This window comes from Callospermophilus lateralis, chromosome 6, assembly GCF_048772815.1.
Source record: "Callospermophilus lateralis isolate mCalLat2 chromosome 6, mCalLat2.hap1, whole genome shotgun sequence".
NCBI classification, from domain to species: domain Eukaryota; kingdom Metazoa; phylum Chordata; class Mammalia; order Rodentia; family Sciuridae; genus Callospermophilus; species Callospermophilus lateralis.
The window spans coordinates 1803087-1875175 of record NC_135310.1 but is presented as its reverse complement, the minus strand read 5'-3'; positions in this window follow the sequence as shown (position 1 = coordinate 1875175).

Genomic DNA, 72089 nt, shown 5'->3' with positions numbered 1-72089 from the left:
TTGTTTAGGTATGGGATTAAACCCAGGGATGCTTAACCACTGAGCCACATTCCCAGTTGTATTTATTTTATTTTGTTACAGAGTGTCTGTAAATTGCTGAGGCTGGCTTGGAACCCCTGGAATTAAAGGAATCTGTCACCACACCCTGCTAAGTTTACAAGATTTTTTTTTTTTTTAATCCATGTCCTCATAAGACTAAGCCTTGATAAACAGGTAAAAAGTCCGATAGATAGGCACAAACTATTTTTAAAATAGTTTTCCTAAAGATCAGATTATTTTGAAGTTATAGAAATCATATTATTCTTTTTGTTTCTTTTAGTAACATCATTGTTTGGTGCATTACAATTGTTCAAAATAACGGCTTTTGTTATTACACATTGGTACCTTCACATAACCTAATTTGGGTTATTAGATTTCCCAGTACCTTCTCTTACTCCTCCCTCTCCTCATGTCTGGAAATCACTTATTATCATCCCTGAGAAGGACATGAAAAAAGGAAATAAATTGCTGGATGACAGTTCCTCAGTGCCAAGGATCATTCAAAGTATCTCCTACAGTGCATTGCTCCAAAATTGGGGGCAGAGAAGAGGAAGCTACTCTGGTTAAGTGTTGCAGGGTTTGATCAGTTCAATGGATTTTGGTCTTTGTTATATTTTGCCTGTCCCAGATAAAAGTTTTTCAAATGGACAAGCTAACCAGAAAAGCTGCTCCAGTCCCTTCTGTCCAGTCTAGTCTTTCTTACTCTAAGCAAATCATCCTAATGTTCCTCCCCAGCAACTGAGGAAACAAAGACTTATGATAGACATGAAAGGAAACTCCATTTTTTTATATCATTTGATACTCACTCCATGTCCATAAACTACTAAAGTGTTAGGGTCTGTAAACAAGTCAGGATGGCGCCTGGCATTTTGCCAGAGGGAGTGGTTTGTGAAGGAACGCCAGGGAGCCTTTAAGTGTGGAGATTCCTTATTGGTTGACTGCTGTATCTAGTTTATGTTGATTAAGATAAGCTGTGTGGAATGTATATATACCCCTCCTGTCCTACAATAAACAGCTCCCACTCCTGCTGTATCAATGTACACAAGTTGCTCCTCACACCCCGGTTATTTTGCTGCAGCCGGACTGTGGCACTAAAGGTTTGCAATAAATCATCTCAAATACTATTTCATCTGTGCTCATAAAAAGTAGACACATTTTAATTGTTGGAACCTTTTACCTCTCTTGGGACCGAGGCCATTATTGGTTGGTGGCTGAGGTGGCCTCATGGGTTCTTCCAGAGCATTTCCGTATACATGACCTGGCTGGATTGGTGTTCGCAGGCTTTTAGCCTCTGCATGGGCTTTTGACCTTCGTGCTGCCTAATGGTTGAATCTGAAATCTTCCTAGGCCCCTTAGTGATAGTGACGGTACCTGCCCCTTCTTCGTTCTTCCTACTGTCTCTTCCTACTCCCTCCTTCTATCACTATATAAACTTGTCCCTGACAAAATAAAGTTGAGACTGTTGCACCTTCTTGGTTGACTCCTCTCCCGACTCAGTGTGATTGTGGGCCAGGTTGGTGGCAGGCCAGGTTGAGATACTTACCCTCTAGCTCAGCCCAGGAGAAGCTAGTGTGCTTCACTACCTCTGTCAGAGGGTGGTTCCCACAGCTGGTGCCTTGGAGAGGACAGGCTGATCCTGCCTGCCTCCCGTGTACCCTTTGTCACAGGGAGCGACATTAATGTGAGACCAAATCAAATCCAGGGATAGACATTAATAGAATATCTCAAATAAGTATTTAATAAAAAGGCTAGCAAATTCAGGGTCTTTAATGAAACTTTAATAAAATTTATGAGACAAGGAAACTGAAAGCACAATATTTTCTTAGGAACTTTTCTGTTTGGTGTTATCTTCTTTACAACATAGAAGCTTTTCCTAAGAATGCAGGGAGTATGAAATTTCTAAGGCTCTCTTGCTGTTTTCTCCATTAAACCCCTGTCTTAAAAATCTTGAATCTATATTAATCTTTGTAATTTTCTGGCTACCTATATAACATGTTTTTCTCAAGCATGCAGTGAGGTCGCTGTTTCCAAGAGCTCTTCAATTCTGAAATATAAGAAGTGTGTTTCCAGGCATTGAAACCCAAAGGCTCACCTAGACACAATGGAGTGAGCAGAATACATAAAAATCTCTCCTGACAAATCTGAACTCTGCTTTTCCCAACCATGTGAAGTCTATTGGAAGAAGATTCCAAGTAATTTGGCACGTCGAAGCAAAATATATACTTTGATATTCTTCTCGGGAGTTAGCCATGTTATGTTGCAGGAAGGCAGATTTTAGTGCTGAATTTCTGATTGTATCCCCCCAAAAGTTGTTCCAGGCATATCATGCAAGAATGTAACCTCCAAAAAATAAATTATGAAGGGAGAAAATTGGACTTCAGAAGGCTGGATAATATTTGCATGTTCATGCATTTTACCACACATCAGACCTTCTTCCTTCTTCCTTGCTCTGATGTGAAGCATGTGCTTCCATTTTTCATTTTGGCTTAACATGTTATCATTTAATAATAATTCAGTAAATATACTTAGAACAAGAAAGTCACCTAATGACTCATGTCTTAGGGATGGTTTCAAAAAAAATTAATTGTGCATTTTGTACCATAGAGTATTCCCAGTGTTTCCTAGAATTGTTGCAACTGATGCTGGAAGCTTCGAAATAGAGCAGAAGGCATAAGGTCTGTGGCTTGTGACCCTTCCCAAAGTATGTAAGATCGGTAGACATTGAATGCAAACAAAAAACTATGCATCATTGAAGTTTTTCCTGTCACTAAAATGCTAGCAGAGCTCAAGGAATTGTGAGTCCCTTTTTCTATAGTACAGGAAAAATAAGAAATTTCAAGACTTGAGTTACCTACAATTTCTGAGAACGTACCTTGGTACTTAGAATGTTCTCAACTTAAAAACACAAAAAAAAGAAATGTCATCATTTTCCATAGCATTTGGAAACTTTCCATAGGTTGGAAACTTTACTCTCAGAGGTCATCAGTTCTCAGATATTTATATGTTTTGAATACTTAGCCAATCTGACTTTGGGATGCATCTTCCAGTTGTTGTCTCAGTGATTTTCTTCATGCCTAACAACTGATGGCATCTTAATTTTGGTAAAATAATGTAAATGTTAAGGTGAAATTTAGAAATAAGAAAGGAAAAGCTGATATGGGTAGCTACTGGGTGTTTTGTCTTCCTTTTTTTTTTATTTTTGTAAAGTGAAACAAAAGATAAACCAAAAGTTTCTATCTTAAGTTAGGTAAAATCAAAGAGGAGAAAAAAGAAGATAATATAGCTAATACTTCACTGCCACCTGTAATTTCTAAAACAACTAAGAGCATTTTTATTAAAATTAACTTTGTTGACATGTATATTAAATTATAGAGTAAATATTAAATAATTCAATCTATATTATATTATTTAAATTTACTTTGTTAAATTGTATTAATTTAAATGAAATTTAATGAATTTTTAAATATAAATCATACTATAATTCAAGTTAATAAACAATATCAGTTAATAAAATAAATGTAAATCAAACAATAGTATTAATAAAAGAAATTTAAACAATACTAATTAATAAAGTAAATTTAAATTCGATTAATTTATATTAAATGATAATATAATTTATATTTAAAAATATATTAAATTTAATTTAAATTAATTTTAATAAAAATGTTCTGAGTGGTTTTAGAGACGACAGGTGTCAGAGAAGTATGTGCTATGCAATCTGCTTTTTCTCTTCTCTGATTTCACCTACTTAAGATAGAAACTTTTGATTCATCTTTTACCTTAATTTATCAAAAGTTTGTAACTACTACTATTTTAAGCTTTTCATCTTTCAAAAACTGTTGTTAGCTTATTTCTCTCCCCAACTTGTTTTGATCTACTGTTGTATAAAATGTGTTTATAAGAATTATTGTAGAGCCCCCAATAGTATGTAGATAAACAGTCCAGATATTTAATGATGCATTCTTACTAATTAACTTTTGCATTGGCAATGGATCATGTGATCCCACTTTGGGGTTGACTCATAAAAATACTCTTCCTTCTGGACATATTTAACATCTGGAAAACTGGATTAATGTGAAGTGACTTTTCTGTAGAAGTGGAAATAAGCAAAATGGATAGGGGTCATAGAATTGGGATTCAAAGCATCTTAGAATTTATCCACTAAGCTTCATGTTTAGGTCCTCCCCGTTGGAATTTTCCCTTGGTAGTTGTACAATGTTATCTTGGATAAAATAAATATTCTCAACTTTTTGCAACATTATATTTGGTTTTCATGTACTCTAAATCTGAGACCTCCTTCTTATGGGTTGGATTGTTCTTGTTTCCTGTAATTACATGTATCATTTTTATCTTAATGCCATTAAATTTAAGAAATATTATTCTTTTTTTAAAAAAAGAGGTTGGAACTAATGGTTCAAGAATGCTGCTCTGTACAGTTGCTCACAAAATTACATCAGAATTGATGACTGGTGATGATTAACTGCTACATTGGAACAAAATTCTATAAACAAAAAGTGCTACAAAAAACAAAACAAATTTTTAAAAAAGTACTATGGCAAAAAATCACAACAACAAGAACTCAAAAAATAAAATAAAATGCCTAGTACCTATACACTTACATACACCCGCTTTTTTGCTTTCTCTTACTGACACCACCATGATCTTTATGCAACAACTGCTCCATTTTGTCCTTTGGAATGTCCAGAATGCTCCCCATCAACTGCAATACTTCAAGACGTTTGCCTTTTGGTGCCTTGAAATGACCGATCAAAAGGTTTCTCATGAGGACCTTGTCTAGTTTTCCTTCTGTGCTGTTGACCAAAGTGGACAATTTCTGTTGTGCATGGTCCAACATTTCTTTTCGGAGCTCGTTTTGTTTTTTCAGTTCTTCCATCTCTTCTTCCTTGAGATCTAAGTCTTCTCTCAGTTTGGAAGCAGAATCCAACATAGCATTTGCTTCATGCAAACGTTCCTGCAATGATGATACTTCTCCTTCTAGCTTTTCGGCCTTGTTCTTCCATTCAGCTACCAACTGTTTTTCTTTGGCTAGTTCAGCAGAATGCATAGCTTTCTCTTCTTCTTGGGAGTGCTCTAGGTTACTTGATGACAGGGCACACTGCCTTACTCGTTCCTGGCAGAGCGAAAGCTGCAGTGCATTCTCATCCCTCTGTTGAGAGACCAGACTCAACTGTTCCTGCAGGGACTCTATCTGCACACTGGCTTGATGACTTGCCTTAGAAGATGTAGCTAGCTTCTCCTCCAAGAGTGTGACTTTCTGTCTCAGTTGAATCTCTTTGTCTTCCGCAGCCAATATTTCCTGGGCGTAAGACTCTTCTGATTCCAAGAGCTGGCTGCGTAGCCTTTCTAGCTCCCGGTTTAGGCGTAATTCTTGGTCCTGTAAGTGTTGAACCTCTTTTGTTCTTAGGATTTTTACTTTGGTCTCTTGAAAAATATCAGAATTCAATGTTTGAGCATCTCCTCTTTCTCCAGGCAACTGGGCTTTTATTTTTTCAATAGTTGTCTGCAAGTTCTTAATCTCCTCCTCTTTGTCTAAAAGTAACTGGCTATGCGCAGCATTCATCTGCTCATATTGGTACTTCAATTCATCCATTTCCTCCTTCTGCTCCTGTAAAGACTGAAGTAGTTGCATTTTACGCTGGTTTTGATTTTCAATTATATTCAGATGGTCTTCAATTTCATCTTCCAGATGATTTTTGACTATATTCAGTTGAGATACCTCCAATTCTAGTTCTGTGATAGCATCAAGAGCTTTAGGCTCAGCCACTGGTACAGCTTGATTTTGCTGTTCCCTAAGTGTTTCCAGTTCGAATTGCAGATAGTTGTTTTCTGCTTTCATGTAGGTAAGATTTCTGTCCTTTCTTTCAATGACTTGCCTTAAAGTTTCATTTTCTCTTAAGGCCTGAGAACACTTATCTAAATCCTTTTGTAGTTCTGAATTTTTTTCTTCGAGTTTTTCAATAAAAACTTCTTTCTCATTTAGGACTTGTTTCAATTGCTCCTCGTCTTCTATATAAGATGCCAAAATTTCCTCCATTTCTTTTTCATCAGCAGTCATTTGCTCAATATTCTTTTTGAGTCCTGCTATTTCAAAGTCCTTCTCTTGATTGAGTTGCACTACACACTCGTGTTTCAGCTGTAAGGCAGAGGTATTCAAATGATGTGCATTGGAGAGTTCCTGAATAGTCTGCCTGTGATTATTTGCTTCTTCCAACAGTCTTTTTTCTGCCTGGTGAAATTTGGCTTCTATCTCTTCTTTGTCTCTTTTTAGAGTCTCCATGATAGTGTCTTTTTCTTGAGAGATTTGATTGTTAGCAGCAATAGATTCTTCCAACTTACGCCTTACATCTTCACGTGCTAAAATCAACATTTCATTTTCTGTTTTGAGATCAATAGCAACTTTCTTTAAATTTTCATTGAGCTGTTCTACTTCAGAAAGATTTTGCCTTAAGTTGCCAATTTCAGCTTCCCGTTCTTTAAGCATGTCATCCTTACAATGACTGTTAGAGTCTTCATTCAGAGAACTTCGGTACTTACTCTTAAATCCAGACAGCTCATCTTCAATTTGTCTAATGGGATCCTTAAGCCCAAGGTTTTCCTGCTGGATGTTTAAACTATTTTTTTGTGACTGATTTAGCTGATCTACTAAATCTTCTACTTTACCTTCAAGCTTCTGCTTGGTTAAATGCAAATCACTGAGGCTCTGTGCATTCCCAGTCAACTTCTCCTTCTGCACATGCAACTCTTGGGATATGTTCATTTGATCATCCTCAAGTTGATGAACTCTCTTTTTTTCATCATCTAGTTCTTGTTCCAACTTCTTGATGACAAGGTCTCCTTCATTTTGTTGTTTGGATAGCTCATCTTTTATCAAAATCATGTGCTTTGTAGCTTCCTGATTCGGATGATCCAGTTCTTCTAACTCAGCTATCAGCATTTTCTCTTCATTGATAGTCTCATTCAGTTCTTCCTCCTTTGCCTTCAAGTGAACTTGTAAGTCTAGTAATCGTACATTCAAATTCATGTCTGTTGAAGCTCTGTTTTTCATGACTTGATGGTCACAGCTCAATTTTGACAGTGACATCTGAAGTTCCTCTTTTTCTTGACTCAATGATGACTTCTCTTTTTCTAAAGCTTCAACATGCATTTTAAGTTTCAGATTGTCTTCAGCAAGACGGTTATCCTGGTTTAAGCCATTTAGTCTCATGATTTCCTTCTCAGCATCAGCCAGGGCTTGTTTTAGCCTGAACACTTCTTCCACTGCTGAACTCGGAGGAAGGATTTTTCCCTTTTCTGCCACAGTAGAACTCTGCTCCAAAACTGACATTTCATGCTGATGATCATCTATGTCTGGACTTTGGTTTGGTTGAAGAGTCTTGATAGCATTTTGTACTTTGCAGATTTCACTTGTGTCAGAATGATATTTTCCCTGAGCCTCAGCAATCTGCCTCGAGTGACCAACTTCAGGTTCATATCTTGCAACTTTAATTGACAATCTGCTTGTTTCTTGTCGTGATAAAATTATGTCACTAAAATCCATGTCATCATCACGGAAGGCGGAAAAATGACTACTGATCCCGGAACCGAATGGAGCCAGAGCAGTTGTTGTTGGTATGCCACCAGCTCCTGAAGGTACCCATTGAGCAGCTGCCTGTAGTTGAAACACTTGATTTTGCAGTACAATCTGTCTTGCTTTAAGATGGCGGCTGATCTCTACCTCTTTCTGTTGCAGTTGATATTGGTAACTTACAGACTGATGGTTTATTTGCAGCTCTGATGCTTCATGCTTTTCTTCCAGATCAGTACAATCCTTTTTCAGTCTTTCATTCTCACATCTTAGTGTGGAATCAGTAGTTTCCATTTCCTCTTCCCAGCAATGATGTAATGCTGCTTCTGGGTCTCCTAAGTCATCCAGAAGTATTTCCCTGGTGAAGCTGGAGATATGGCCAGTGAGGGAAGCCAAGCTGCTCCCCACCTGACCCAAGAAGTGGCCCAAGCCTGAGACCAGGCCTCCAAACCAGGACGACATCGCCGCCACTTCAGTGATCCATCGGACCAGCTCCAAACACCGCGTCCATCACCGTCCACTTCTCTGCCCCGAACGTCCTCCAGCGTTGCTAGGGTCAATTATGACCCAAGCGCTCAGAATTCCTCACAGCGCGAGGTTCCTGGGGCTCCACCAATACCAACCATCCCTCCCTGCCTCTAAACTCAGAAGCCGGTCCTGGGCTTTGACCGGGGGCTGGCAGCCAGTAGCACACTCACCCCCTGCAGGGCCTCTGCTTCTTCCCTGCACTTGCCTGTCAGCTATTGGCTCACAGGATTGGGCAGGGTTGGCTGGGAGGAGCTAGAGATACAGGAAAGTGTCCTAGTTTGAGTCCAAAGGCACTCCCACGAAGAATCAATGTTGTAGTTGAAATCCAAAGGTAGTTCACTGGACAGTTCCCTCTTGTCTGGGAGAGGTGGATTTTTTGTTGCTTTCAGTTGCATTCAGTTGACAAGGTGAGGTCTCGCTCCATTACAGAACGCAATCTATTTAATTAAAAGTCCCCGATTCAAAAGTAAATCTCACCCCAAAACACCAGAGTAATTACCAGAGTAATATTTGGCCAAATATGTGAGCATCATAGCTCAGATGGTTAATTTTATTTAACATATAAAATTAACCATCACAAAGTCTTAATCATTCTCAGAATTCAGATTATAATATGGATTAAATGTCACTAAAGAACCATCTTTACCCTTTCCAAAAATAATTTTTTGCTCTTAATCTATAAATGTTTGAGTTCATTTTAACATTATATGGTCCTTGTAAGTTCTGATTGAAGTTCATTTAAGTGCTCAAAAATTCCACTTCAATTGCACTTAAGAAACTTTGTTTTTGAGCCAAAAGGTTGATGTTCACTTGACCTATTGTTGTTTATCAATGCCAAATATAATCCAGGTTTGAACAGTGCAGAGTGAAATAAAAAGTTGAGAAATTTTCTACTATGCAGGAACAATCCTAAATTTAAATCCCATACCTAAAGTTAAGGATCAGAAGGAGTTAAGATAAGGCCCTGCTTTCCAAGGTGTTTAAATTCCAACAAGTTAATGAAGAGGCAGTTTTGTAGAGTTGGGGACAAAGCAAAGAGATGAAGCACATGGGATGTAACAGGCATACCAATTGGGACCAAAGCAGTTTTGGAGCTAAACTGACAGAATGCATTTATAAAACCTCTCTCACTTGCAAGAGTTGAAGAGTAAATGAGAACATAGTGTGTAGTTCTCACCTGATGGCTGGTGCAGAGAAAGTGGCCAACAAATAGAGCCTGCTGCCATTTTGTTCATATTTGCTTTTTGTTTTGTTTAGGATCATTTTCCTTATTACCCTTTAGAAGGGGTTTGGGTTTGCTCCCATTACTCACTTCCCAGAGCCCATATTCAGGAGACTCTTTTCCTTGAGCTCTTCTTTCTATATGTGTATTCAGGGAGCAAATACTCAAGGTGGCAGAAATAAAATTTTAAGAATGAAGAATTTTAGGAAAATTAATGGTTAAATAGATTCTAAGGATTATATTAATCACCTCATAATGTCTCTTGCCTTCAAGATAGAGCAAGTAGACATAATTCCTCAGATTGCTATCAGAAACTAGTGACTGCATTTGTGTCTTGTGCTAGAAAAGGAAATCTTCTTTGTCTTTCTTATTCATCTCCAAATCTGAGAGAGAAATCAGGCCTGTATTAGTCAATCTTTCTTCATAAAAGACTAATATAAAAATTTAAGCCCCTTTCAGCATCTGCTGAAGTTGAGAATCCATGCTATATCCTAGCTGTGTCTACTGTTGAAGAAGCCATCAACAATACCAAGTATCCTTTTCTCCCTTTTGACCATTCCTCCTGTGTGTGTGTGTGTGTGTGGTGGGGGGGGTTGTGTTTGGGTGTCGGTGTGTGTGTGTGCGTTTTAGAAGGCACTACATAAAAAAAAATAAAGATGTTGTGTCCAATAAAGGCTAAATAATAAATATTTTTTTAACAAAGAATTTAAAATGTCCATAAATGTTATACAAACTGTGAAATTAGATGCTTTCGCATCTAGTGACTTTTATAACTAGGACAAAGAATTAAATGTAGTTCTGCTGTGTATAAAATGATCAAAATAAATCACCAATATCATAAAGAAAGTTAAGTCTTGCCTATGTGGAAGCGATTGTTAAAGTCATGAGGATGGAGGATTTCACTGAGAAAAGAAGGCACATGGAGGAAAAGGAAGCTTCAGTTTTTCAATTGCTTATTATGTTTCAGCATTGGTTTGTTCTTTCCTAGACAGTATTTTATTTATTTAGTATAAAAATTTGGGTTGGAATATCTAGTAGAAGAACTGGAAGAAAAAAAAAAGAGGAGAAGGATTTGAAGAAGAAAGAACATGAGAGGAGAAATGGATAAAGAAAAATCATGATATTGTTTGTGATTAAGGCAAAAGGAAAGAGGGTGGGGGCAAAGGTTGGTGTACATGGTCAGATGCTGCATGAGGGGCACATTGAGGATGAAACCTGAGGAAGTTGGTTATTGATGATCTTTGTGGTTCATGGGGAGTGAAAGTGGGATTTCAAGGTAGTCAGGATGAGCTGCTCAAAGGTTCAAGTCAGCATTCAACAAAGATAGTGCCTTTTCCTTCATATCCCCTTCACGCTACAGAACAAGTCCTACTTCCCCTCATACTTTATCTCTTGTAACTTTCTCCTGTGGTCTTCTGTCTCATTTCCTTCCATGTTTCTCTCTCTGAAAAAGAGGACCCTTGGACCCTGATCCTCATTAAGCACATATTTATAGAATCCATTCATATACTGAATGCTGAAAAGGGAACAATGAAGTATTTTCCTTTCTAGTAGTTCTGAATATTTTCTTTATGTCAGAGACTCTTCCCTTTTATATATGTATAAATTGGTGATTTTGAAAAAAAAATGTCATTTAAATTTAATCTGTGAAAAATCACTAGTTCAAGACAAGTGTTAATTCTTACCTTGAGAGTTTTTGTTGATGTACATTAAGGTAGTCAGTAATTGATATATGGTTGGGTTATCTCCTGTTTTGCATTGATTTCATGGGTTTATCATGGAACTTTTTCTTAGGCAGATATACTTTATACTGATGCATTACATTTTCTTTGATTTTTCTTTCCTAATATTTATAATCTAGTGGGTGCTAGGTTTTTATATCATTTCTTTCTTGCTTCTATTGCCAAACTGCTTAATACAGGCTAAATGAAAATAATGTTATAATAAGAGTGGAATGAGTCTATTGTTTTTCTGAAAATCTTTCTAAGTTATTCTCTTGGTTTCTGTTTCAATTTACAGCCACAGAAACTAAACAAACAACACCCCTCTAGGGAAGACAGGAATGTAACACACACAATGCTTATGGCCCTGTGAGACACATTTAGATTATTAGACAGGTGAAGAAAGGTCTTAAAGGGAAAGGTTGATTTTTTTTCCCATTTCTGTCTTGCACAGTAAGACAATGACAGCTCTTTGTGTGATTTTATAGTGTACAAATGTTCCAGTAGACTAGTCACCGATTTAATCAAGCATCCAGATGTTTAATCAAACATTCAGATATTTTTGTCAACTCTATGTGAAATAATTTAATGCCCCAAAGTGACTTGTTATTATAATGTATAGAAGAATTGAACTATGGAAAGTATTGAATAGAACCCTTCCATACAACCTTAACAAAGAAATAGAAACTAACACACACCCATCAATTCTTATGGTCATGCTTATTTACAGTGATAATTTGAACTCAACAAAATTTGTTTTGTTCACAGAATCTAAGGCTTTAGTATAAGGTGATATTTTGAATATTTCTTCAGTTGTATAAATTGGAAAAATAATGTGAATTAGTAATTATATTTTATGTCTGTCTTACTGTAAATCAAGTTCAAAGCATGAAATGTCACTTTAATTTTTATAAAACAAATTACTTGTAAAACTTGTAAAAATATTAATAGTATTTCTTAGGTCAACAGATGTTGCATACAATACAGGATAGTAGTGCAAAGAATATGGAGGTCTTAGAAACAAACCATCTAGTTTTGAATCTCAACTAAGTTATTATTCATAACTTGATCTTGGGTAGATTTCTTGACTTTCCTAATCTGAAGTTAATTCATCTGTAGAGCTCAGTGTCATTGTAAAAATTAACTATAGTGAATATAAAATGCCTGGCACTTTATAGCTTATAGCTCTTATGCTTTTTCTAAGTTCTCACAATAGGTACAGTGCTTTAAAATCATGAGTTCTATTTATCTGGAAAATAAGCCTCATAGTGTTCCTTTGCTCTCCTAAAGTATACATAGAATGTGCAACTCTGTAGGGCCAATATTATTACCTTACTCCAAAAGTATACTTTTAACACCGACAAGGTTCTTGGTACTATCTCAGCAAAGGAATTCGTGAGGAACAAACAGACATAAGTTCTGTCCAATTAGAAAACTAATTTAGAAGAAAGAATAAATAAGTGAATAACTAGATGAATAAGTACATATTATAAAATACACTCTACTCAAAATGTACAATTACTGCAAGGAAGCAGAACTGAAATGCCTGCTTTGCAATAGATAGTCCAAGAAGAGTCTGAGTCAATGAAATATCATCTGTTTCTTGAAGCATAAGTATGCTTAACACGTACATTAGAAATTACATTATAATTAGAAATTATATTTTATGTCTGTCTTACTGTAAATCAAGTTCAAAGCAAGAAATGTCACTTTAATATCCGTAAAACAAATTACTTGTAAAACTTGTAAAAATATTAATAGTATTTCTTAGATCAACAGATGTTGCATACAATACAGGATAGTAGTGCAAAGAAAAGGGAGGTCTTAGAAATAAAACGTCTAGTTTTGAATCTTGACTAAGTTATTATTCATAACTTGATCTTGGGTAGATTTCTTGACTTCCCTAATCTGGAGTTAATTCATCTGTAGAGCTCAGTGTCATTGTAAAAATTAACTATAGTGAATATAAAATGCCTGGCACTTTATAGCTTGTAGCTCTTATGCTTTTTCTAAGTTCTCACAATAGGAACAGTGCTTTAAAATCATGTGTTCTATTTATCTGGAAAATAAGCCTCATAGTGTTCCTTTGCTCTCCTAAAGTATACATAGAATGTGCAACTATATACGGCCAATATTATTACCTCACTCCAAAAGTATACTTTTAACAGTGACAAGGTTCTTGGTACTATCTCAGCAAAGGAATTCATGAGGAACAAACAGACATAAGTTCTGTCCAATTAGAAAACTAATTTAGAAGAAAGAATAAATAAGTGAATAACTAGATGAATAAGTACATATTTTAAAATATACTCTACTCAAAATGTACAATTATTGCAAGAAAGCAGAACTGAAATGCTTGCTTTGCAATAGATTATCCAAAAAGAGTCTGAGTAAATGAAATATCATCTGTTTCTTGCAGCATTAAGTATGCTTAGCAGGTAAATTATGAAGAAATTTACAGTTCTAGGCAAAGAAAACTGATGTGTGAACTGTATCAGGAAAGAGTTTTTTTCTGCATTGACAAACTGATACAAGACGGGTGGATTGGAACGTCAGAATAAGGGGAGGCAGATCTGAGATCCCAGTGGAGGCTGGGGGAGTGGAAAAGACAAGGCATCAAAGGCATTTAGAGTAGCTTAGGTTTAATGTTTTTTTTTTTTTTTTTTTTTCTGGTATATAGGATTGAACCTAGGGCCATTAAACACTGAGTCACATTTGCAACCCTTTTTTAACTTTTTCTTTTGAGACAGGGTCTTTCTAACTTGTATAAAGACTCACAAAATCGCTGGGGCTTTCTTTGAACTCCTGATGATCCTGTCTCTAAATAAAATACCAAACAGTGAGATCCTGTCTCTAAATAAAATACCAAACAGGGCTGGGGATGTGGGTCCAGAGTCCCTGATTCAATCCCTAATAGCCACTCCCCCCCCCCGCAAAAAAAAAGACATCTGCTCTCTTATCTATTATGTAAATGCTTAGTATAGTGACATAAATGTTATCTGTTGTTGTTTAAACAGTATAAAGGATACATAAATTTTGGCTTCTATCTCAGAGCTGAGAGTGTTAATCTGTAATCCAAATAGAAAGGTGGACAAAAGACAGGTGAAGGGTAACTTGCAGTTGGTGGCCCAGGTGGCTCCACAGAAAGGTGAATTGGATCATGAGGTCAAATCTCATCAGTGGATCAATCCACTGATGGGTTTATAATTTGACAGGATTATTGGGAGTTGGTAAAAACTGTAGGCAGTAGGGCATACATTTGTTACCAACTCCCAATGGGAGGGTAGGTCATTGGAGTTGATTCCCTAGAAGGGGACATCTCATTCCTCAGATCTTTCTTTCCCTCACTGGTTTTTTGTTGTTGTTGTTGTTGTTGTTTTTATCTCTATGAGATATGCAGCTCTGTTTTGAAGCCAGGCTCACTGCCTTGTTGATGTTCATTTTCTCCTGGTGTCTTTAAATATACTTTCCCTTATACACATCTATATTCAAATTTCACCTTATAAGATTTCCAATCCTAGCAAATTAGAAGTCATCCTAATAATCTCGTGTTAATTTAATCCTCTCTTTAAAATGTTCTCTCCAAATACAGATACCTTCAGAGGCACTGGGGATTAGAACCCCAACATATTAATTTGGGGCAGGGACACTCTTCAGCTTATTCCAGAAGAATTTTTCTGATTATCAAATCTCAAATGGGAAAGAAAAAAAAAAAAAGTACTCTAAAGGTAACTGATAAAACCATTATGTGCAATGTGTGGGGCTGGTTAGTTATTAAGTAACAAAGACATGCAAATACATACATAGAGTACACAATAGATACAACCATTTTCATTAGCCAAAAGCACATCGCCTTATTTAGAGAAAATGATAGAGCAAATGAACAAAATGTCCTGAGTAACTTTTATGTATAGACCATTGCTTTCATCTACTATCTCTCCGTCTTTCTCTTGCTTTCTCTTTTCTAGTCATGAATTTGAATTATCAAGAAAATATTTAAAATAGTTCAGAGAGTTAACCCTTCTGAACCACAGAGATCATTTCTTTTTTTAAAAATTTTTAAGGAAACATTAAGCATTTTACAATTTTGTCTCTGTCTACTCTATTTTAAGTCTCTTAAGAGCATCAAATATATTTTATGTGTCATGGACTCCAAGAGTCTTACACAGTGCTAGCTTAGTAAAGACACATGAGTGCTAGTAAATATTGGTTGGATAAAATGATGAATAATTTCAGATAAGTTAAGTGAGTCATTCAGGAGAATTATCAGGAGATTTCAAAACACAATTTTGATTGCTTTCAGGTGAGCATTTGATTCCCCTACACTGTTTACTTACATTGAATTTTTGAGTCAGTAGTTTTCTTTGTGTTATGAACTAAAAGTGAAAAGGAGAATAAAGAGAAGTCACTTGAACAATTAATCCTATATAAAGACATGTGCTTAGTCATCTTTTCTTACTTTCCGACTATAATTATTATGATATTATTATTATTATTATTATTATTATTATTATTACTGGTGCTGGGCATTGAACCCAGGGCCTTGTGCATGATAGGCAAGCACTGTACCAGCTGAGCTATATCCCCAGCCACTTTCTGATTATTATAACCATATTCATTACATGATATTATTCTATACAGATTTACCCAGAAAAAAAAATTATAATCCTTTCCATTGTATTCTACTACAACTATAATCTTACCTAATATTTTAAAATTTGAAAAATGTTATGTAATTGTCTGTTTCACTTTGTTTGAGAAATTTATATTATTTGTATCTTTGGCAATTTGAAAGTGATTCTAAATTTTACTCATAATCATTAACTATAGAATGGTATATATGCATTGTAATTTTATTCTATACACTTCCTAGGGTATCTTGCTAAAGGGTCCTCTGTAGGAAAACTAACATTTAATTTAAAAATGCTCTTACTACTTGAAGAAATCACTTGGTGCTTGGCAATAGCCTCGGTACCTATGAATATAGTTAAAATAAGAAGACATATAGTTTTTTTGAAGACGATATAAAGATGACTATAACGATCTGAAAAGATGTTGGAAATCATTAGCATTAGGGAGATGCAATCTGAGACCATCTTGAGGCATCATCACACTTCACAGGTTACACAAAGAAAACCAAAGGCGTAATACCAGGTACAGATGATACAGGACGCAGAGAAACTGGATCTCTCATACCTTGCTGGTGAATACTGAGAATGGTACAGCCACTCTGAAAACAGGTCACTAGTTTCTTAAACAAGTAAACCTACCCTTATCACAGGGCCCAGCTCTGACTCTGGTGGATGTTTATTCCAATAAAAAGGAATGAAATGTTCACCCATGCAGCAACTCAGGTGAATCCCAAGGATATCATGCTGCATGGAAAAAGGCCAATCTCAAAAAGTCATATAGTGCATGATTCCATTCATAAAACATTCTTGAGATGACAAAATTATGGAGAGGGAGAAAAAGTTAGTGGATAGTGATGGGGGTGGTGTTGGCAGTGATGTTGTAAAAAGGTAGCAAGAGGGAGGAGAACTGGAGGACATTATATTAAGCAAAACAAGTCAGGCACAGAAAGACAAATACTGCCTGTTCACACTTACATGTGGAAACTAAAGGTGATCTCAAAGAAGTACAAGAAAGAATAGTGGTAACAGAGCCTGGGAGAGGTGTGTGTGGGTGTGTAGGCAGAGAATGATTAATAGGTGCAGGGGTGCAGATGGATGGAATGACTCCTTATTTTGTGTAACATGTAGGATAACTACGGCTCACAATAAGTAATATTTCAGAACAGCTAATAATGAGAATTTTGAATGTTCCCCACACAAAGAATTGGCATGTCCTCTGTGAGAGATATGCCCATGACATGATTATTATACATTGTATTTATATATTGAAATGCCACTGTATACATATATTACATGCTATGATTACCATATGTAAACTCTACACATACACACAGACATACACACAACAGAAAATAGAAAGTGGAAAGAGAAATTTTAGTGGTAATGGAATAGTTCTCTATCTGGTTTGTATTGGTCACTACACAGATGATACAGTGTCGTAGAACTACAACACATTGTTCTAACATTGGTTGGTCTTCCTAGTTTTGATATTGCACTACAGTTGTATAAGAAGAAACCATTGGGGAAACCGAGTGGAAGGTACATACTACTGTTCTATACTTCCTTGAACACTTTCTGTGACTCTATAATTTTTCAAAACAACAAAATCCCTTCACTTATTTCTTTCCATCTTGAATTGAGTTCTAAAAGAGGCAATACACTATTTTCTCTGTCTTTCCTCAATGCAATTTTCCATTATTTTATGTTACCATTGTTACGTTCTGGTGGGTTTCAAAACTCACTAGATTGAGCTTTCTCAGCAATGTTTTCTGCTTTTGTAACAGTAAATACGATGTTATGAAGAAAAAGTTTTGCAATCTCTGTACTCAAGCATAAGGCTAATTAATACACAGAACATAGTATGTTCATTCAGGAAACAGATATGCTTACATAGAAGGAAAATTTATTTTTAAGATAAACATTCAAAATATTGTATCAAATAGCTGAAGTAGTGATAGCTATCTATTTTTAGAAATATATAAATCTTCGCTTTTGACAAGTTGGTTATACTCAAGACATTACAAAATTGTAACTTGCTTTCATATTCTATATCACATATTTAATGTGAACAGAAAAGTAAACAGGAATAAATTTTCAATTTATTCCCCAATCAAATGAAACACTATACAATGAAATGCTTTGCATTTTCATTTGTTGCACAGATGTGTCTGGAAGAAACTTGACTTGAAATCTGAGATATCTAGCCATCAATTATTCTCAGTGTGATACAGAGGATATACTTTTTAACTACTATTTTTAGTGCTAAAGTATCCTAGAAAGCACTATTCAGGGATGATTGGGAAAATTTTTGAAATAAACAGTGAGATATTTATCCACTAGAGATACTTGGCTTAGGTCACAAGTTTAGAGAATAAACTGTCAACTGTATACCAAGAAATCTAATTAATTTATGATTTTTCCTTATAAAGCCTAAGGGATCACCTTATTTGTCAAAATTCTTTCAGTCTCTCACAAAAACTAAAAAATCAACATCCCAAGGAGAATTCTGATAGAACACTTAAATTGTTATACATTTCTGCATATGAACATTTGCTCTAAAAAGATTTTTATACTTCTCTCTCTGTATAGATTTGTTAAATGTCTTTATGAGATAAAATATAAAAAGTGTTCCTGTAAGAAACTTTTTAAAACTTATTAAGGCCCCTTTGTATATAATAAAGCAACGTTTATATTATTACTTTTATCATCTTCAATTCTTGGCTATTCTTATGTGCAGAAGTATATATTTTAGCAAAACTATTTCAACAAATACTTTTCCTTTTAGCTTCAAGTGTATTATGTACTTTACATGGAGCTTAAAGTGCTGTATTGTTCTTGGAGCTGTTTTTCAGTCTTTCTTTTCATGATATGATATGCCCCTTAATAAATTCCATGAGAACAAAGCTCCAGAGTCCATAATCCTGAGGATGAAGTGGCCTGTATGGGGGATATTCAAGATGAAGTTGCTATTACTTCTGTACCCAAACCATCAAATCCTTTAGAAGCATTAATCCTGAATATGAAAGGAGAAGAAATGTGTTGCCATGTGACAATACTATTCTTGTAGCCAAGGTGAGCTAAGGTCCTAGGCCAAAGACTACTGTGGTTTAGCCTTCCTTAGTGTGGCTCAGCCTTGCTCACTGTAAGTGCCACCTCCAGCTTCATATGCTCCCTGTGCTCAGCACTGGCCTACTCTTGTATAAAAAAATAAAAGCTGCATTTAGCCCTAAGCCTTACATAAAATAGAAAATGTATTTCTTAACTTAGTGACCCAGATTTCCTTTCAATGGGAAGGAGAATATCATCCCTTTCTTACTGGTTAATGGAAATTGCCAGGTAAAGCATGTATAATCACTCAAAAATCCTGAAGTAATTAAACTACTGAATGGACATTCCACATCTCTCCACCACCACTACTCTTAATCCTCATGCACACACACACATTACCGCCAAAGACCATTAGCTCATGTCTTTATGTAACCAGCCCTAGCTAAGAGCTGAGATTGGCACTGTGAAATAGATAGAAATATTGGTTTGAAGTCCTGTTGCTTTGGCATTTTCCAGAACATCTTAAAATGTCAGTGGTGAATATATGTTCAAATATTGTTGTCTGGCAAGTTGCCCAGAGCTCCAAAAATAAGATAGAATAAGTCCACATTTCATTAGTTACTGTGAAAGTTCCATCAAGCTTATCAGTTGGTTCTTAAGTCCCATTAGTTAAAGTCACCTGACTAGTTTTTCAGTTGTCAACTCTATCATTGTCCTTGCCTGAAGACCACAAGGTGTGTGTCAACACAGATGGACCCAAGGATTCAATGAAGCACTCCCTCTGCTTGTCAATGAGAGGAACTCTCTGTGGCTCCCACACACATCCTCAGGTGGATGGGCACTCCAGGATTCCATACCCTCATTTGCTTATTCATCTTGATCTGATTTTGTTCTGTATACACATAAATGACTTGGAAACTCTCAGCGTGGCTGCTAGAGAAGTAAATCAAAGGGCTTCCTAAGCCTGAATCCAACTTAGGTCTTTAGAAGCAACAATTGAACCTCTTTCTCTTGCTCTACCAGGATAGGAAGGATACAGCACTATTTCCAACCAGTTCCCTAATTAAAATACCTTCAGAGTTGTCATTGTTTTTTAAAGTAGTTACTAAGCTGACTAAATAAGATTACATAGACTCAGCATCTCTAGGAAACCATAACAGGTAGAATATGGAGTTAGAAATGTTATTTTTAGCCCATATATTACAGCAAGAGATTAGCACTTGTGAAATTAGATTGTTGAAAAACTGCCTCATGAGGTTACTGAATTTCTTTATAGACCCGAAGATACATGAATCTCTGCACATACACAGATGAAAGTCCACACATTTTTTGTTAGGACAGTCATTTTGCATAAGATTCATTGGTATCTAAAACTCAAATTCAAATTCATTATGTGTTTGTGCCACTGGTGATTTGAATGACTTTGTGATCAATCTCAATTGCATAGGTTTAAAAAAAGATTGTTTATATGATTTTTGTTTGTTTGTTTAGGTATGGGATTAAACCCAGGGATGCTTAACCACTGAGCCACATTCCCAGTTGTATTTATTTTGTTTTGTTACAGAGTGTCTGTAAATTGCTGAGGCTGGCTTGGAACCCCTGGAATTAAAGGAATCTGTCACCACACCCTGCTAAGTTTACAAGATTTTTTTTTTTTTTTAATCCATGTCCTCATAAGACTAAGCCTTGATAAACAGGTAAAAAGTCCGATAGATAGGCACAAACTATTTTTAAAATAGTTTTCCTAAAGATCAGATTATTTTGAAGTTATAGAAATCATATTATTCTTTTTGTTTCTTTTAGTAACATCATTGTTTGGTGCATTACAATTGTTCAAAATAACGGCCTTTGTTATTACACATTGGTACCTTCACATAACCTAATTTGGGTTATTAGATTTCCCAGTACCTTCTCTTACTCCTCCCTCTCCTCATGTCTGGAAATCACTTATTATCATCCCTGAGAAGGACATGAAAAAAGGAAATAAATTGCTGGATGACAGTTCCTCAGTGCCAAGGATCATTCAAAGTATCTCCTACAGTGCATTGCTCCAAAATTGGGGGCAGAGAAGAGGAAGCTACTCTGGTTAAGTGTTGCAGGGTTTGATCAGTTCAATGGATTTTGGTCTTTGTTATATTTTGCCTGTCCCAGATAAAAGTTTTTCAAATGGACAAGCTAACCAGAAAAGCTGCTCCAGTCCCTTCTGTCCAGTCTAGTCTTTCTTACTCTAAGCAAATCATCCTAATGTTCCTCCCCAGCAACTGAGGAAACAAAGACTTATGATAGACATGAAAGAAAACTCCATTTTTTATATCATTTGATACTCACTCCATGTCCATAAACTACTAAAGTGTTAGGGTCTGTAAACAAGTCAGGATGGCGCCTGGCATTTTGCCAGAGGGAGTGGTTTGTGAAGGAACGCCAGGGAGCCTTTAAGTGTGGAGATTCCTTATTGGTTGACTGCTGTATCTAGTTTATGTTGATTAAGATAAGCTGTGTGGAATGTATATATACCCCTCCTGTCCTACAATAAACAGCTCCCACTCCTGCTGTATCAATGTACACAAGTTGCTCCTCACACCCCGGTTATTTTGCTGCAGCCGGACTGTGGCACTAAAGGTTTGCAATAAATCATCTCAAATACTATTTCATCTGTGCTCATAAAAAGTAGACACATTTTAATTGTTGGAACCTTTTACCTCTCTTGGGACCGAGGCCATTATTGGTTGGTGGCTGAGGTGGCCTCATGGGTTCTTCCAGAGCATTTCCGTATACATGACCTGGCTGGATTGGTGTTCGCAGGCTTTTAGCCTCTGCATGGGCTTTTGACCTTCGTGCTGCCTAATGGTTGAATCTGAAATCTTCCTAGGCCCCTTAGTGATAGTGACGGTACCTGCCCCTTCTTCGTTCTTCCTACTGTCTCTTCCTACTCCCTCCTTCTATCACTATAGAAACTTGTCCCTGACAAAATAAAGTTGAGACTGTTGCACCTTCTTGGTTGTCTCCTCTCCCGACTCAGTGTGATTGTGGGCCAGGTTGGGTGGCAGGCCAGGTTGAGATACTTACCCTCTAGCTCAGCCCAGGAGAAGCTAGTGTGCTTCACTACCTCTGTCAGAGGGTGGTTCCCACAGCTGGTGCCTTGGAGAGGACAGGCTGATCCTGCCTGCCTCCCGTGTACCCTTTGTCACAGGGAGCGACATTATTGTGAGACCAAATCAAATCCAGGGATAGACATTAATAGAATATCTCAAATAAGTATTTAATAAAAAGGCTAGCAAATTCAGGGTCTTTAATGAAACTTTAATAAAATTTATGAGACAAGGAAACTGAAAGCACAATATTTTCTTAGGAACTTTTCTGTTTGGTGTTATCTTCTTTACAACATAGAAGCTTTTCCTAAGAATGCAGGGAGTATGAAATTTCTAAGGCTCTCTTGCTGTTTTCTCCATTAAACCCCTGTCTTAAAAATCTTGAATCTATATTAATCTTTGTAATTTTCTGGCTACCTATATAACATGTTTTTCTCAAGCATGCAGTGAGGTCGCTGTTTCCAAGAGCTCTTCAATTCTGAAATATAAGAAGTGTGTTTCCAGGCATTGAAACCCAAAGGCTCACCTAGACACAATGGAGTGAGCAGAATACATAAAAATCTCTCCTGACAAATCTGAACTCTGCTTTTCCCAACCATGTGAAGTCTATTGGAAGAAGATTCCAAGTAATTTGGCACGTCGAAGCAAAATATATACTTTGATATTCTTCTCGGGAGTTAGCCATGTTATGTTGCAGGAAGGCAGATTTTAGTGCTGAATTTCTGATTGTATCCCCCCAAAAGTTGTTCCAGGCATATCATGCAAGAATGTAACCTCCAAAAAATAAATTATGAAGGGAGAAAATTAGACTTCAGAAGGCTGGATAATATTTTCATGTTCATGCATTTTACCACACATCAGACCTTCTTCCTTCTTCCTTGCTCTGATGTGAAGCATGTGCTTTCATTTTTCATTTTGGCTTAACATGTTATCATTTAATAATAATTCAGTAAATATACTTAGAACAAGAAAGCCACCTAATGACTCATGTCTTAGGGATGGTTTCAAAAAAAATTAATTGTGCATTTTGTACCATAGAGTATTCCCAGTGTTTCCTAGAATTGTTGCAACTGATGCTGGAAGCTTCGAAATAGAGCAGAAAGCATAAGGTCTGTGGCTTGTGACCCTTCCCAAAGTATGTAAGATCGGTAGACATTGAATGCAAACAAAAAACTATGCATCATTGAAGTTTTTCCTGTCACTAAAATGCTAGCAGAGCTCAAGGAATTGTGAGTCCCTTTTTCTATAGTACAGGAAAAATAAGAAATTTCAAGACTTGAGTTACCTACAATTTCTGAGAACGTACCTTGGTACTTAGAAGGTTCTCAACTTAAAAACACAAAAAAAAGAAATGTCATCATTTTCCATAGCATTTGGAAACTTTCCATAGGTTGGAAACTTTACTCTCAGAGGTCATCAGTTCTCAGATATTTATATGTTTTGAATACTTAGCCAATCTGACTTTGGGATGCATCTTCCAGTTGTTGTCTCAGTGATTTTCTTCATGCCTAACAACTGATGGCATCTTAATTTTGGTAAAATAATGTAAATGTTAAGGTGAAATTTAGAAATAAGAAAGGAAAAGCTGATATGGGTAGCTACTGGGTGTTTTGTCTTCCTTTTTTTATTTTTGTAAAGTGAAACAAAAGATAAACCAAAAGTTTCTATCTTAAGTTAGGTAAAATCAAAGAGGAGAAAAAAGAAGATAATATAGCTAATACTTCACTGCCACCTGTAATTTCTAAAACAACTAAGAGCATTTTTATTAAAATTAACTTTGTTGACATGTATATTAAATTATAGAGTAAATATTAAATAATTCAATCTATATTATATTATTTAAATTTACGTTGTTAAATTGTATTAATTTAAATGAAATTTAATGAATTTTTAAATATAAATCATACTATAATTCAAGTTAATAAACAATATCAGTTAATAAAATAAATGTAAATCAAACAATAGTATTAATAAAAGAAATTTAAACAATACTAATTAATAAAGTAAATTTAAATTCGATTAATTTATATTAAATGATAATATAATTTATATTTTAAAATATATTAAATTTAATTTAAATTAATTTTAATAAAAATGTTCTGAGTGGTTTTAGAGACGACAGGTGTCAGAGAAGTATGTGCTATGCAATCTGCTTTTTCTCTTCTCTGATTTCACCTACTTAAGATAGAAACTTTTGATTCATCTTTTACCTTAATTTATCAAAAGTTTGTAACTACTACTATTTTAAGCTTTTCATCTTTCAAAAACTGTTGTTAGCTTATTTCTCTCCCCAACTTGTTTTGATCTACTGTTGTATAAAATGTGTTTATAAGAATTATTGTAGAGCCCCCAATAGTATGTAGATAAACAGTCCAGATATTTAATGATGCATTCTTACTAATTAACTTTTGCATTGGCAATGGATCATGTGATCCCACTTTGGGGTTGACTCATAAAAATACTCTTCCTTCTGGACATATTTAACATCTGGAAAACTGGATTAATGTGAAGTGACTTTTCTGTAGAAGTGGAAATAAGCAAAATGGATAGGGGTCATAGAATTGGGATTCAAAGCATCTTAGAATTTATCCACTAAGCTTCATGTTTAGGTCCTCCCCGTTGGAATTTTCCCTTGGTAGTTGTACAATGTTATCTTGGATAAAATAAATATTCTCAACTTTTTGCAACATTATATTTGGTTTTCATGTACTCTAAATCTGAGACCTCCTTCTTATGGGTTGGATTGTTCTTGTTTCCTGTAATTACATGTATCATTTTTATCTTAATGCCATTAAATTTAAGAAATATTATTCTTTTTTTAAAAAAAGAGGTTGGAACTAATGGTTCAAGAATGCTGCTCTGTACAGTTGCTCACAAAATTACATCAGAATTGATGACTGGTGATGATTAACTGCTACATTGGAACAAAATTCTATAAACAAAAAGTGCTACAAAAAACAAAACAAATTTTTAAAAAAGTACTATGGCAAAAAATCACAACAACAAGAACTCAAAAAATAAAATAAAATGCCTAGTACCTATACACTTACATACACCCGCTTTTTTGCTTTCTCTTACTGACACCACCACGATCTTTATGCAACAACTGCTCCATTTTGTCCTTTGGAATGTCCAGAATGCTCCCCATCAACTGCAATACTTCAAGACGTTTGCCTTTTGGTGCCTTGAAATGACCGATCAAAAGGTTTCTCATGAGGACCTTGTCTAGTTTTCCTTCTGTGCTGTTGACCAAAGTGGACAATTTCTGTTGTGCATGGTCCAACATTTCTTTTCGGAGCTCGTTTTGTTTTTTCAGTTCTTCCATCTCTTCTTCCTTGAGATCTAAGTCTTCTCTCAGTTTGGAAGCAGAATCCAACATAGCATTTGCTTCATGCAAACGTTCCTGCAATGATGATACTTCTCCTTCTAGCTTTTCGGCCTTGTTCTTCCATTCAGCTACCAACTGTTTTCCTTTGGCTAGTTCAGCAGAATGCATAGCTTTCTCTTCTTCTTGGGAGTGCTCTAGGTTACTTGATGACAGGGCACACTGCCTTACTCGTTCCTGGCAGAGCGAAAGCTGCAGTGCATTCTCATCCCTCTGTTGAGAGACCAGACTCAACTGTTCCTGCAGGGACTCTATCTGCACACTGGCTTGATGACTTGCCTTAGAAGATGTAGCTAGCTCTTCCTCCAAGAGTGTGACTTTCTGTCTCAGTTGAATCTCTTTGTCTTCCGCAGCCAATATTTCCTGGGCGTAAGACTCTTCTGATTCCAAGAGCTGGCTGCGTAGCCTTTCTAGCTCCCGGTTTAGGCGTAATTCTTGGTCCTGTAAGTGTTGAACCTCTTTTGTTCTTAGGATTTTTACTTTGGTCTCTTGAAAAATATCAGAATTCAATGTTTGAGCATCTCCTCTTTCTCCAGGCAACTGGGCTTTTATTTTTTCAATAGTTGTCTGCAAGTTCTTAATCTCCTCCTCTTTGTCTAAAAGTAACTGGCTATGCGCAGCATTCATCTGCTCATATTGGTACTTCAATTCATCCATTTCCTCCTTCTGCTCCTGTAAAGACTGAAGTAGTTGCATTTTACGCTGGTTTTGATTTTCAATTATATTCAGATGGTCTTCAATTTCATCTTCCAGATGATTTTTGACTATATTCAGTTGAGATACCTCCAATTCTAGTTCTGTGATAGCATCAAGAGCTTTAGGCTCAGCCACTGGTACAGCTTGATTTTGCTGTTCCCTAAGTGTTTCCAGTTCGAATTGCAGATAGTTGTTTTCTGCTTTCATGTAGGTAAGATTTCTGTCCTTTCTTTCAATGACTTGCCTTAAAGTTTCATTTTCTCTTAAGGCCTGAGAACACTTATCTAAATCCTTTTGTAGTTCTGAATTTTTTTCTTCGAGTTTTTCAATAAAAACTTCTTTCTCATTTAGGACTTGTTTCAATTGCTCCTCGTCTTCTATATAAGATGCCAAAATTTCCTCCATTTCTTTTTCATCAGCAGTCATTTGCTCAATATTCTTTTTGAGTCCTGCTATTTCAAAGTCCTTCTCTTGATTGAGTTGCACTACACACTCGTGTTTCAGCTGTAAGGCAGAGGTATTCAAATGATGTGCATTGGAGAGTTCCTGAATAGTCTGCCTGTGATTATTTGCTTCTTCCAACAGTCTTTTTTCTGCCTGGTGAAATTTGGCTTCTATCTCTTCTTTGTCTCTTTTTAGAGTCTCCATGATAGTGTCTTTTTCTTGAGAGATTTGATTGTTAGCAGCAATAGATTCTTCCAACTTACGCCTTACATCTTCACGTGCTAAAATCAACATTTCATTTTCTGTTTTGAGATCAATAGCAACTTTCTTTAAATTTTCATTGAGCTGTTCTACTTCAGAAAGATTTTGCCTTAAGTTGCCAATTTCAGCTTCCCGTTCTTTAAGCATGTCATCCTTACAATGACTGTTAGAGTCTTCATTCAGAGAACTTCGGTACTTACTCTTAAATCCAGACAGCTCATCTTCAATTTGTCTAATGGGATCCTTAAGCCCAAGGTTTTCCTGCTGGATGTTTAAACTATTTTTTTGTGACTGATTTAGCTGATCTACTAAATCTTCTACTTTACCTTCAAGCTTCTGCTTGGTTAAATGCAAATCACTGAGGCTCTGTGCATTCCCAGTCAACTTCTCCTTCTGCACATGCAACTCTTGGGATATGTTCATTTGATCATCCTCAAGTTGATGAACTCTCTTTTTTTCATCATCTAGTTCTTGTTCCAACTTCTTGATGACAAGGTCTCCTTCATTTTGTTGTTTGGATAGCTCATCTTTTATCAAAATCATGTGCTTTGTAGCTTCCTGATTCGGATGATCCAGTTCTTCTAACTCAGCTATCAGCATTTTCTCTTCATTGATAGTCTCATTCAGTTCTTCCTCCTTTGCCTTCAAGTGAACTTGTAAGTCTAGTAATCGTACATTCAAATTCATGTCTGTTGAAGCTCTGTTTTTCATGACTTGATGGTCACAGCTCAATTTTGACAGTGACATCTGAAGTTCCTCTTTTTCTTGACTCAATGATGACTTCTCTTTTTCTAAAGCTTCAACATGCATTTTAAGTTTCAGATTGTCTTCAGCAAGACGGTTATCCTGGTTTAAGCCATTTAGTCTCATGATTTCCTTCTCAGCATCAGCCAGGGCTTGTTTTAGCCTGAACACTTCTTCCACTGCTGAACTCTGAGGAAGGATTTTTCCCTTTTCTGCCACAGTAGAACTCTGCTCCAAAACTGACATTTCATGCTGATGATCATCTATGTCTGGACTTTGGTTTGGTTGAAGAGTCTTGATAGCATTTTGTACTTTGCAGATTTCACTTGTGTCAGAATGATATTTTCCCTGAGCCTCAGCAATCTGCCTCGAGTGACCAACTTCAGGTTCATATCTTGCAACTTTAATTGACAATCTGCTTGTTTCTTGTCGTGATAAAATTATGTCACTAAAATCCATGTCATCATCACGGAAGGCGGAAAAATGACTACTGATCCCGGAACCGAATGGAGCCAGAGCAGTTGTTGTTGGTACGCCACCAGCTCCTGAAGGTACCCATTGAGCAGCTGCCTGTAGTTGAAACACTTGATTTTGCAGTACAATCTGTCTTGCTTTAAGATGGCGGCTGATCTCTACCTCTTTCTGTTGCAGTTGATATTGGTAACTTACAGACTGATGGTTTATTTGCAGCTCTGATGCTTCATGCTTTTCTTCCAGATCAGTACAATCCTTTTTCAGTCTTTCATTCTCACATCTTAGTGTGGAATCAGTAGTTTCCATTTCCTCTTCCCAGCAATGATGTAATGCTGCTTCTGGGTCTCCTAAGTCATCCAGAAGTATTTCCCTGGTGAAGCTGGAGATATGGCCAGTGAGGGAAGCCAAGCTGCTCCCCACCTGACCCAAGAAGTGGCCCAAGCCTGAGACCAGGCCTCCAAACCAGGACGACATCGCCGCCACTTCAGTGATCCATCGGACCAGCTCCAAACACCGCGTCCATCACCGTCCACTTCTCTGCCCCGAACGTCCTCCAGCGTTGCTAGGGTCAATTATGACCCAAGCGCTCAGAATTCCTCACAGCGCGAGGTTCCTGGGGCTCCACCAATACCAACCATCCCTCCCTGCCTCTAAACTCAGAAGCCGGTCCTGGGCTTTGACCGGGGGCTGGCAGCCAGTAGCACACTCACCCCCTGCAGGGCCTCTGCTTCTTCCCTGCACTTGCCTGTCAGCTATTGGCTCACAGGATTGGGCAGGGTTGGCTGGGAGGAGCTAGAGATACAGGAAAGTGTCCTAGTTTGAGTCCAAAGGCACTCCCACGAAGAATCAATGTTGTAGTTGAAATCCAAAGGTAGTTCACTGGACAGTTCCCTCTTGTCTGGGAGAGGTGGATTTTTTGTTGCTTTCAGTTGCATTCAGTTGACAAGGTGAGGTCTCGCTCCATTACAGAACGCAATCTATTTAATTAAAAGTCCCCGATTCAAAAGTAAATCTCACCCCAAAACACCAGAGTAATTACCAGAGTAATATTTGGCCAAATATGTGAGCATCATAGCTCAGATGGTTAATTTTATTTAACATATAAAATTAACCATCACAAAGTCTTAATCATTCTCAGAATTCAGATTATAATATGGATTAAATGTCACTAAAGAACCATCTTTACCCTTTCCAAAAATAATTTTTTGCTCTTAATCTATAAATGTTTGAGTTCATTTTAACATTATATGGTCCTTGTAAGTTCTGATTGAAGTTCATTTAAGTGCTCAAAAATTCCACTTCAATTGCACTTAAGAAACTTTGTTTTTGAGCCAAAAGGTTGATGTTCACTTGACCTATTGTTGTTTATCAATGCCAAATATAATCCAGGTTTGAACAGTGCAGAGTGAAATAAAAAGTTGAGAAATTTTCTACTATGCAGGAACAATCCTAAATTTAAATCCCATACCTAAAGTTAAGGATCAGAAGGAGTTAAGATAAGGCCCTGCTTTCCAAGGTGTTTAAATTCCAACAAGTTAATGAAGAGGCAGTTTTGTAGAGTTGGGGACAAAGCAAAGAGATGAAGCACATGGGATGTAACAGGCATACCAATTGGGACCAAAGCAATTTTGGAGCTAAACTGACAGAATGCATTTATAAAACCTCTCTCACTTGCAAGAGTTGAAGAGTAAATGAGAACATAGTGTGTAGTTCTCACCTGATGGCTGGTGCAGAGAAAGTGGCCAACAAATAGAGCCTGCTGCCATTTTGTTCATATTTGCTTTTTGTTTTGTTTAGGATCATTTTCCTTATTACCCTTTAGAAGGGGTTTGGGTTTGCTCCCATTACTCACTTCCCAGAGCCCATATTCAGGAGACTCTTTTCCTTGAGCTCTTCTTTCTATATGTGTATTCAGGGAGCAAATACTCAAGGTGGCAGAAATAAAATTTTAAGAATGAAGAATTTTAGGAAAATTAATGGTTAAATAGATTCTAAGGATTATATTAATCACCTCATAATGTCTCTTGCCTTCAAGATAGAGCAAGTAGACATAATTCCTCAGATTGCTATCAGAAACTAGTGACTGCATTTGTGTCTTGTGCTAGAAAAGGAAATCTTCTTTGTCTTTCTTATTCATCTCCAAATCTGAGAGAGAAATCAGGCCTGTATTAGTCAATCTTTCTTCATAAAAGACTAATATAAAAATTTAAGCCCCTTTCAGCATCTGCTGAAGTTGAGAATCCATGCTATATCCTAGCTGTGTCTACTGTTGAAGAAGCCATCAACAATACCAAGTATCCTTTTCTCCCTTTTGACCATTCCTCCTGTGTGTGTGTGTGTGTGGTGGGGGGGGGTTGTGTTTGGGTGTCGGTGTGTGTGTGTGCGTTTTAGAAGGCACTACATAAAAAAAAATAAAGATGTTGTGTCCAATAAAGGCTAAATAATAAATATTTTTTTAACAAAGAATTTAAAATGTCCATAAATGTTATACAAACTGTGAAATTAGATGCTTTCGCATCTAGTGACTTTTATAACTAGGACAAAGAATTAAATGTAGTTCTGCTGTGTATAAAATGATCAAAATAAATCACCAATATCATAAAGAAAGTTAAGTCTTGCCTATGTGGAAGCGATTGTTAAAGTCATGAGGATGGAGGATTTCACTGAGAAAAGAAGGCACATGGAGGAAAAGGAAGCTTCAGTTTTTCAATTGCTTATTATGTTTCAGCATTGGTTTGTTCTTTCCTAGACAGTATTTTATTTATTTAGTATAAAAATTTGGGTTGGAATATCTAGTAGAAGAACTGGAAGAAAAAAAAAAAAAGAGGAGAAGGATTTGAAGAAGAAAGAACATGAGAGGAGAAATGGATAAAGAAAAATCATGATATTGTTTGTGATTAAGGCAAAAGGAAAGAGGGTGGGGGCAAAGGTTGGTGTACATGGTCAGATGCTGCATGAGGGGCACATTGAGGATGAAACCTGAGGAAGTTGGTTATTGATGATCTTTGTGGTTCATGGGGAGTGAAAGTGGGATTTCAAGGTAGTCAGGATGAGCTGCTCAAAGGTTCAAGTCAGCATTCAACAAAGATAGTGCCTTTTCCTTCATATCCCCTTCACGCTACAGAACAAGTCCTACTTCCCCTCATACTTTATCTCTTGTAACTTTCTCCTGTGGTCTTCTGTCTCATTTCCTTCCATGTTTCTCTCTCTGAAAAAGAGGACCCTTGGACCCTGATCCTCATTAAGCACATATTTATAGAATCCATTCATATACTGAATGCTGAAAAGGGAACAATGAAGTATTTTCCTTTCTAGTAGTTCTGAATATTTTCTTTATGTCAGAGACTCTTCCCTTTTATATATGTATAAATTGGTGATTTTGAAAAAAAATGTCATTTAAATTTAATCTGTGAAAAATCACTAGTTCAAGACAAGTGTTAATTCTTACCTTGAGAGTTTTTGTTGATGTACATTAAGGTAGTCAGTAATTGATATATGGTTGGGTTATCTCCTGTTTTGCATTGATTTCATGGGTTTATCATGGAACTTTTTCTTAGGCAGATATACTTTATACTGATGCATTACATTTTCTTTGATTTTTCTTTCCTAATATTTATAATCTAGTGGGTGCTAGGTTTTTATATCATTTCTTTCTTGCTTCTATTGCCAAACTGCTTAATACAGGCTAAATGAAAATAATGTTATAATAAGAGTGGAATGAGTCTATTGTTTTTCTGAAAATCTTTCTAAGTTATTCTCTTGGTTTCTGTTTCAATTTACAGCCACAGAAACTAAACAAACAACACCCCTCTAGGGAAGACAGGAATGTAACACACACAATGCTTATGGCCCTGTGAGACACATTTAGATTATTAGACAGGTGAAGAAAGGTCTTAAAGGGAAAGGTTGATTTTTTTTCCCATTTCTGTCTTGCACAGTAAGACAATGACAGCTCTTTGTGTGATTTTATAGTGTACAAATGTTCCAGTAGACTAGTCACCGATTTAATCAAGCATCCAGATGTTTAATCAAACATTCAGATATTTTTGTCAACTCTATGTGAAATAATTTAATGCCCCAAAGTGACTTGTTATTATAATGTATAGAAGAATTGAACTATGGAAAGTATTGAATAGAACCCTTCCATACAACCTTAACAAAGAAATAGAAACTAACACACACCCATCAATTCTTATGGTCATGCTTATTTACAGTGATAATTTGAACTCAACAAAATTTGTTTTGTTCACAGAATCTAAGGCTTTAGTATAAGGTGATATTTTGAATATTTCTTCAGTTGTATAAATTGGAAAAATAATGTGAATTAGTAATTATATTTTATGTCTGTCTTACTGTAAATCAAGTTCAAAGCATGAAATGTCACTTTAATTTTTATAAAACAAATTACTTGTAAAACTTGTAAAAATATTAATAGTATTTCTTAGGTCAACAGATGTTGCATACAATACAGGATAGTAGTGCAAAGAATATGGAGGTCTTAGAAACAAACCATCTAGTTTTGAATCTCAACTAAGTTATTATTCATAACTTGATCTTGGGTAGATTTCTTGACTTTCCTAATCTGAAGTTAATTCATCTGTAGAGCTCAGTGTCATTGTAAAAATTAACTATAGTGAATATAAAATGCCTGGCACTTTATAGCTTATAGCTCTTATGCTTTTTCTAAGTTCTCACAATAGGTACAGTGCTTTAAAATCATGAGTTCTATTTATCTGGAAAATAAGCCTCATAGTGTTCCTTTGCTCTCCTAAAGTATACATAGAATGTGCAACTCTGTAGGGCCAATATTATTACCTTACTCCAAAAGTATACTTTTAACACCGACAAGGTTCTTGGTACTATCTCAGCAAAGGAATTCGTGAGGAACAAACAGACATAAGTTCTGTCCAATTAGAAAACTAATTTAGAAGAAAGAATAAATAAGTGAATAACTAGATGAATAAGTACATATTATAAAATACACTCTACTCAAAATGTACAATTACTGCAAGGAAGCAGAACTGAAATGCCTGCTTTGCAATAGATAGTCCAAGAAGAGTCTGAGTCAATGAAATATCATCTGTTTCTTGAAGCATAAGTATGCTTAACACGTACATTAGAAATTACATTATAATTAGAAATTATATTTTATGTCTGTCTTACTGTAAATCAAGTTCAAAGCAAGAAATGTCACTTTAATATCCGTAAAACAAATTACTTGTAAAACTTGTAAAAATATTAATAGTATTTCTTAGATCAACAGATGTTGCATACAATACAGGATAGTAGTGCAAAGAAAAGGGAGGTCTTAGAAATAAAACGTCTAGTTTTGAATCTTGACTAAGTTATTATTCATAACTTGATCTTGGGTAGATTTCTTGACTTCCCTAATCTGGAGTTAATTCATCTGTAGAGCTCAGTGTCATTGTAAAAATTAACTATAGTGAATATAAAATGCCTGGCACTTTATAGCTTGTAGCTCTTATGCTTTTTCTAAGTTCTCACAATAGGAACAGTGCTTTAAAATCATGTGTTCTATTTATCTGGAAAATAAGCCTCATAGTGTTCCTTTGCTCTCCTAAAGTATACATAGAATGTGCAACTATATACGGCCAATATTATTACCTCACTCCAAAAGTATACTTTTAACACTGACAAGGTTCTTGGTACTATCTCAGCAAAGGAATTCATGAGGAACAAACAGACATAAGTTCTGTCCAATTAGAAAACTAATTTAGAAGAAAGAATAAATAAGTGAATAACTAGATGAATAAGTACATATTTTAAAATATACTCTACTCAAAATGTACAATTATTGCAAGAAAGCAGAACTGAAATGCTTGCTTTGCAATAGATTATCCAAAAAGAGTCTGAGTAAATGAAATATCATCTGTTTCTTGCAGCATTAAGTATGCTTAGCAGGTAAATTATGAAGAAATTTACAGTTCTAGGCAAAGAAAACTGATGTGTGAACTGTATCAGGAAAGAGTTTTTTTCTGCATTGACAAACTGATACAAGACGGGTGGATTGGAACGTCAGAATAAGGGGAGGCAGATCTGAGATCCCAGTGGAGGCTGGGGGAGTGGAAAAGACAAGGCATCAAAGGCATTTAGAGTAGCTTAGGTTTAATGTTTTTTTTTTTTTTTTTTTCTGGTATATAGGATTGAACCTAGGGCCATTAAACACTGAGTCACATTTGCAACCCTTTTTTAACTTTTTCTTTTGAGACAGGGTCTTTCTAACTTGTATAAAGACTCACAAAATCGCTGGGGCTTTCTTTGAACTCCTGATGATCCTGTCTCTAAATAAAATACCAAACAGTGAGATCCTGTCTCTAAATAAAATACCAAACAGGGCTGGGGATGTGGGTCCAGAGTCCCTGATTCAATCCCTAATAGCCACTCCCCCCCCCCCGCAAAAAAAAAGACATCTGCTCTCTTATCTATTATGTAAATGCTTAGTATAGTGACATAAATGTTATCTGTTGTTGTTTAAACAGTATAAAGGATACATAAATTTTGGCTTCTATCTCAGAGCTGAGAGTGTTAATCTGTAATCCAAATAGAAAGGTGGACAAAAGACAGGTGAAGGGTAACTTGCAGTTGGTGGCCCAGGTGGCTCCACAGAAAGGTGAATTGGATCATGAGGTCAAATCTCATCAGTGGATCAATCCACTGATGGGTTTATAATTTGACAGGATTATTGGGAGTTGGTAAAAACTGTAGGCAGTAGGGCATACATTTGTTACCAACTCCCAATGGGAGGGTAGGTCATTGGAGTTGATTCCCTAGAAGGGGACATCTCATTCCTCAGATCTTTCTTTCCCTCACTGGTTTTTTGTTGTTGTTGTTGTTGTTGTTTTTATCTCTATGAGATATGCAGCTCTGTTTTGAAGCCAGGCTCACTGCCTTGTTGATGTTCATTTTCTCCTGGTGTCTTTAAATATACTTTCCCTTATACACATCTATATTCAAATTTCACCTTATAAGATTTCCAATCCTAGCAAATTAGAAGTCATCCTAATAATCTCGTGTTAATTTAATCCTCTCTTTAAAATGTTCTCTCCAAATACAGATACCTTCAGAGGCACTGGGGATTAGAACCCCAACATATTAATTTGGGGCAGGGACACTCTTCAGCTTATTCCAGAAGAATTTTTCTGATTATCAAATCTCAAATGGGAAAGAAAAAAAAAAAAGTACTCTAAAGGTAACTGATAAAACCATTATGTGCAATGTGTGGGGCTGGTTAGTTATTAAGTAACAAAGACATGCAAATACATACATAGAGTACACAATAGATACAACCATTTTCATTAGCCAAAAGCACATCGCCTTATTTAGAGAAAATGATAGAGCAAATGAACAAAATGTCCTGAGTAACTTTTATGTATAGACCATTGCTTTCATCTACTATCTCTCCGTCTTTCTCTTGCTTTCTCTTTTCTAGTCATGAATTTGAATTATCAAGAAAATATTTAAAATAGTTCAGAGAGTTAACCCTTCTGAACCACAGAGATCATTTCTTTTTTTAAAAATTTTTAAGGAAACATTAAGCATTTTACAATTTTGTCTCTGTCTACTCTATTTTAAGTCTCTTAAGAGCATCAAATATATTTTATGTGTCATGGACTCCAAGAGTCTTACACAGTGCTAGCTTAGTAAAGACACATGAGTGCTAGTAAATATTGGTTGGATAAAATGATGAATAATTTCAGATAAGTTAAGTGAGTCATTCAGGAGAATTATCAGGAGATTTCAAAACACAATTTTGATTGCTTTCAGGTGAGCATTTGATTCCCCTACACTGTTTACTTACATTGAATTTTTGAGTCAGTAGTTTTCTTTGTGTTATGAACTAAAAGTGAAAAGGAGAATAAAGAGAAGTCACTTGAACAATTAATCCTATATAAAGACATGTGCTTAGTCATCTTTTCTTACTTTCCGACTATAATTATTATGATATTATTATTATTATTATTATTATTATTATTATTATTACTGGTGCTGGGCATTGAACCCAGGGCCTTGTGCATGATAGGCAAGCACTGTACCAGCTGAGCTATATCCCCAGCCACTTTCTGATTATTATAACCATATTCATTACATGATATTATTCTATACAGATTTACCCAGAAAAAAAAATTATAATCCTTTCCATTGTATTCTACTACAACTATAATCTTACCTAATATTTTAAAATTTGAAAAATGTTATGTAATTGTCTGTTTCACTTTGTTTGAGAAATTTATATTATTTGTATCTTTGGCAATTTGAAAGTGATTCTTAAATTTTACTCATAATCATTAACTATAGAATGGTATATATGCATTGTAATTTTATTCTATACACTTCCTAGGGTATCTTGCTAAAGGGTCCTCTGTAGGAAAACTAACATTTAATTTAAAAATGCTCTTACTACTTGAAGAAATCACTTGGTGCTTGGCAATAGCCTCGGTACCTATGAATATAGTTAAAATAAGAAGACATATAGTTTTTTTGAAGACGATATAAAGATGACTATAACGATCTGAAAAGATGTTGGAAATCATTAGCATTAGGGAGATGCAATCTGAGACCATCTTGAGGCATCATCACACTTCACAGGTTACACAAAGAAAACCAAAGGCGTAATACCAGGTACAGATGATACAGGACGCAGAGAAACTGGATCTCTCATACCTTGCTGGTGAATACTGAGAATGGTACAGCCACTCTGAAAACAGGTCACTAGTTTCTTAAACAAGTAAACCTACCCTTATCACAGGGCCCAGCTCTGACTCTGGTGGATGTTTATTCCAATAAAAAGGAATGAAATGTTCACCCATGCAGCAACTCAGGTGAATCCCAAGGATATCATGCTGCATGGAAAAAGGCCAATCTCAAAAAGTCATATAGTGCATGATTCCATTCATAAAACATTCTTGAGATGACAAAATTATGGAGAGGGAGAAAAAGTTAGTGGATAGTGATGGGGGTGGTGTTGGCAGTGATGTTGTAAAAGGGTAGCAAGAGGGAGGAGAACTGGAGGACATTATATTAAGCAAAACAAGTCAGGCACAGAAAGACAAATACTGCCTGTTCACACTTACATGTGGAAACTAAAGGTGATCTCAAAGAAGTACAAGAAAGAATAGTGGTAACAGAGCCTGGGAGAGGTGTGTGTGGGTGTGTAGGCAGAGAATGATTAATAGGTGCAGGGGTGCAGATGGATGGAATGACTCCTTATTTTGTGTAACATGTAGGATAACTACGGCTCACAATAAGTAATATTTCAGAACAGCTAATAATGAGAATTTTGAATGTTCCCCACACAAAGAATTGGCATGTCCTCTGTGAGAGATATGCCCATGACATGATTATTATACATTGTATTTATATATTGAAATGCCACTGTATACATATATTACATGCTATGATTACCATATGTAAACTCTACACATACACACAGACATACACACAACAGAAAATAGAAAGTGGAAAGAGAAATTTTAGTGGTAATGGAATAGTTCTCTATCTGGTTTGTATTGGTCACTACACAGATGATACAGTGTCGTAGAACTACAACACATTGTTCTAACATTGGTTGGTCTTCCTAGTTTTGATATTGCACTACAGTTGTATAAGAAGAAACCATTGGGGAAACCGAGTGGAAGGTACATACTACTGTTCTATACTTCCTTGAACACTTTCTGTGACTCTATAATTTTTCAAAACAACAAAATCCCTTCACTTATTTCTTTCCATCTTGAATTGAGTTCTAAAAGAGGCAATACACTATTTTCTCTGTCTTTCCTCAATGCAATTTTCCATTATTTTATGTTACCATTGTTACGTTCTGGTGGGTTTCAAAACTCACTAGATTGAGCTTTCTCAGCAATGTTTTCTGCTTTTGTAACAGTAAATACGATGTTATGAAGAAAAAGTTTTGCAATCTCTGTACTCAAGCATAAGGCTAATTAATACACAGAACATAGTATGTTCATTCAGGAAACAGATATGCTTACATAGAAGGAAAATTTATTTTTAAGATAAACATTCAAAATATTGTATCAAATAGCTGAAGTAGTGATAGCTATCTATTTTTAGAAATATATAAATCTTCGCTTTTGACAAGTTGGTTATACTCAAGACATTACAAAATTGTAACTTGCTTTCATATTCTATATCACATATTTAATGTGAACAGAAAAGTAAACAGGAATAAATTTTCAATTTATTCCCCAATCAAATGAAACACTATACAATGAAATGCTTTGCATTTTCATTTGTTGCACAGATGTGTCTGGAAGAAACTTGACTTGAAATCTGAGATATCTAGCCATCAATTATTCTCAGTGTGATACAGAGGATATACTTTTTAACTACTATTTTTAGTGCTAAAGTATCCTAGAAAGCACTATTCAGGGATGATTGGGAAAATTTTTGAAATAAACAGTGAGATATTTATCCACTAGAGATACTTGGCTTAGGTCACAAGTTTAGAGAATAAACTGTCAACTGTATACCAAGAAATCTAATTAATTTATGATTTTTCCTTATAAAGCCTAAGGGATCACCTTATTTGTCAAAATTCTTTCAGTCTCTCACAAAAACTAAAAAATCAACATCCCAAGGAGAATTCTGATAGAACACTTAAATTGTTATACATTTCTGCATATGAACATTTGCTCTAAAAAGATTTTTATACTTCTCTCTCTGTATAGATTTGTTAAATGTCTTTATGAGATAAAATATAAAAAGTGTTCCTGTAAGAAACTTTTTAAAACTTATTAAGGCCCCTTTGTATATAATAAAGCAACGTTTATATTATTACTTTTATCATCTTCAATTCTTGGCTATTCTTATGTGCAGAAGTATATATTTTAGCAAAACTATTTCAACAAATACTTTTCCTTTTAGCTTCAAGTGTATTATGTACTTTACATGGAGCTTAAAGTGCTGTATTGTTCTTGGAGCTGTTTTTCAGTCTTTCTTTTCATGATATGATATGCCCCTTAATAAATTCCATGAGAACAAAGCTCCAGAGTCCATAATCCTGAGGATGAAGTGGCCTGTATGGGGGATATTCAAGATGAAGTTGCTATTACTTCTGTACCCAAACCATCAAATTCCTTTAGAAGCATTAATCCTGAATATGAAAGGAGAAGAAATGTGTTGCCATGTGACAATACTATTCTTGTAGCCAAGGTGAGCTAAGGTCCTAGGCCAAAGACTACTGTGGTTTAGCCTTCCTTAGTGTGGCTCAGCCTTGCTCACTGTAAGTGCCACCTCCAGCTTCATATGCTCCCTGTGCTCAGCACTGGCCTACTCTTGTATAAAAAAATAAAAGCTGCATTTAGCCCTAAGCCTTACATAAAATAGAAAATGTATTTCTTAACTTAGTGACCCAGATTTCCTTTCAATGGGAAGGAGAATATCATCCCTTTCTTACTGGTTAATGGAAATTGCCAGGTAAAGCATGTATAATCACTCAAAAATCCTGAAGTAATTAAACTACTGAATGGACATTCCACATCTCTCCACCACCACTACTCTTAATCCTCATGCACACACACACATTACCGCCAAAGACCATTAGCTCATGTCTTTATGTAACCAGCCCTAGCTAAGAGCTGAGATTGGCACTGTGAAATAGATAGAAATATTGGTTTGAAGTCCTGTTGCTTTGGCATTTTCCAGAACATCTTAAAATGTCAGTGGTGAATATATGTTCAAATATTGCTGTCTGGCAAGTTGCCCAGAGCTCCAAAAATAAGATAGAATAAGTCCACATTTCATTAGTTACTGTGAAAGTTCCATCAAGCTTATCAGTTGGTTCTTAAGTCCCATTAGTTAAAGTCACCTGACTAGTTTTTCAGTTGTCAACTCTATCATTGTCCTTGCCTGAAGACCACAAGGTGTGTGTCAACACAGATGGACCCAAGGATTCAATGAAGCACTCCCTCTGATTGTCAATGAGAGGAACTCTCTGTGGCTCCCACACACATCCTCAGGTGGATGGGCACTCCAGGATTCCATACCCTCATTTGCTTATTCATCTTGATCTGATTTTGTTCTGTATACACATAAATGACTTGGAAACTCTCAGCGTGGCTGCTAGAGAAGTAAGTCAAAGGGCTTCCTAAGCCTGAATCCAACTTAGGTCTTTAGAAGCAACAATTGAACCTCTTTCTCTTGCTCTACCAGGATAGGAAGGATACAGCACTATTTCCAACCAGTTCCCTAATTAAAATACCTTCAGAGTTGTCATTGTTTTTTAAAGTAGTTACTAAGCTGACTAAATAAGATTACATAGACTCAGCATCTCTAGGAAACCATAACAGGTAGAATATGGAGTTAGAAATGTTATTTTTAGCCCATATATTACAGCAAGAGATTAGCACTTGTGAAATTAGATTGTTGAAAAACTGCCTCATGAGGTTACTGAATTTCTTTATAGACCCGAAGATACATGAATCTCTGCACATACACAGATGAAAGTCCACACATTTTTTGTTAGGACAGTCATTTTGCATAAGATTCATTGGTATCTAAAACTCAAATTCAAATTCATTATGTGTTTGTGCCACTGGTGATTTGAATGACTTTGTGATCAATCTCAATTGCATAGGTTTAAAAAAAGATTGTTTATATGATTTTTGTTTGTTTGTTTAGGTATGGGATTAAACCCAGGGATGCTTAACCACTGAGCCACATTCCCAGTTGTATTTATTTTATTTTGTTACAGAGTGTCTGTAAATTGCTGAGGCTGGCTTGGAACCCCTGGAATTAAAGGAATCTGTCACCACACCCTGCTAAGTTTACAAGATTTTTTTTTTTTTTTAATCCATGTCCTCATAAGACTAAGCCTTGATAAACAGGTAAAAAGTCCGATAGATAGGCACAAACTATTTTTAAAATAGTTTTCCTAAAGATCAGATTATTTTGAAGTTATAGAAATCATATTATTCTTTTTGTTTCTTTTAGTAACATCATTGTTTGGTGCATTACAATTGTTCAAAATAACGGCCTTTGTTATTACACATTGGTACCTTCACATAACCTAATTTGGGTTATTAGATTTCCCAGTACCTTCTCTTACTCCTCCCTCTCCTCATGTCTGGAAATCACTTATTATCATCCCTGAGAAGGACATGAAAAAAGGAAATAAATTGCTGGATGACAGTTCTTCAGTGCCAAGGATCATTCAAAGTATCACCTACAGTGCATTGCTCCAAAATTGGGGCCAGAGACGAGGAAGCTACTCTGGTTAACTGTTGCAGGGTTTGATCAGTTCAATGGATTTTGGTCTTTGTTATATTTTGCCTGTCCCAGATAAAAGTTTATCAAATGGACAAGCTAACCAGAAAAGCTGCTCCAGTCCCTTCTGTCCAGTCTAGTCTTTCTTACTCTAAGCAAATCATCCTAATGTTCCTCCCCAGCAACTGAGGAAACAAAGACTTATGATAGACATGAAAGAAAACTCCATTTTTTATATCATTTGATACTCACTCCATGTCCATAAACTACTAAAGTGTTAGGGTCTGTAAACAAGTCAGGATGGCGCCTGGCATTTTGCCAGAGGGAGTGGTTTGTGAAGGAACGCCAGGGAGCCTTTAAGTGTGGAGATTCCTTATTGGTTGACTGCTGTATCTAGTTTATGTTGATTAAGATAAGCTGTGTGGAATGTATATATACCCCTCCTGTCCTACAATAAACAGCTCCCACTCCTGCTGTATCAATGTACACAAGTTGCTCCTCACACCCCGGTTATTTTGCTGCAGCCGGACTGTGGCACTAAAGGTTTGCAATAAATCATCTCAAATACTATTTCATCTGTGCTCATAAAAAGTAGACACATTTTAATTGTTGGAACCTTTTACCTCTCTTGGGACCGAGGCCATTATTGGTTGGTGGCTGAGGTGGCCTCATGGGTTCTTCCAGAGCATTTCCGTATACATGACCTGGCTGGATTGGTGTTCGCAGGCTTTTAGCCTCTGCATGGGCTTTTGACCTTCGTGCTGCCTAATGGTTGAATCTGAAATCTTCCTAGGCCCCTTAGTGATAGTGACGTACCTGCCCCTTCTTCGTTCTTCCTACTGTCTCTTCCTACTCCCTCCTTCTATAACTATATAAACTTGTCCCTGACAAAATAAAGTTGAGACTGTTGCACCTTCTTGGTTGTCTCCTCTCCCGACTCAGTGTGATTGTGGGCCAGGTTGGGTGGCAGGCCAGGTTGAGATACTTACCCTCTAGCTCAGCCCAGGAGAAGCTAGTGTGCTTCACTACCTCTGTCAGAGGGTGGTTCCCACAGCTGGTGCCTTGGAGAGGACAGGCTGATCCTGCCTGCCTCCCGTGTACCCTTTGTCACAGGGAGCGACATTAATGTGAGACCAAATCAAATCCAGGGATAGACATTAATAGAATATCTCAAATAAGTATTTAATAAAAAGGCTAGCAAATTCAGGGTCTTTAATGAAACTTTAATAAAATTTATGAGACAAGGAAACTGAAAGCACAATATTTTCTTAGGAACTTTTCTGTTTGGTGTTATCTTCTTTACAACATAGAAGCTTTTCCTAAGAACGCAGGGAGTATGAAATTTCTAAGGCTCTCTTGCTGTTTTCTCCATTAAACCCCTGTCTTAAAAATCTTGAATCTATATTAATCTTTGTAATTTTCTGGCTACCTATATAACATGTTTTTCTCAAGCATGCAGTGAGGTCGCTGTTTCCAAGAGCTCTTCAATTCTGAAATATAAGAAGTGTGTTTCCAGGCATTGAAACCCAAAGGCTCACCTAGACACAATGGAGTGAGCAGAATACATAAAAATCTCTCCTGACAAATCTGAACTCTGCTTTTCCCAACCATGTGAAGTCTATTGGAAGAAGATTCCAAGTAATTTGGCACGTCGAAGCAAAATATATACTTTGATATTCTTCTCGGGAGTTAGCCATGTTATGTTGCAGGAAGGCAGATTTTAGTGCTGAATTTCTGATTGTATCCCCCCAAAAGTTGTTCCAGGCATATCATGCAAGAATGTAACCTCCAAAAAATAAATTATAAAGGGAGAAAATTAGACTTCAGAAGGCTGGATAATATTTGCATGTTCATGCATTTTACCACACATCAGACCTTCTTCCTTCTTCCTTGCTCTGATGTGAAGCATGTGCTTTCATTTTTCATTTTGGCTTAACATGTTATCATTTAATAATAATTCAGTAAATATACTTAGAACAAGAAAGCCACCTAATGACTCATGTCTTAGGGATGGTTTCAAAAAAAATTAATTGTGCATTTTGTACCATAGAGTATTCCCAGTGTTTCCTAGAATTGTTGCAACTGATGCTGGAAGCTTCGAAATAGAGCAGAAGGCATAAGGTCTGTGGCTTGTGACCCTTCCCAAAGTATGTAAGATCGGTAGACATTGAATGCAAACAAAAAACTATGCATCATTGAAGTTTTTCCTGTCACTAAAATGCTAGCAGAGCTCAAGGAATTGTGAGTCCCTTTTTCTATAGTACAGAAAAAATAAGAAATTTCAAGACTTGAGTTACCTACAATTTCTGAGAACGTACCTTGGTACTTAGAAGGTTCTCAACTTAAAAACACAAAAAAAAGAAATGTCATCATTTTCCATAGCATTTGGAAACTTTCCATAGGTTGGAAACTTTACTCTCAGAGGTTATCAGTTCTCAGATATTTATATGTTTTGAATACTTAGCCAATCTGACTTTGGGATGCATCTTCCAGTTGTTGTCTCAGTGATTTTCTTCATGCCTAACAACTGATGGCATCTTAATTTTGGTAAAATAATGTAAATGTTAAGGTGAAATTTAGAAATAAGAAAGGAAAAGCTGATATGGGTAGCTACTGGGTGTTTTGTCTTCCTTTTTTTTTTTTATTTTTGTAAAGTGAAACAAAAGATAAACCAAAAGTTTCTATCTTAAGTTAGGTAAAATCAAAGAGGAGAAAAAAGAAGATAATATAGCTAATACTTCACTGCCACCTGTAATTTCTAAAACAACTAAGAGCATTTTTATTAAAATTAACTTTGTTGACATGTATATTAAATTATAGAGTAAATATTAAATAATTCAATCTATATTATATTATTTAAATTTACTTTGTTAAATTAATTAATTTAAATGAAATTTAATGAATTTTTAAATATAAATCATACTATAATTCAAGTTAATCAACAATATCAGTTAATAAAATAAATGTAAATCAAACAATAGTATTAATAAAAGAAATTTAAACAATACTAATTAATAAAGTAAATTTAAATTCGATTAATTTATATTAAATGATAATATAATTTATATTTTAAAATATATTAAATTTAATTTAAATTAATTTTAATAAAAATGTTCTGAGTGGTTTTAGAGACGACAGGTGTCAGAGAAGTATGTGCTATGCAATCTGCTTTTTCTCTTCTCTGATTTCACCTACTTAAGATAGAAACTTTTGATTCATCTTTTACCTTAATTTATCAAAAGTTTGTAACTACTACTATTTTAAGCTTTTCATCTTTCAAAAACTGTTGTTAGCTTATTTCTCTCCCCAACTTGTTTTGATCTACTGTTGTATAAAATGTGTTTATAAGAATTATTGTAGAGCCCCCAATAGTATGTAGATAAACAGTCCAGATATTTAATGATGCATTCTTACTAATTAACTTTTGCATTGGCAATGGATCATGTGATCCAACTTTGGGGTTGACTCATAAAAATACTCTTCCTTCTGGACATATTTAACATCTGGAAAACTGGATTAATGTGAAGTGACTTTTCTGTAGAAGTGGAAATAAGCAAAATGGATAGGGGTCATAGAATTGGGATTCAAAGCATCTTAGAATTTATCCACTAAGCTTCATGTTTAGGTCCTCCCCGTTGGAATTTTCCCTTGGCAGTTGTACAATGTTATCTTGGATAAAATAAATATTCTCAACTTTTTGCAACATTATATTTGGTTTTCATGTACTCTAAATCTGAGACCTCCTTCTTATGGGTTGGATTGTTCTTGTTTCCTGTAATTACATGTATCATTTTTATCTTAATGCCATTAAATTTAAGAAATATTATTCTTTTTTTAAAAAAAGAGGTTGGAACTAATGGTTCAAGAATGCTGCTCTGTACAGTTGCTCACAAAATTACATCAGAATTGATGACTGGTGATGATTAACTGCTACATTGGAACAAAATTCTATAAACAAAAAGTGCTACAAAAAACAAAACAAATTTTTAAAAAAGTACTATGGCAAAAAATCACAACAACAAGAACTCAAAAAATAAAATAAAATGCCTAGTACCTATACACTTACATACACCCGCTTTTTTGCTTTCTCTTACTGACACCACCATGATCTTTATGCAACAACTGCTCCATTTTGTCCTTTGGAATGTCCAGAATGCTCCCCATCAACTGCAATACTTCAAGACGTTTGCCTTTTGGTGCCTTGAAATGACCGATCAAAAGGTTTCTCATGAGGACCTTGTCTAGTTTTCCTTCTGTGCTGTTGACCAAAGTGGACAATTTCTGTTGTGCATGGTCCAACATTTCTTTTCGGAGCTCGTTTTGTTTTTTCAGTTCTTCCATCTCTTCTTCCTTGAGATCTAAGTCTTCTCTCAGTTTGGAAGCAGAATCCAACATAGCATTTGCTTCATGCAAACGTTCCTGCAATGATGATACTTCTCCTTCTAGCTTTTCGGCCTTGTTCTTCCATTCAGCTACCAACTGTTTTCCTTTGGCTAGTTCAGCAGAATGCATAGCTTTCTCTTCTTCTTGGGAGTGCTCTAGGTTACTTGATGACAGGGCACACTGCCTTACTCGTTCCTGGCAGAGCGAAAGCTGCAGTGCATTCTCATCCCTCTGTTGAGAGACCAGACTCAACTGTTCCTGCAGGGACTCTATCTGCACACTGGCTTGATGACTTGCCTTAGAAGATGTAGCTAGCTTCTCCTCCAAGAGTGTGACTTTCTGTCTCAGTTGAATCTCTTTGTCTTCCGCAGCCAATATTTCCTGGGCGTAAGACTCTTCTGATTCCAAGAGCTGGCTGCGTAGCCTTTCTAGCTCCCGGTTTAGGCGTAATTCTTGGTCCTGTAAGTGTTGAACCTCTTTTGTTCTTAGGATTTTTACTTTGGTCTCTTGAAAAATATCAGAATTCAATGTTTGAGCATCTCCTCTTTCTCCAGGCAACTGGGCTTTTATTTTTTCAATAGTTGTCTGCAAGTTCTTAATCTCCTCCTCTTTGTCTAAAAGTAACTGGCTATGCGCAGCATTCATCTGCTCATATTGGTACTTCAATTCATCCATTTCCTCCTTCTGCTCCTGTAAAGACTGAAGTAGTTGCATTTTACGCTGGTTTTGATTTTCAATTATATTCAGATGGTCTTCAATTTCATCTTCCAGATGATTTTTGACTATATTCAGTTGAGATACCTCCAATTCTAGTTCTGTGATAGCATCAAGAGCTTTAGGCTCAGCCACTGGTACAGCTTGATTTTGCTGTTCCCTAAGTGTTTCCAGTTCGAATTGCAGATAGTTGTTTTCTGCTTTCATGTAGGTAAGATTTCTGTCCTTTCTTTCAATGACTTGCCTTAAAGTTTCATTTTCTCTTAAGGCCTGAGAACACTTATCTAAATCCTTTTGTAGTTCTGAATTTTTTTCTTCGAGTTTTTCAATAAAAACTTCTTTCTCATTTAGGACTTGTTTCAATTGCTCCTCGTCTTCTATATAAGATGCCAAAATTTCCTCCATTTCTTTTTCATCAGCAGTCATTTGCTCAATATTCTTTTTGAGTCCTGCTATTTCAAAGTCCTTCTCTTGATTGAGTTGCACTACACACTCGTGTTTCAGCTGTAAGGCAGAGGTATTCAAATGATGTGCATTGGAGAGTTCCTGAATAGTCTGCCTGTGATTATTTGCTTCTTCCAACAGTCTTTTTTCTGCCTGGTGAAATTTGGCTTCTATCTCTTCTTTGTCTCTTTTTAGAGTCTCCATGATAGTGTCTTTTTCTTGAGAGATTTGATTGTTAGCAGCAATAGATTCTTCCAACTTACGCCTTACATCTTCACGTGCTAAAATCAACATTTCATTTTCTGTTTTGAGATCAATAGCAACTTTCTTTAAATTTTCATTGAGCTGTTCTACTTCAGAAAGATTTTGCCTTAAGTTGCCAATTTCAGCTTCCCGTTCTTTAAGCATGTCATCCTTACAATGACTGTTAGAGTCTTCATTCAGAGAACTTCGGTACTTACTCTTAAATCCAGACAGCTCATCTTCAATTTGTCTAATGGGATCCTTAAGCCCAAGGTTTTCCTGCTGGATGTTTAAACTATTTTTTTGTGACTGATTTAGCTGATCTACTAAATCTTCTACTTTACCTTCAAGCTTCTGCTTGGTTAAATGCAAATCACTGAGGCTCTGTGCATTCCCAGTCAACTTCTCCTTCTGCACATGCAACTCTTGGGATATGTTCATTTGATCATCCTCAAGTTGATGAACTCTCTTTTTTTCATCATCTAGTTCTTGTTCCAACTTCTTGATGACAAGGTCTCCTTCATTTTGTTGTTTGGATAGCTCATCTTTTATCAAAATCATGTGCTTTGTAGCTTCCTGATTCGGATGATCCAGTTCTTCTAACTCAGCTATCAGCATTTTCTCTTCATTGATAGTCTCATTCAGTTCTTCCTCCTTTGCCTTCAAGTGAACTTGTAAGTCTAGTAATCGTACATTCAAATTCATGTCTGTTGAAGCTCTGTTTTTCATGACTTGATGGTCACAGCTCAATTTTGACAGTGACATCTGAAGTTCCTCTTTTTCTTGACTCAATGATGACTTCTCTTTTTCTAAAGCTTCAACATGCATTTTAAGTTTCAGATTGTCTTCAGCAAGACGGTTATCCTGGTTTAAGCCATTTAGTCTCATGATTTCCTTCTCAGCATCAGCCAGGGCTTGTTTTAGCCTGAACACTTCTTCCACTGCTGAACTCTGAGGAAGGATTTTTCCCTTTTCTGCCACAGTAGAACTCTGCTCCAAAACTGACATTTCATGCTGATGATCATCTATGTCTGGACTTTGGTTTGGTTGAAGAGTCTTGATAGCATTTTGTACTTTGCAGATTTCACTTGTGTCAGAATGATATTTTCCCTGAGCCTCAGCAATCTGCCTCGAGTGACCAACTTCAGGTTCATATCTTGCAACTTTAATTGACAATCTGCTTGTTTCTTGTCGTGATAAAATTATGTCACTAAAATCCATGTCATCATCACGGAAGGCGGAAAAATGACTACTGATCCCGGAACCGAATGGAGCCAGAGCAGTTGTTGTTGGTACGCCACCAGCTCCTGAAGGTACCCATTGAGCAGCTGCCTGTAGTTGAAACACTTGATTTTGCAGTACAATCTGTCTTGCTTTAAGATGGCGGCTGATCTCTACCTCTTTCTGTTGCAGTTGATATTGGTAACTTACAGACTGATGGTTTATTTGCAGCTCTGATGCTTCATGCTTTTCTTCCAGATCAGTACAATCCTTTTTCAGTCTTTCATTCTCACATCTTAGTGTGGAATCAGTAGTTTCCATTTCCTCTTCCCAGCAATGATGTAATGCTGCTTCTGGGTCTCCTAAGTCATCCAGAAGTATTTCCCTGGTGAAGCTGGAGATATGGCCAGTGAGGGAAGCCAAGCTGCTCCCCACCTGACCCAAGAAGTGGCCCAAGCCTGAGACCAGGCCTCCAAACCAGGACGACATCGCCGCCACTTCAGTGATCCATCGGACCAGCTCCAAACACCGCGTCCATCACCGTCCACTTCTCTGCCCCGAACGTCCTCCAGCGTTGCTAGGGTCAATTATGACCCAAGCGCTCAGAATTCCTCACAGCGCGAGGTTCCTGGGGCTCCACCAATACCAACCATCCCTCCCTGCCTCTAAACTCAGAAGCCGGTCCTGGGCTTTGACCGGGGGCTGGCAGCCAGTAGCACACTCACCCCCTGCAGGGCCTCTGCTTCTTCCCTGCACTTGCCTGTCAGCTATTGGCTCACAGGATTGGGCAGGGTTGGCTGGGAGGAGCTAGAGATACAGGAAAGTGTCCTAGTTTGAGTCCAAAGGCACTCCCACGAAGAATCAATGTTGTAGTTGAAATCCAAAGGTAGTTCACTGGACAGTTCCCTCTTGTCTGGGAGAGGTGGATTTTTTGTTGCTTTCAGTTGCATTCAGTTGACAAGGTGAGGTCTCGCTCCATTACAGAACGCAATCTATTTAATTAAAAGTCCCCGATTCAAAAGTAAATCTCACCCCAAAACACCAGAGTAATTACCAGAGTAATATTTGGCCAAATATGTGAGCATCATAGCTCAGATGGTTAATTTTATTTAACATATAAAATTAACCATCACAAAGTCTTAATCATTCTCAGAATTCAGATTATAATATGGATTAAATGTCACTAAAGAACCATCTTTACCCTTTCCAAAAATAATTTTTTGCTCTTAATCTATAAATGTTTGAGTTCATTTTAACATTATATGGTCCTTGTAAGTTCTGATTGAAGTTCATTTAAGTGCTCAAAAATTCCACTTCAATTGCACTTAAGAAACTTTGTTTTTGAGCCAAAAGGTTGATGTTCACTTGACCTATTGTTGTTTATCAATGCCAAATATAATCCAGGTTTGAACAGTGCAGAGTGAAATAAAAAGTTGAGAAATTTTCTACTATGCAGGAACAATCCTAAATTTAAATCCCATACCTAAAGTTAAGGATCAGAAGGAGTTAAGATAAGGCCCTGCTTTCCAAGGTGTTTAAATTCCAACAAGTTAATGAAGAGGCAGTTTTGTAGAGTTGGGGACAAAGCAAAGAGATGAAGCACATGGGATGTAACAGGCATACCAATTGGGACCAAAGCAGTTTTGGAGCTAAACTGACAGAATGCATTTATAAAACCTCTCTCACTTGCAAGAGTTGAAGAGTAAATGAGAACATAGTGTGTAGTTCTCACCTGATGGCTGGTGCAGAGAAAGTGGCCAACAAATAGAGCCTGCTGCCATTTTGTTCATATTTGCTTTTTGTTTTGTTTAGGATCATTTTCCTTATTACCCTTTAGAAGGGGTTTGGGTTTGCTCCCATTACTCACTTCCCAGAGCCCATATTCAGGAGACTCTTTTCCTTGAGCTCTTCTTTCTATATGTGTATTCAGGGAGCAAATACTCAAGGTGGCAGAAATAAAATTTTAAGAATGAAGAATTTTAGGAAAATTAATGGTTAAATAGATTCTAAGGATTATATTAATCACCTCATAATGTCTCTTGCCTTCAAGATAGAGCAAGTAGACATAATTCCTCAGATTGCTATCAGAAACTAGTGACTGCATTTGTGTCTTGTGCTAGAAAAGGAAATCTTCTTTGTCTTTCTTATTCATCTCCAAATCTGAGAGAGAAATCAGGCCTGTATTAGTCAATCTTTCTTCATAAAAGACTAATATAAAAATTTAAGCCCCTTTCAGCATCTGCTGAAGTTGAGAATCCATGCTATATCCTAGCTGTGTCTACTGTTGAAGAAGCCATCAACAATACCAAGTATCCTTTTCTCCCTTTTGACCATTCCTCCTGTGTGTGTGTGTGTGTGTGGTGGGGGGGGTTGTGTTTGGGTGTCGGTGTGTGTGTGTGCGTTTTAGAAGGCACTACATAAAAAAAAATAAAGATGTTGTGTCCAATAAAGGCTAAATAATAAATATTTTTTTAACAAAGAATTTAAAATGTCCATAAATGTTATACAAACTGTGAAATTAGATGCTTTCGCATCTAGTGACTTTTATAACTAGGACAAAGAATTAAATGTAGTTCTGCTGTGTATAAAATGATCAAAATAAATCACCAATATCATAAAGAAAGTTAAGTCTTGCCTATGTGGAAGCGATTGTTAAAGTCATGAGGATGGAGGATTTCACTGAGAAAAGAAGGCACATGGAGGAAAAGGAAGCTTCAGTTTTTCAATTGCTTATTATGTTTCAGCATTGGTTTGTTCTTTCCTAGACAGTATTTTATTTATTTAGTATAAAAATTTGGGTTGGAATATCTAGTAGAAGAACTGGAAGAAAAAAAAAAGAGGAGAAGGATTTGAAGAAGAAAGAACATGAGAGGAGAAATGGATAAAGAAAAATCATGATATTGTTTGTGATTAAGGCAAAAGGAAAGAGGGTGGGGGCAAAGGTTGGTGTACATGGTCAGATGCTGCATGAGGGGCACATTGAGGATGAAACCTGAGGAAGTTGGTTATTGATGATCTTTGTGGTTCATGGGGAGTGAAAGTGGGATTTCAAGGTAGTCAGGATGAGCTGCTCAAAGGTTCAAGTCAGCATTCAACAAAGATAGTGCCTTTTCCTTCATATCCCCTTCACGCTACAGAACAAGTCCTACTTCCCCTCATACTTTATCTCTTGTAACTTTCTCCTGTGGTCTTCTGTCTCATTTCCTTCCATGTTTCTCTCTCTGAAAAAGAGGACCCTTGGACCCTGATCCTCATTAAGCACATATTTATAGAATCCATTCATATACTGAATGCTGAAAAGGGAACAATGAAGTATTTTCCTTTCTAGTAGTTCTGAATATTTTCTTTATGTCAGAGACTCTTCCCTTTTATATATGTATAAATTGGTGATTTTGAAAAAAAAATGTCATTTAAATTTAATCTGTGAAAAATCACTAGTTCAAGACAAGTGTTAATTCTTACCTTGAGAGTTTTTGTTGATGTACATTAAGGTAGTCAGTAATTGATATATGGTTGGGTTATCTCCTGTTTTGCATTGATTTCATGGGTTTATCATGGAACTTTTTCTTAGGCAGATATACTTTATACTGATGCATTACATTTTCTTTGATTTTTCTTTCCTAATATTTATAATCTAGTGGGTGCTAGGTTTTTATATCATTTCTTTCTTGCTTCTATTGCCAAACTGCTTAATACAGGCTAAATGAAAATAATGTTATAATAAGAGTGGAATGAGTCTATTGTTTTTCTGAAAATCTTTCTAAGTTATTCTCTTGGTTTCTGTTTCAATTTACAGCCACAGAAACTAAACAAACAACACCCCTCTAGGGAAGACAGGAATGTAACACACACAATGCTTATGGCCCTGTGAGACACATTTAGATTATTAGACAGGTGAAGAAAGGTCTTAAAGGGAAAGGTTGATTTTTTTTCCCATTTCTGTCTTGCACAGTAAGACAATGACAGCTCTTTGTGTGATTTTATAGTGTACAAATGTTCCAGTAGACTAGTCACCGATTTAATCAAGCATCCAGATGTTTAATCAAACATTCAGATATTTTTGTCAACTCTATGTGAAATAATTTAATGCCCCAAAGTGACTTGTTATTATAATGTATAGAAGAATTGAACTATGGAAAGTATTGAATAGAACCCTTCCATACAACCTTAACAAAGAAATAGAAACTAACACTCACACACCCATCAATTCTTATGGTCATGCTTATTTACAGTGATAATTTGAACTCAACAAAATTTGTTTTGTTCACAGAATCTAAGGCTTTAGTATAAGGTGATATTTTGAATATTTCTTCAGTTGTATAAATTGGAAAAATAATGTGAATTAGTAATTATATTTTATGTCTGTCTTACTGTAAATCAAGTTCAAAGCATGAAATGTCACTTTAATTTCCGTAAAACAAATTACTTGTAAAACTTGTAAAAATATTAATAGTATTTCTTAGGTCAACAAATGTTGCATACAATACAGGATAGTAGTGCAAAGAAAAGGGAGGTCTTAGAAACAAACCGTCTAGTTTTGAATCTTAACTAAGTTATTATTCATAACTTGATCTTGGGTAGATTTCTTGACTTTCCTAATCTGAAGTTAATTCATCTGTAGAGCTCAGTGTCATTGTAAAAATTAACTATAGTGAATATAAAATGCCTGGCACTTTATAGCTTGTAGCTCTTATGCTTTTTCTAAGTTCTCACAATAGGTACAGTGCTTTAAAATCATGTGTTCTATTTATCTGGAAAATAAGCCTCATAGTGTTCCTATGCTCTCCTAAAGTATACATAGAATGTGCAACTATATACGGCCAATATTATTACCTCACTCCAAAAGTATACTTTTAACACTGACAAGGTTCTTGGTACTATCTCAGCAAAGGAATTCGTGAGGAACAAACAGACATAAGTTCTGTCCAATTAGAAAACTAATTTAGAAGAAAGAATAAATAAGTGAATAACTAGATGAATAAGTACATATTATAAAATACACTCTACTCAAAATGTACAATTACTGCAAGGAAGCAGAACTGAAATGCCTGCTTTGCAATAGATTGTCCAAGAAGAGTCTGAGTCAATGAAATATAATCTGTTTCTTGAAGCATAAGTATGCTTAACACGTACATTAGAAATTATATTATAGTTAGAAATTATATTTTATGTCTGTCTTACTGTAAATCAAGTTCAAAGCAAGAAATGTCACTTTAATATCCGTAAAACAAATTACTTGTAAAATTGTAAAAATGTTAATAGTATTTCTTAGATCAACAGATGTTGCATACAATACAGGATAGTAGTGCAAAGAAAAGGGAGGTCTTAGAAATAAAACGTCTAGTTTTGAATCTTGACTAAGTTATTATTCATAACTTGATCTTGGGTAGATTTCTTGACTTCCCTAATCTGGAGTTAATTCATCTGTAGAGCTCAGTGTCATTGTAAAAATTAACTATAGTGAATATAAAATGGCTAGCACTTTATAGCTTGTAGCTCTTATGCTTTTTCTAAGTTCTCACAATAGGTACAGTGCTTTAAAATCATGTGTTATATTTATCTGGAAAATAAGCCTCATAGTGTTCCTTTGCTCTCCTAAAGTATACATAGAATGTGCAACTATATACGGCCAATATTATTACCTCACTCTAAAAGTATACTTTTAACACTGACAACGTTCTTGGTACTATCTCAGCAAAGGAATTCGTGAGGAACAAACAGACATAAGTTCTGTCCAATTAGAAAACTAATTTAGAAGAAAGAATAAATAAGTGAATAACTAGATGAATAAGTACATATTTTAAAATATACTCTACTCAAAATGTACAATTATTGCAAGAAAGCAGAACTGAAATGCTTGCTTTGCAATAGATTATCCAAAAAGAGTCTGAGTAAATGAAATATCATCTGTTTCTTGCAGCATTAAGTATGCTTAGCAGGTAAATTATGAAGAAATTTGCAGTTCTAGGCAAAGAAAACTGATGTGTGAACTGTATCAGGAAAGAGTTTTTTCTGCATTGACAAACTGAAACAAGACGGGTGGATTGGAACGTCAGAATAAAGGGAGGCAGATCTGAGATCCCAGTGGAGGCTGGGGGAGTGGAAAAGACAAGGCATCAAAGGCATTTAGAGTAGCTCAGGTTGAATTTTTTTTTTTCTGGTATATAGGATTGAACCTAGGGGCATTAAACACTGAGTCACATTCCCAACCCTTTTTTAACTTTTTCTTTTGAGACAGGGTCTTTCTAACTTGTATAAAGACTCACAAAATCGCTGAGGCTTTCTTTGAACTCCTGATGATCCTGTCTCTAAATAAAATACCAAACAGTGAGATCCTGTCTCTAAATAAAATACCAAACAGGGCTGGGGATGTGGGTCCAGAGTCCCTGATTCAATCCCTAATAGCCACTCCCCCCCAAAAAAAAAAGACATCTGCTCTCTTATCTATTATGTAAATGCTTAGTATATTATAGTGACATAAATATTATCTGTTGTTGTTTAAACAGTATAACGGATACATAAATTTTGGCTTCTATCTCAGAGCTGAGAGTGTTAATCTGTAATCCAAATAGAAAGGTGGACAAAAGACAGGTGAAGTGTAACTTGCGGTTGGTGGCCCAGGTGGCTCCACAGAAAGATGAATTGGATCATGAGGTCTAACCTCATCAGTGGATCAATCCACTGATGGGTTTATAATTTGACAGGATTATTGGGAGTTGGTAAAAACTGTAGGCAGTAGGGCATACATTTGTTACCAACTCCCAATGGGAGGGTAGGTCATTGGAGTTGATTCCCTAGAAGGGGACATCTCATTCCTCAGATCTTTCTTTCCCTGTTTTTTTTTTTTTTTTTTTTAAATCTCTATGATATCTTTATGAGATAAGCAGCTCTGTTTTGAAGCCAGGCTCCCTGGCTTGTTGATGTTCATTTTCTCCTGGTGTCTTTAAATATTCTTTCCCTTATACACATCTATATTCAAATTTCACCTTATAAGATTTCCAATCCTAGCAAATTAGAAGTCATCCTAATAATCTCGTGTTAATTTAATCCTCTCTTTAAAATGTTCTCTCCAAATACAGATACCTTCAGAGGCACTGGGGATTAGAACCCCAACATATTAATTTGGGGCAGGGACACTCTTCAGCTTATCCCAGAAGAATTTTTCTGATTATCAAATCTCAAATGGGAAATGAAAAAAGAAAAGTACTATAAAGGTAACTGATAAAACCATTATGTGCAATGTGTGGGGCTGGTTAGTTATTAAGTAACAAAGACATGCAAATACATACATACAGTACACAATAGATACAACCATTTTCATTAGCCAAAAGCACATCACCTTATTTAGAGAAAATGATAGAGCAAATGAACAAAATGTCCTGAGTAACTTTTATGTATAGACCATTGCTTTCAACTACTATCTCTCCGTCTTTCTCTTGCTTTCTCTTTTCTAGTCATGAATTTGAATTATCAAGAAAATATTTAAAATAGTTCAGAGAGTTAACCCTTCTGAACCACAGAGATCATTTCTTTTTTTTTTAAATTTTTAAGGAAACATTAAGCATTTTACAATTTTGTCTCTGTCTACTCTATTTTAAGTCTCTTAAGAGCATCAAATATATTTTATGTGTCATGGACTCCGAGAGTCTTACACAGTGCTAGCTTAGTAAAGACACATGAGTGCTAGTAAATATTGGTTGGATAAAATGATGAATAATTTCAGATAAGTTAAGTGAGTCATTCAGGAGAATTATCAGGAGATTTCAAAACACAATTTTGATTGCTTTCAGGTGAGCATTTGATTCCCCTACACTGTTTACTTACATTGAATTTTTGAGTCAGTAGTTTTCTTTGTGTTATGAACTAAAAGTGAAAAGGAGAATAAAGAGAAGTCACTTGAACAATTAATCCTATATAAAGACATGTGCTTAGTCATCTTTTCTTACTTTCCGACTCAGGAGCAGCCTCGAGCTCTGGAGGGACTCGTGAAGCCTCCGTGGCTGGGCACCTCTCGTGAGGACCGCAGAGCTCCCGGGGACTTCCTCACAGCTTCGCGTCCCCTCCTCCTCCCCGCTTTGGGATGGGAGCAGCCCCAGACAGTCCCGAGGCACTCCCACACCGACAGGTTCTGAGGCTTCTCTCTCGTTTCCCTCCCAGACGACTTTGGCAAAGCCATCGTCCGCCCAACCCTATTCCCTCTGTCCTCTCTTGGTGCCCCAGTGCCAGCCTCCCGCCTCCTGCTCCTGCTCACTGATGAGCCTGTCTGCGGCAGCCACTGCTGTGCATGGAGCCCTGGCCATGGTTCATGGGTCTCTGAGATTGGGTGATGGTCACTCCCCTCCCTAACCCTCCTCCCATTTCTGAGGCCCTGGTGGGGTCTCCCCTCAGGTCCCCAGGCATTGCCTTGGGGATCGGCAAGTTCTGGGCCACACTGCTGTCTTAAATCCCCCTGACACGGGACTCTCTGCGGACCCTCCATTCCACAGCCATCTGAGTCACAGAGCCGTGACTTGATGAGCCTTGAGGGACCATCGCTAGGGACCACTGCTCTTCCCTGGTGCAGTGCCTTCCCCAGGGGGCAAAATACCTAAGGACAGTGGGAATCAGAGCCGTCCACCTGTGTCTGCCTGGCGCCCAGCGAGGGGCTCAGAAAGCGGGGGTGGGGTGGGGTGGGGTGGGGGATGGCCCCCCCCCCGGCTCATTCACACTTTGCCTCAGCAGCTCAGGAGCCCTGGCCCCTGACTGAGGATCCACAGCAGAGAAGCAGGACTAGTGGGCGGCCACCCAAGGTGGATGGACTCTGGCCCACAGGATTGGTGGGAGGTAGGGGGCAGAGGAGCAGCCTGTCCACGTGCTCAGGATGGTCTCACGTAGCGCCTGTCACCTGGAAGGCAAGGCCTGTGATGTCAGCGTTCTTTGCTCTCAGAGAGGGGACAGGGGACAGCTGGGGTGGAAGAAGGCATCGCGAGGAGTCGGAGCCCTCCTCTGTTGGTCACTGGGCAGCACGCCTTCACCTGGATCCAACCCACGAGCCTCAGGCGAGCACACCATCCCCGGTGCGTGCAGCCCCCACACTCTGCAGCTGCGGGACCACCTCGTCCACATCCACATTTTGGGTTCTGGGTTGCATGTTCTGCACCTTGGATTGCAGGGTCAGCCACCACCCTTTCCAACCCCACAAGCTCAAGGTGCACAGTGGGCTTCTGGCTGGCCCAAACCCCTGCTTCTCCTCCCCTGAGCTTCCAGAGCTGGTACGCCCCTCACAGACAACGGGGCTCTCCCCCTGACTCTGGGCACCAATGTCATTTGTGCTGACCTTGCCTCCCCAGGCTTGGCACCCCTGCAGGTGGATGGGCCCTCCAGGGACCCTTACTTCTTCCCCTTTGCTTTTCCTTCCTGACCATCCACATGACTGGCCATTTCTTCCCCTACCTAGACATGTTTAGACCAGCTGCCGGCCAGCTGAGGGTCCCTGTTTCAGACACTCCATCCTGGGGCCGATCGCTCCCCAGCATCGTCACCACAGGAGAGAGGTGCTGGGTGCTTGAAAGCCAGTCTGCCACGCAAGGGTGACACCAGTGGGCACGTGCTCTGGCTGCCTCCTCCTGACATAGGGATGCTTTGGTCAATGTCCAGCTGAGGGATTCTGTGGGACTGAAATGGCTGTTTTTTAATGTGTTGGTCTGCCTGAGGAGCTGTCCCAATGTAACTGTTATCCCAAAAAGTCCACCCTAAAAGTTCTTTCACAGAGAAACATATGGGGGCTGAGACATAGCTCAGTTGGTAGAGCCTTGTGCCTCACATGCACAAGGCCCTGGGTTCCATCCTCAGCACCACCAAAAAAAAAAAAAAAAAAGTGAAATATACTTAGCCCGTAACCACGCATGGTGCCTGTAGCCAGGCAGGGCCTGAAAATGCTCCAAGTACACTCCACCCTGCCCCTCCTAGCCTGTGAGCTTCCCATCTCTCAAAGTTCTCAGAAAGGTAACACACTGGGTAGAATATTCAAGAACAAAATCTTTAAAACTCAGCTTTATTTGAGCTACCTTATAAGCTTCGTAATACATTCTATCTGTATTTTTAAAATTAAATTTATTTTTAACTGATACATAAAAACAAAATCATGTACACATGCCTGAGAAAACCCAGACACAACGTGACACTTGTGAGATTGTGTGCCCCTGTGGCCTGAGCCACCTTCCTGGGTGCCAACATCAGTGTTCTCTCCCCTTTGTGGATGAGAAAACAGGCGCAGAGTTTCCACAGATGCCCAGCTGCACGTGCCCACCTGGTAGAGCTTCTACCCAAACAAGGTGGCTCACATTGGGTCTGGATTTTCTCAGACAGTGAAAGCCTGCAAGGCCACAGTCCTGCTGACCGGGCACCCAGGGAGTCCCAGACTGCACCCGCCCCATCCAGTGGTCAGCGCTGCAGCAGGACCTGGCTCTCCACCCCCCTGGAACTGGAAACTGTGAGGACAACAGGCTTTTGCCAAGGACAGTGCTCAGGGAAGCCTTCTCGCTTCTGCGGCCTCCGTCTGCTCCTGCTCACCTCAGCCCGTGGCCGGAGCAGCTGGAGCAGGGCTCTTGTGGGTGACTTGGCTCCAGGCCTTATTTTCACCATCTCCTTCTTCACCGATGACCATTAAAATAAAATCCTGTGCCAATCTGGAAAGTCCTCCTCCAGCTCCTCGTTCCTAAGTTAGGGCCTACTCCGTGTCTTCAGGGAATATTTCCCTGCTAGCCAAGCAGGGCATTGCCCACAAGAGGAGGTGGGGGGTCAGCTCCTAATCAAAGTCCATATATTGAAAAGGCACTCGTCTCTAACCCAGTACATGGTCACTGTGTCCAGTTCAGCAATTAAATATGGCAATTTATTTTTTTGTGTGCTTAATCAGTTTATTCATCTTTATCGGTTCTTTTTAGTCATGCATAACATTTGAACTCACTGGGACATAATGATAAAATCATGGAATGGATTTTACTTTGATTCAGTCCGCAGTACTTTCCCTCCCCGTCTCTTCCTCCCAACTCTGTCCCCTTCCTGGACTCTGCTCATCTTCTGCCGTGTGTTTACAGTTTTAAAGTCAGTGTCCAGTGCCGCAGTCTGCCTGGGCACGAATATCCGAGCCGCCACAAACCTTGTAGGTTCAAACAGCAACTACTTTATTTCAACTCTTACCAGCACTGCATGCGTGCTTTTCCACCAACGCCACCCACATGGCCTTCTCCCGGGACACACCACACACCAACCGGAAATCCCTCCTCCGGAAATCCCTCCTCTGGCACTTCCCCAACCAATGGGAACTCTCCGGGAATCCCTGCAAGAACTCCAAAGTAGCAGGTGCCGGAGGCAGCAAGAGCCGCCCCATTGCCCGACAGTAAAGGTCAAATATACAATACAATCAATCCAGCATCACAGCAATTATATATAGCTTAACTCAAATCATCATCTCAATGGTTTCCTGGTGTCACCTTTCAAACATTTCCTCTGGCAAATGCCAGGAGTCATTCTGACCAGCCATGGCTCTCAACATCTCCCCCCTTCTGTTTAATTAAACAACAAGCAATGTGGATTAGGAACCATGCCTGTTAGGTTGTCCAATACTACATATGGTCCTTACCCGTCATCGAATGAGCTGACCTCAAGGCGTCAGCCTCCTGTCTTAGGTTGGTACCACTACAATTGGATCATACCCGTCACTGACTACCAGTCCACCATACAGTCATACTTGTGGATAGGCCTTTGCACCAGTCGGGGGGGGTGAGGTTCTTTGCATCACCTCTGTTGGCCCCCAATTTTAGACCATCACTAGCAGAAGGGAGGAGGATACAGAAATGCCAGGACACCAAGCCAATTGACAGCTCCTTTGGAAAAATGGTACCACCGGTGACACCATCAGCAAAGATACTCCAGCACTACCACAATTCGTTGCACCAACAGATAGATCACAATGCATACAAGTGATACATAGTCCAGGCAAGTTCTGCAAGCAGTTCAAAGTTGGGGACAGTGTCAGTGACCCCCCAGGAGGGTGCCAAGGGGTCCTTACCCACTGTGGGAAATAGGCCTGCGGCTCGAAGTACCGCCCGACGTGCGGCGGCTTGCGGTGGCAGCGCGAGGGCGGCCAGCAGGAAGTAGGCCTCCTCCCTGTGTGCGCACTGGGACCGCAGCACCCGCTCCTTCAGGCTGCAGTAGTACAGGTGGCTGGACCTGGGTGGGGTCTGCACAGCCGCCCGCCCCAGCCTGGTCCAGGGCACCCAGCCTCCCCTGTTCACAGCCTGATCTGACCCAGGGCAGTGCCGGGCGCACCCTTCTCCGTGAGCAGAGAGCTGCTGCCCCCAGCGGGGCCCAGCCAGGCCTGGCTGCAGCCTTCAGCAGCCTGGACCCCGGAGGGAAGGGCCTGCCCAAGGGCTCAGGCACAGCGGCACTGAACCCGGTTCCCTGAGCCCACTGCCCAATGCCGTCAGCCACACACAGCTCCAGGACAAGGCGGGCTGCCCAGGGGGCCTCCCCTAGGTCTTCTAATACAGTCGGGCACTGCCCTCAGCCCACCTCCCGGTTCCCCAGAACCTGCACCCTCCCCTCCCCCTCTGGGATCAGCGACCACCTGCCTTCTCAGGGTCCCCAGCCCTCTCTCTGTCTTGCTGAACATCAGGGTTCCTGGTTGTCCTGCCAGCTCCGAGGTGGCCATCTGAGGGAGGCCACCGCCCCTGTCCCGGGAACCCCTCCTGCCACGTCTGCACAGATGCTTCAGGTAAAGGCCCAGTCAGGCCCCACACTGCGCCAACATGGCTGTTCTGAGGCACAGGCAGATGGCCTGGCTCCTGGACTTGGGTGTCCTTCCAGGCAAGGTCCTGGACACCAGGAGCAGTTACCTCATGACCCTCCCGTGCTCCACGTAGTACTGCACTCTGAGGGAGGTGACGAAGGGCGCGCGGGGCCTCCAGCCTCCCTGTTGGGAGAGGGTGAGGAAGAGCGGGCCTGGGGCACCTCCCGGCGCCCGGCCTTCGCCAGGGTCTTAGGAGCCGCGACACTCAGTATTTCATCCTACTTTTACGGGGAGAAGGGCCGAGTGGGGTGTGGCACCGAGGACGTGGGGACAGCAGTGTGCCTGCCAGACAAGCCCAGATGAGGCGGGGGCCCCAGCAGGGAGCCGCAGGCCCACACGGGCTCAGCCTGGCCTGCAGCCCACTTACTTGAGTTCCTCTCTTCCAGTCCTCTGAGAAGTACTTGCTGAGCCTGAGCTCCAAGTCCATGAACACGTGCTCATTGTCTAGAAAGGACGGGCTTCGTCAGCAACTCACCTTCACTCCCGAGGGCCTCGAGCCGGGCAGCTTCTTCTCTAGCTGACCTGGTGCGGGCTGCTCCCTTGGGCTGGCTGCGGGGACAGCCCTGTCAACCGCTGCTGGTTACCTGCATGGCCTTCCCAGGGAGGGCTGGCGCACTCTCAGCCTTCCGGGAGGCATGAGGATGAGCAGCGGGGCCCGCAGACCTTCCCTGCACCCCAGGCTTCCTGGCCCAGCCACAGAACAAGAGGGACCCTATAGCCTGCCCACGCCAACAGACGCCGACCACCAAGTGCACTGTGGGCCCAGTGGCTGGGAGGGTGCTGGGGACGCTTTTGCTGAGGGAAGCCTTGCTGTGACACTGGGGCAGGACAGTGGTTTCCTGTGGAAGCTGGAGGGAGAGGCTGGGGGCTCCCTCCACTGTCACAGGCTCCGTGCCAAGGCCTGAGGTGCATAGCTCCAAGTGAACTGGGGAGGAAACGTCCCTCAGGAGCCACCGAGGAGCTGCTGGGCCACGGTGAGGACAGTGTGCTGCAGGCCAGTGTCACCGGCTGTCCCTGGCAGTTTTAACCTGTTCTGCCCACTGAGCACATCCCAGTCCAGCTGCCACCTTCAGACACCCGGCTGGACATGGCACTGGGACCAGCAGTCCTGCCCAGGTAGAGAGAGCCCTGGAAATGCCCGGAGGCTCCACGGGGGCCAGGGCTGGGGGCCCAGGCCTCCCGACTCTGCCTGGCCTGCCTCTGTCTCCCCCAGAGCCCCACGGACCTGACAGACAGCGGGCTGGAGTCCAGCTGAGTTCGCAGGCTCACCAGGGCCAGGAGTTAGGGGCTGAGCTGTGTCCCCAATGTCTGAGCCCTGACCCCCGGGCCTCAGGGACTGCTCAACTTAAGTGAGTCTCCAGGGTGTCCTGATCCACCAGGAAGGGGACTGGACATGCAGCCCAGAGGGACAGCAATGCGAAGACACCGGGAAGGAGGCAGAGAGGACACAGGCGGGAGAGGACCCCAGAACCTCCAGGGTCACGTGTATCTCTCCCAATTCTGTCCCTAACACATCAGACTTTGAACCCTGTGGCCTGGCTGGCGGCCGAGAGCCCATCTGCTCTGAACGACCTCGGCCTTCCGCTCCTCCCCCACAGCCTAAGTCTGGCCAGCCCTGACCCTGGTCCCTGGCTCTCTGGGAAGATGGTCTCTGCCGTGGGGTCAGACAGCCCTGCCTCCCTGACCAGGTCATCTCCTGAGTCAGGCCATAATTTCTTGCTTGAAGGAAGCAAACTCTCCTTTGTACGAGATGTCCTTTGGCAGGTGTCTAGGAAAGCCTGTGGCACATCCAGAGAGTGGAGGGTCAGTCACTGATGACAAGGACTCAGCCCCAGCTGTGGAGGGCGTGGCGCCGACGTGACTGCTTGTCACCAAGGGAGAGCCGTCTGGAGGGGCAGCACTGTGGACAGGGCAGGGACTCAGCAGAGGACCCGCGGTGGTGGGGGTGGGTAGGGAGGGCTTCAGGGCCATGGCACTGCTGGGTGACACCGAGGGCACTGCACAGTGTCTGACACCAGGGGTGAGCCTCATGTCACCATGGACTCTGGTGACATGGATGTGTCCCCGTAGGTTCCTGCTGGGATGTGGACACTGTGGGTGGGACGTACATGAGAAATACTTTTTCCTTCTGCTCAGTTTTGCTGTCACCTCAACCTGCTCCAAAAAATGACATGTTAAAGTCCTGAAGCCCCTTCCAAGTGTGACTCCAGCCTCCTGAGGCAGGAGAGCCCTCAACAAGCCTGCAGCTCACTCGGGCCCAAAGGTCTCCTCTTGCCCCTGGTGACTGGACAGACACCCGCACCCGAGGTCTTGCAGATGACCCTAGGAGCAAGGGCCTGGTGACTTCCTGTTCACTCCCCACCATCTGGGCAGCAGGGAGGGCTGGAAAAGCCCCAGGATCCTCTGGGAGCTCCTGCTCCTGTGGCCCAGGGTCCCATGGAGCCCTGTGGAGGGGTATTGCACACGCACCCTCTGAAGCCCAGTCCCACTGATGATCCCGCACACTGGGACACTTAGGAAGTGCAGCCAAGAGCGTGGTATGTCCCAGTGACTGGGAAGGGCAGTGAGGACCTGCCCACCTCGGAGGCCTCCCCACCTCTCTGCCCAGGGAGTTGTCCTCTCTGGCCACAGATGCACCAGGGCGCCCTGGAGCCCAACCAAGGCCTCTGAAGGAGTGGAAGACCTCGGCCTCCCCCGCGGAGCCCTTGCCTTCTACCTAGTGCAGACGGCAGGACACCCAAAGCCACCAGGGCGGACTGAGGAGCTGACCCTCGCGTTCCCGCTGGCCAGGGAGGGGGGGCCTGCCCTGTCTCTGTCTGTGTCCCACCTTCCCTACTGCCAAGCCCCGGCTACCAGTGGAGGTCCCGTCCCTTGCTGTGTTACCAAAAGTGTGCACAAGTCACCACGCCTGAGGCGCTGAAGCAAGGAATCCAAGGTCCTGTTCAAAAGTCCAGGTCTCCAAAGTAAGGACTCTGGCCACGAAGGGTGCCAGTGGCCCTGGGCTGAGCTCCAAGATGGACAAGCTCAGCGGGCTGGAGCCTCAGCCTCGGCAGGTCCCATGTGCAGGAGGGAGACCTGTCTTCACCTGGGAGCAGGGAACCCCAATTTCTTCCTTAACCTGCCCTGCCCACTTGCTCCTGGGGCCGGCAAGATTGGCGGCAGGCCATCTCAGATGGCCAACAGAAGAGGAGATGGAAGACAGGTCTGGTGGAGGTGGCTGCATTCCAGCTGGTTACCTGCCCTGCGACACTCCCAGCAATCCCTGTGTGTGCACCTGGACTCCTCGCAGTGGACACTATGCCCGCCCACAAGAGCCGAGCCTCGGCAGTCCTGCTGCAAGGCCTCGACTTGGGCTGAGCCTGGCTGAGGGCCTCCCGTGACTCATCCCCGCTCACCCCACTCGTCCACCTCACAGGAGTGTGCTCCATGGTACACACACATGCTGAAGACCTGTGAGCTGGTCCCTAAGGTGTGGGCAGCTCATGGTATGGACCTTGAGCCTCAATCAGAAGGACAAAGGTCCTGAGCTGCTGGCTGTGTTCACACTGCGGGCTCTGGCCCCCTGCAGGGGCGGCCTCCGGGGCCTGGCGCGGTATCACCAGGGCTTTGATTCACTCTTCGCTTTGAGGCCTGGGGAGTCCCTAACCAGCAGGAAGCCGAGCACCTCTGGGCCACAAGGGAGAAGCACCCCGTCCTACAGCATGTGCGGGTTCCCCTGCCCACTGTGACTGGCCACCTCCTTCCTGGGGACCCGCCCCGGCACTCCAGGCCCTACCCTCAGGTCCTTGAAATCAGGCTGCATCTGCACAGGCACCCGCCTTGGCCCCGTAACTGTCACACTCCCCACATGACAGAGCCCAGCAGGCTGAGCGGGCAGCTGTGTGTGTCATCTGAATGTGCTGGTGCACAGAAATGTACACATCACACACGCATGTGAGCACCACCCACCTTAGACCACAGGCTCACACGTCACACATGCACATACCTCAGGCCACACACGACCACACCACACGAGCACACACCACAGGCCACGCGTGGACACACCACACGTCCACATGCCACACGCCACAGGCATCGCACAGACACACCTCACACCGCACACTCAGCACACTGCACACTACGGACCACCCACTTTGCAGCACACGTGCACACACCACACACACTGACACACCCAACACCCTGTCTGTGGTTGTCCGCCCAGAGCCTGACCCCAGAAGCCCAGCAACAACGGGGGGGGGGGGGTGGAAGGAGCAGGGGGGCCTGAAGGTGGGACGGCAGCACTGCTCACCTCTGACCACGCTGAGGCCGAAGAAGCGGGCCTCCCGGAGGCCCAGCACGCTGCACACCTGCTGGAACAGCTCCCGCGCCGTGGCCCTCACCTGCAACAGGGGCGGTGCTCAGGGCGTCCAGGACTGCCCTGGACAGGCTCAGGGGACCCCGCTTCAGGACGTGAGCAGTGGCTTGTGCTCAGGGCCAGGGTCACTCCCAACCCCACAGAGCTGCTTGGGAGAGGGAGGTGGAGGGGTGCACCTGGATTGGACAGAGCACCCTCCACCCTCCCCATAATGTGCACCCCCTGGGGGCCCGCCTGCTAGATCCTCCTTACCCCAGAAAGCATGGCCCTGACCACCCGGGAATGGGCATCTGTGGGTGGGGAAGACACCTGATGTTCAGGGGAGGGGGCCGAGGAGGGGCTGACAACACTCAGGAACACACTGCCTGCCCAGCGCTCTGTAGATCTAACTAGCAGTCCCCGTGCACAGTCTGAGCCGGGCCCTGGGTCCCTGAGGACATGCTTCACTGTGCAGTCTGTGCCTCGGCCAGCTTAGCCATTGGGCACACGACTCCTACAGCTGGCCCTGGGGGATCCTACACTGCACCCCCAGACACCACTGGGCAGGCCTCACGCCCAGGGCCAGTGTCCATGCTGCTGCCCAGGAGGGTGCTTTCCTCTGCGCGCAGGTGAGGCCTCTCTTTATGGCACGTCCTGCGGTCTGCTTCATGTGGTCCCAGCATGGCTCCCTGACGGACACTTCACAGCGATCTCCTCAAACCCCTGGTCCTGTGCCAACCCCTTATGCCTATTTATTGACTCCAAGCCTACAGAAGCTCCCGTGCTGGCCTGGGTGACGTCCCTGCTCCAATCCGACCTTGAGCTTCCTGCGTGGAATCCCCTCAGATGCCACCGTGTACGCGGGCGGACAACACCGTGGCACCTCAGCCACTGCTTCTGCTCAACTTCCTGACAGACTCGGCTCCAGGCTGGCAGTGCTGTCCTCACCCCTGTGCCTCTCGGCCGGGGGACAGCCACACATCTCCTGCTGGTGACTCAGAGACACCGTGTGTGCCAGCTGGCCATGGTAGAGGTGTGTGGCGGTGGCCCCGGGCCCCTGTGAGGCCCCTGACCTGGCCTCCACTAGAAACCCAGAGCCCCGTGGCCTGGCCGTCTGCTACCTGTGCCTCTGTGTCACCGGAGCGGCACGGCCTGTTCCTGCTTTTCGATGACAAGTTACTGAAAGGTTGGCTCATTAGCATCAGTTAACGTGGTGAGGGCCACCGGGACTGGGACGTGCACTGGGAAGGTCTTCTCAGCCCACGCTCTTCTGATGACTGCAGTGGAGCCACACACAGGGGGACATGGATGCCCACGATGGCTCCCATGGTCCACAGTGCCTGGCTCGCACCTGAGGGCTGGCCACCTGTGTCCTTACCAAGCAGAGGGCCCGACTGGGCGGGTAGGAGCAGGAGACACCCCTCCGGAGCCAGAGGGTGGTAGGGAGGGGAGGTAGGAGCAGGAGACACCCCTCCGGGGCCAGAGGGTGGTAGGGAGGGGAGGTAGGAGCAGGAGACACCCCTCCGGGGCCAGAGGGTGGTAGGGAGGGGAGGTGGGAGCAAGAGACACCCCTCCGGGGCCAGAGGGTGGTAGGGAGGGGAGGCAGGAGCAGGAGACACCCCTCCGGGGCCAGAGGGTGGTAGGGAGGGGAGGTAGGAGCAGGAGACACCCCTCCGGAGCCAGAGGGTGGTAGGGAGGGGAGGTAGGAGCAGGAGACACCCCTCCGGGGCCAGAGGGTGGTAGGGAGGGGAGGTAGGAGCAGGAGACACCCCTCCGTGGCCAGAGGGTGGTAGGGAGAGGAGGTAGGAGCAGGAGACACCCCTCCGGGGCCAGAGGGTGGTAGGGAGAGGAGGCAGGAGCAGGAGACACCCCTCCGGAGCCAGAGGGTGGTAGGGAGGGAGGTAGGAGCAGGAGACACCCCTCCGGGGCCAGAGGGTGGTAGGGAGGGGAGGTAGGAGCAGGAGACACCCCTCCGGGGCCAGAGGGTGGTAGGGAGGGGAGGTAGGAGCAGGAGACACCCCTCCGGGGCCAGAGGGTGGTAGGGAGGGGAGGTAGGAGCAGGAGACACCCCTCCGGGGCTCCATGAAGCCCGAGCGGACCCTGACATCCCCTCCTCAGGTGGGAACTCCAGTGCTTGGGGCACTGCCACAAACCTAAGTGCCAGCACTTCCTACGGACACGCAGCCCCAGGCAGACACCAGGTTCCCAGGGGACCCGAACCGTGATGTCCCAGCCCGTCACTGCCTCAGAGAGCACCAAGCTGTCCACAAGCAGACTCAACAAATTCCCCCTGGAGGGACCTGTCACTCTGTCAGACACCTGCATTTCAATCCCCATTTTCACCATTCACACTTACAAAGGTGGAAGGACTGCTCCTGGTCCAGCTTAAAGCTGGGAACTGACAGCTTCTTCCTGCTCAGACGGCCTGAGGAAGAGCCTCCCCTAGGCCGCTGCGGCTCGCCCAGAGGGCCCCAGAAGGAAGCCAACCGCAGGGACCCTGGACCTGGACCAGTGAGTGCCTGGATTAGTTCAGGGCCCGAGCCCGGACACTTCCCTTCCTCCCCAGGGCAGGGAGTGGGGAAGGGCCGGGTCTGCAGCAAACTGCATGACCCTGCTGTCCCTCAGGTCACAGTGACCTGAGGACCATGACCTGGCCACACTGCCCCGTGATGGACGGCAGGGGGGAGCTGCAGGCGTCGAGACTGCATCCACCCAGGATGCCAAAGTCCTCACAGAAGGGTCACGCGCTGGCTGGAGGTCATCTGTGCCAAGGAGACGGCCTGCTCCTTAGTGTCCCTCTCAGACCCTAAGTGCCGGGACGTGACCAGGTTGTGCAGAGCTACAGGGTCCCCAGCGACTTCTGGCAGCCTTCCGCTCCTCTGTGTGGTTTCACAACCTGAAGTTTGATCCAAAAGCCATCTGTGGAGGCTGTGGCCGGGGTCCCTGGACCATTCCAGCTCTGTCCTGCGGGCCAGGCCTCCTCTGGGGCCGGCAAGCGCTGCTCCTAGCTCTTAGTTCTCTCACCAGATGCTCTCTTGAGGGGAATCTGGTAACTCTGGTGACTTTGGGCACAGCCCTCGGCGCTGTCCTCAGATGGAAGGGGAGGGGCTTTCTATCAGCCAGTGAGGGCGGCCCCACTTCTGAGGGTGACAACGTGATCCATCATCCCCAGGGGGATGGTCCAGCCATGAGGGTCCTCACCAAGTGGAGGGGGAGGCCGAAAGGTGGGGCGGAGGTTGCAGAGTGGGAAGAGAGGCAGCAGTCCCGGGGGAAGAGGCCCTGCCCGTGACAGTCACAGCCCGATGACGATGCAGGGATTTCAGAGGGGCCCTGGAGTGAAAACTCGGAGAAGCCAACATTTCACTAAAGCCCAGTGTGGAGGACAGGGCAGGACCGGAGGGCGGCAGGGCGGCGGGGGGCACGCAGAGCCACCCAGGGCCTCCAGAGGGAGGCCGCTGTCCCGGGTGAACTGTGCCACCAGTTTCCTGCTCCCGAGGCACCGTTTCTTCATCGGCCTTTCCAGTCCAGCTTCTCCCACAGGAGGGACACCCAGGGATCAGACAGGTACCCTGGGACAAAGTCAACCCAGGGAGGCATGGACGCTGTGGGAGGGCCAGGCAGCCCAGGACTCTGGACGCTAAAGGGGACTGGGCAGCTCTCAGCCCCAGCATGCTACAGTGGCCCGCATCATAGTGAAGTGGTCATTTGATGTCTCCTCTAGTCCAGGTGCCCCCAGTGCATAGCTCCTTCTGTCCCCATATCACTCTCTGGACATGTGGTCCCCACTGTCCCCCAGTCACCCTCTGGACACACAACCCAACTATTCTCCTGGCCACCCCCTGGGCACATGCCCTGCTCACCCCTACTGCCAGCCGCAGCTGCTTCTGGGCGGGCAGCAGCACGAGGACATCCCTGTGCTCTGAGGTCATCTTGCTGTCCCCAGGGTTGGCTCCACTGGGCTGCGTACAAGCCTCTCTCAGGACCAGCCTCTGCCAGCCAAGCTCCTGTAGGGGAGAGGAGTCAGGGTTGTCCAGGGGGAGTGAGCAGCTGGAGCCCTGCCTCCTCTGGGTGGCATCTCCGCACCACCGTCTCTGGTCTCCCCTGGTCATCAGCTCAGGTGGACACTGGCCCTCCCACTCCCAGCTGTGCCTTCTGTGCTGGTGTCTCTGGCACTCGCCATAAAGGGCCAGGAACTTGGTGGCTGTGCAGGACAAGGGTCAGGCTGTGAGCTGGGCGTGTGGAGGATGACTGGATGCACGGTCCTGTGGCCACCTCACTGTACCTGGGCAGGGGCAGCTCCACTCCAGGCCATAGACAGGGACCACTGTGTGGCCCCTATAGGAAGGGCCAGGACCCCTGCACCACAAGACGTCTCCTGCAGCTCTCAGAGGACAGAGGGGCCACACAGACCCCTGGACATAGACTCCAGAACCAGGGTGGCCCCTGGTCACTGGAGCAGCAGGAGGGCCAGGAGGACAAGAGGCAATGGGAGAGGAACGTGCCCCAGTCCCAAGACAACACCTCCTGCTTGTACTGGCCACAGAGCCAGGAACGTGCTGGAGTCACAGCTCCTGGAGGGACCTTGCCGCGGGGCCCTTTCTGTTCCGCTAGCTGGGAGCTGAGGACTCCTCTGGCCAGAGCCAGCTCATCGGCCCCCTGCAGTAGGCCGGGACAGCTGGAAGTGGGCCATGGCAGGCACATTGAGGGTGTGGACTCTCAGAAGCCAGCAGTGGGACCTCTGCCATCAGTCTGAGGCACCGTGGACTCTCCAGGCACTAGCAGGGGCCCGCGGAGGCCACTGGCCGGGGCAGCCAACCCTGGGGGCATTTCAGGTCCGGGAGATTTTGGACCCCTGGGCCTGGCTTGTGGACCTCTGTCCTCAGCCAGGGTTGGGGGGCCTCTTTCCCGTCCCTGAGTCTCAGGACCTCCTTGGAGAAGTCCCTCTTACTGATCCCGAGAGGCTGCTGGTGGAGGAACCCAGGAGGGTCCTAAGGGGCAGCTGGCTGGTCTCAGGAGGTCCACACTCCAGCACCCTCAGGGCTGTCCAGGGCTTTGGAAGATTAGCAGGCCCAGGGACAGGGGCCCCACCTCATGTCTGCCCACCGCCCCCTGCACTCAGGCTGAGCCCTCCCCCCGGGCCTGCTTTCTCTGCAGGGTAATGCGAGGCTCCTTGTCACAGGAGAGCACGCGTCCCTTCAGCCAAGGCCAACTGCTCCGGAAGGTGGCCACTGGGTTCTGATCCTCACTTCAGGCTAACTGCTGGCTGGATGCTGGTCAGGAGGTGGACGGACGCCTGCCGCAGCATCACAGAGGAAGCAGCTACTGTCTTCCTGCAGTGTCTGAGCACAGGAGGCCCCCGAGGCTGTGGGAACACAGGAGGTAGTGATGGGGAGAGAGCCAGGACGGCTGGGCGGGCGTGGTAGACGGCCACAGAGCCTTGTGGTGGGTGTGGGTTCCATGTGTCATAGGTGGTGTCTTCTCCGAGCCAAAAGGAAGAGAAACGTGTGTCGTCACTGATAAACGATCCATGGACCCCAGCACAGTGGCATGTCTCAGGCCCAGAACCCAGAGCTGCACGGGCTACCCAGAATGCCCTGCAGCCCAGCAACACCTCTGAGGGACAGTCAGGGGACACTTCATCAAGAAGACAACAGCTTTCTGTCCTTTGAGAAAACAGAAACATGGCAAGATACCCCAAATCCACAGCACTTGTAGGTACAGTTAGTTGGCCTTGCTATCTGCAGGAACGGGTTCCACACACTGCCCAGAGCCCCAAGTTGGTGACATTCAAGCTCCTTGCTTAAAATGGCACTCATTTTGTGAATAACTAATCACTTTCAGGTGACTTATAAAGCCTGATGCAGAGTGACTGTGCCGATAGCTGGGACCGCAGGGCTAGGAAGAGAGGCCAGGAAGCCTCCACCTCCCGGCCAAGCGCAGTGCTTCCCAAATATCCTTGATCCAAACTTGGCTGGTGCACAGATGTGGGGCCACAGGAGCCCCGTGCTGACGGGGTTCACTGTCCCCTGGACTCTTGTTCAGTTACTGGCCACGGCTGGGATTTCAGGTGGGAGGGGCTCCACATGGAGATGCCAAGGCAGATGCCAGGCCTCTTTCCAGACGGGCACTCAGTCCTCCTCCACCCAGTTCTCCCTTCTTCTGGACAGTGGTGTCATCTTGTAGATGGGCTTGCTGAGAATGTTCTAGAACTCAAGCTTCTCAGTTCTTTACGCCCATGAGGGATAGGCTTTGAAAAAGCAACACGGGAATACCTTTCAGAAAGACAAAGGAAGGGGGTGCTCTGAACTCCCGTAGCAGACTGAGACTGCCATGCCAAGAGGGCAGCAGCCAACAGGACAGGTCACATGTGGGGACTGCACTAACCAGGTGCCCTAACCTGAGCCGGACTCGCAGGTCCATAAGACTCCGTGGGGCATCTGCGGGTGGGCTCCGACTCCCACGCGCCTCCCTTGGACCCTCCGGGCTGGGCAGGACCTTCCAGAAGGGTGCAGGAGCCCCGGGCTGGGGAGTCCTCAATCTTCAGTCCTGAGTCGCGGCTCACGTTTGGGGCTGGGGACGAGGTTGCCCGCAGGAAAGAGCCACCCAGGGACTGTGCCGGCGCCATGGGCAGGGCCCGGTGTTTGTCTCCTGCCTACACAGACCTGATCAGGCCCCTCGGCCCCAGTGACAACCCAAGGTCCCACGAGCAGGACGGGCCCCCCACAGCCCTGGCTGTCCTGCCCCTGGAGCTGTCTCTGCCTTTCTAACTGACCGCGGTGGCAGGGCTGGGAGAGGTTCCACAGGGGTCAG